Source organism: Pleurodeles waltl, chromosome 3_1 (assembly GCF_031143425.1).
Source record: "Pleurodeles waltl isolate 20211129_DDA chromosome 3_1, aPleWal1.hap1.20221129, whole genome shotgun sequence".
Lineage (NCBI taxonomy): Eukaryota > Metazoa > Chordata > Amphibia > Caudata > Salamandridae > Pleurodeles > Pleurodeles waltl.
In genome coordinates, this window is record NC_090440.1 from 906,530,788 (window position 1) to 906,602,876 (window position 72,089).

A 72,089-nucleotide genomic window follows, 5' to 3' on the forward strand; every position below is an offset into this window, starting at 1 on the left:
CTCATATCTGAGGGGGGATGGGTGCAGGTCAGCAAGGCCCAGCAGCTAAGGGGTTAAGGATTCACAGCCATCCATGGTGAGATTTTCAATGGTTATTTGTATTGTTCTGATGGATGCTAGGCCTCCTCAATTTTCCCATACAATTTTTGTTAATTATGTGAAAATCAGGCGGTATGGCTTCATGGCCCTTGGGTGCAGAGTTTCTATATGGTCATGCGGCAAGCAGGTAGTTTGCCGTTCCCAAGGCCTAGGACCCAATTAGGAAAATGCTGGTAATTAAAGGGAGAGCTACTGGTCCTGGGCTGCTTAACCCAGCCAGTGGTAAGTTGGTGGGATCTATTAGGATGATATTCTTATGCTTCAATTTTACACTAACGGTGTCCATACTTCTTCTTGTCCCCAACCCTATTCACTGACCTCACTTCGCTGACCTCACCACCATTGCACTCATAATAGTTCTCATAATTTTTTATGCACTTCACCATCTGGTCCCAGTCGTTGGCTCTACAAAAGTTACTGGCCGGAAATGTTCTCTACCCAGAATGTGACATAACATGCATTTCAGGGAATTATTGGGTCCACTATCATGTTATTTTACCATTGCCTGCATTTCTTCAAGCTTTTTGTAAACTTGAGAGTTAGGCGGGTGGTATTGGTACATATCTGGCATTCGTTGGAAACAAACAAGCATAAAGTCAATGAATGCTCTGTCATTGAATCATAATTTAGTCTTCTTCAAAGATGTGCAACTTTGACCTTTTTCAAAATGGGAGAAGTGATGTGTGGTTCTGATGGACGTGAGGATGTTTTTCCAGATCCTTTGTGGATAGATAAAAAAGGTCTGCTGCCTTGTGTTTTCTCCTTTACACCTCTTTGTCTGCAGCCTGAAGATGTCTTGGTTGTGGGTCTTCTGAGAACCACCAATGATGGTGAACTTGTTTTACAAGATTAGCGGTGGTGCTGGCCATGATGGCTATGTAAATGATGCAGCTGGTTTTGAAGATGGTGGTGGCTGGCAAAGGGAACCAATAGTGTTCCACTATGGTAGGGGATGATGTCATCATGTTTGTTTAGGCTCTAGATGAGACCTGCTATGGTGTGTAGGGTGCCCTAAAACGGGCAAGTGTAGGGCTTGGAGCAGGGTGTTACTGCAATTCAGATGCAAGAGTTTGAAGGCTGGAATAGCAGTTCTGAAGTCACTTTTCAGAAAAAGTGAGTGCTCTTTCTTTAGCAAAGAGAGTTCTTACCAGGCTGTCATTGTTTATTTTGGAAAAGTGTTAATTCAGAGGGAGGTTGGTGTCCAAGGTGAGTCAATGTGACTTGGTATTCAGTGAAAGTTGGGGTTCAAAGTTGTCAAGATTTATGTCATTGTTTCTTGTTTTTTGCTCTTGGAAGATAACAGGAAATTTGTCTTGGATAGGCTGAACTTCAGGTAGGTGCTGGGAATGCAGGTCTGGATGGTGTGCATGCAGTGTTTGAGGCATTAGATGTCTGGAGGAGAGGAGACTTTCAAGTAGAGTTGTGAATCATTAGCATTTTGGTGAATCTTGATACTGTTATCTGTGAGTAAAGCACCAAGTGGCTTCATGTAGAGGTAAAAGATAGAACCCTTGGGACTCCACATGTGACAGTGATCTTTTGGAACCTGCAGATCCCATGCAAACAAACTGATGTCTATTAGAAATGCAAGAAGAGAAATGATGAGGATATTGCCAGTGAGTCCCTTTCAAGACTCAAAGGTGCATCTCAATGGGATATGGTCAACTGTGTTGAAGTCACAAGGCAGCTGAGAAGTCCAGCAACATCAAGAGGTAGAGATCATCTTGCTTGTACAGGAGGGCATTGTCTATGATGTGTAAGGTAGCTGGTTCCATGCTGATGCATGATCTGAAGCCAGACTGGCAGCTGAGCATGATATGGTTAGCATTAAGGTGAGCTAAGATTGGAACAGATTGCTTTTTGAATTATCTTGGCCATGAATGGTAGATGAATGATGAGCCGGTAGTTTGCAATGTCATCTGGGTCTAGTGTATGTGCCTTTAGGAGTGGTGGTAGCTGACCTGTCTTGGGACCTCCTGGGAAGATGCCTTGAGAAAAAGAGTTATTGACAATCATGAGTAGGGGTGAGAGACTGTACCTCAAGAGAGCTTTGATGAAGGACGAGAGTAAGGCATCACCTTGCATCATGCAGAGTGGTATCTCTGCACAAATGGTCCTTATAAAAGAAGATTTTTATCACAGGATGCACCATAGGCACATTTGTCTGGAAAGTGTAAAATCATGCCAAATGTTTTTTGCACCCATTTCATCACTTTGATGGAATCAGCACAAATAATTCTCCCTAAAGATTTGTGTTTGAATGTTTTTTTTCAAGCCATACCTGCAGATGGTTTTAGGCAAAATGGCACACTTTAGGTAATAAAGTGCAAAACAAGATATCAAAAATAAAATGTTTTTGCTCATCATTCTCCATCAATTTCTTCAAATGTAAAAAATGACCAGAAACTGTGTGCAAATAGTATTTAAACTTACTGTACTTAGAATAATCATAAAAAATGGTTTATTTTTCTGTCACATCCATGGGTAAAATAACACTTTTGAATGGTAATTTTAATGAACAAACACTATTTTAGCCTATGTTTGGTAATTCTAAAGTATAGATAATGTGGTAACTATTTGCAAAAGATATACTTTTTGAGAGCCCCCACCCTTGCTGTACCAACCACAAACACCTTACAGATGCAATTGGTGGAAGGACCTTCTCATTTATTGTAGCCACAATGAGCAGACAACAGCCTACATTTATGAGTCTCCCAGCAGGGTCAAGTGACAATGGAGTTTGTAAATGCTTTCCCATACAAAAACCTTCTATCGTACTATAACAGACACTGAAAACTGTATGGGGCAGGTGCTGGGCCATGCAAAGAGCAGGAAGAGGCTGTGGCACAGGTGTCATAGATTTTGCTTTCTACAAAGGTGTGTTAATTATCTGCCAAAGGCCAAGAGCCATGATTTTACCATAACAGACTGCTCAAAGGAGAGGATCTTATTGGTTGCCAATCTGAGCTCAGACACCTCTGCCACTATAGCTCATCATTACGCATTATGGTATATTAACCATAACTTCTATTTTCTATATTAATTCATACCACACCATAGACACAGAATAAAACCTAAATGAGAATGGTGTCAGTATTCATTTATTTACACATTCATCTACCTACAAAATCCTCTCAGTGACAAAGATCTGGTGCAGAGCTCTGTCTGTAACCCACGTCACACATGGTTTACCTGTACACGTTCTGTGACCGATTGCATTTGCTGCTTTCTGTGGGAGAGGGAAGCTTACTTTTCGGCTTCCATGCTGTACCTGTTCTGTGAGGAAAAAAGCTTGCACTGCTGCTTCCTGATATGTATCTGTCCTTTGGTAGGGAAAGCTTGCACTGCTGCTGCCCTAGCTGTACCTGGTCTGAAGGAAGGAATCTTGCACTGTTTCTGCCTCAGCTGTACCTGTTCTATAAATAAGGGTACAAGGATGCAAATAAATACATAGGTGGTGTTGAAGTTTTTTTTCTCCAGGAGTTTTGTATTCCTTTTACATGTGTCTGTTTATGCAGAGTGCACAACATTAATTTTACTTCTCTCTCTTTCTCTTGAGTGTGTTAGCTCCCTGTGTAGTTCCTGTCCTATAAGTGTGAGAGATTTGCGTGATGTTCCTTCTGCTACAGCCAACTGTCTTTATCTGACCTTTATTCCTCAGAAGGTTGTTCTGCTGTTGACACTATTGTACTTAATTGTGTTGTGAAACTCCATATAACACTTTCCACTACACACAAGACAACTTGCATTGCATTTAAATGTAGTAGACAACTTTGTAACATTATAAGTATAAACGACAAGTGGCTCCATGTCTTGTATAACGTCCTAGTCCAATTCTGGCCTTTTAGCTAGAGGCACTTGATAACCTGGGGTTTTGAGTCTAGTTTAAACTGTTAAAAGCAATACTGAAAGTCCCATAATGGCAGATGTTGCTGGCTGAAAAGCCAGGAATCACTGATAGCATCATATGTGGTAGTGCCAAATGGCAGACTGGTAAACACAAAATAAAATGTACTTTCTGATACACTGCTTGCTTTCTTGTAGGCAATCACAGGTTAAGCAGCCCAGTGGGAAAGAGGGTAGGCATAGCCTTTGGAATGTGATCTTCTCATAGGTAATGGGCTAACAGTAACACTCCTTGGAACATATGCATAATAAATATGACATTAGATTCTAGAACATTGCGAGCTGCAGCAGATAGATGTGTCACAGAGAAAGAAAAACAATGCGCTGGTTCCCTCCACCAGAGCTCATTCTCAGCCTGGAGGTTGGTGAAGCACTAACAGAAACAGTGTTATGCACCAGTCTTGAACAAGAGCAGCACGGGCTGCAGGTGCTACCCCCTCGAAGGCCGCCAATTGTTAAAACCACACGGCATATTTATAAAAAAGTGGCACATTGAGCCCGATGAGCCACTTTTCTTGCGTCGCTCCTGCCCCACCTAATGATATTACAACTATTTGCAATACGGCGCACCACGGTGGTCGTTCACCCCAGTACAAGGACAAGTTTAGGTCCTACAAAAAGAAGGAATCCCAAACTTGGTTGGAATGTGTTGACTCTTTTTGCAGGTAACTGGAGGGTTGGGTGAAGGGCAGCAAGGTAACAACTTTTGAGGGGCTGTATAATTTGATTGTTTGGGAGCATTTGTATAGTCTTTGTTTTCCAGAGCTGCGCCGGCACCTAATTGACAGGAAGCTTACACAGGAAGCGGACCATAGGGAGAGCACCAGCGTACAGAAGAGGTACGGGGGAGACTATGCCAAGGGTGGGCAGGGTCCCTCTCAGAAGAATGGGGGGTTAGGGTAAACAGGGGGAGTTCTCTAAAGGGCCCCAACCTAGTTCCCATCCCATCAGTGAGAAAAAAACATGGTTCTCTAAAGGGAAACCTGTGGAGGGGGTCACCGCAAGTGCTCTGCATGTGTCCAAGTGGGTCATGTGAGGGGGGACCCCAAATGTCCCAAGAGTACACCGGCATCCACTGGTGCTCAGTCATAGGGTTTGGACAGTGTAGCGCTTGGGAAGGAGTTGGTCTAGGTGGGTGGGAGCCAGCTGAGATGACCCTTGTCTCACTAGGGGACAGTGAGATGGTCCAGAGAACCCTAAAGTCTGAGAACACTAAGAAGTATAGGTAGTGGTGTGAATGGCCTGTAGGTAAGCCAGAAAACACTACATAAAACATACAACACACAAGACACATGGGCCAAACAATGCACAAACCACATGCATTGATAGTAACTCATATATGACTGCTCATCAAAACATCTGCAACATGCATCACTCCAAACATCCAATCCACATCACCCACACTTATGGCCCTCTGTACAAAACCCTTGCAGCACGTTTAGTGATGCTCTGGTGGCACAATGCCCACTCCACATTTAAGAGGAGGTTTCAAGCCGCAGGTTGGTGCCGCAACACATTTCCTGCTCTTTCCTGTGGCACAGGGCCTTGTAAATTAGCCACAGACATTGCAATAGATGTTAATCCACTATGCCACACTTTGCATGATGTCTACACATACACATGCACGTCTGCCAGGAATTATGGATAACACCTCTGTATGTAAAGGAGGTGTACCATGTCCACCGGGGAGCTTGGGGGGCATGCAACACACCAGGCTCAACACCTGTCTCAAGGCACACATAACACAAACTAGGAGAAAACATAACATGGCTCATTGGCAGGTCCCATGTTATTGGACAAATGAACAAGCATCTGCAACATCATAGACATCCTGCATGTGTGAACTGTCATGCTACACAAATCACACTATCACCAAGCCCCTAAGCCTGTATCCGTGACTGGAAGGTGCACCATCACATGCAACTATAATCATGCATGCAAACAGAAAACCACACAACGCTGGCTGCAAGTCTGTATGTCTACTTCACAAACAAATACTACGTAAGGCCAATTGGTACAAAGCACAAGGGCAAGTCTGACACTGCCTCTCCTCTTCCACTGCAACTGACCAAGGTTATGGCATCAATCCCTAGGTGAAAACACCCTATGTAAATCCACAGAGTGACGGCAAGCAGGCCTACAATGTGGCACCAGGAAAGTAATGTAGTGTACATTCGGCATCCTCAAATCAAGATTCTGATGCCTAGATGTCTCAGGAGGGAGACTGCTGTATTGACCTCCACTGGTGTGTAAGATGATTTCTGTCTGCAATTTTGCACAACATATGTGTGCGGACTCATGTCCCTGGGGAGGAACAAGTGGAGGACCCCAGGGAGGAGAATAAAGACAATGATACCCCACCTCAGGATGGAGAAGGACAAGGTACCACTGCTGGGAACACAAGTGTGCACACATTGTGGACAATTTGTTCTCTTGAATTTTGCACTGAAAATTTACTTCCAATTAACTTGTAAATAAATCACTTAATCATACAATTGTCTTGGAGTATCTGCCACTGCAACTGCAACAGCAAATCATACACATTTAAGAAAGCAAGACTAGTCTAAAACAGTGGGAAAACAAGTAGGAGCATACTCATAAACACCATACAACTACACACAAAGCAATGAGAATGCCAGTGTAACATATATGTCACATTGAAACAAATATATTACACAGGTCTGGTGGGATGAAATTTGACAGCAGCCACAATGTTACTTCTTATAAGGAATGTTATCCAGATGTCAGGCCCTGGTAGGACAATAGCAGCCATTGCGCACAACAGTAGGTCAATGTCAGCTACGTGACAATGCAATTTCTTCATGTCCCAATGACAGGTGAAAATTTCCTAACATATCCCTCTGTGAGACCCACATGCATGACAAATAGTGTTTGACATACAGAGGACACAGCACAAGTATGTCTAGGCCTGTCCCACTCAAATAAGTACTCATCTCCCATGTATGTCAAAAATGTCATTGCATCTCTCATTCCCCTGCCAAAATCCATGTGTCAATCTGGACACAGACATATTTACACATGCACGTGTGTACCATATCTGTCAGGTGTACATATACAATCCATCCACACTCACTGTGCATCTGACAAAGGATGTTGCCAGCAGCTGTGTGCGAGTGCCCATATTAAACACACACATATTGAAGGACAGCTGAGACACTCCTCTACTAAACTGGCACAGCCACTTTGTGGAGGTGACTTACAGACGATACAAGTGCTGCGGCAGGAGTCAGAGATGTGTGGATGTCAGTCACCCACCCTGCATACAATGGATTAGTAACAGTTAATATTGCTTGCCCTGTAAGCAAACTCAAGGTTCATGTCAAATATCACATGTACAAGATGCAGTGACATTCATGAAGGAATGGACAGTGAGAATGAGAAAGATGAGGAGCAAATACCAGTTGTCCAAACAGTGCCAGAAATGTGTCAATTGAGACCTACAGTACACTATCTGGCTTCAACAGGTGGGAATGTCTAAGCAATTCCAATATATCAATCAACAATACAACATTGTATATATGTAAGACCATAAACATGAGCACACGCGTTGTGTTGGCTACTTAAAATCCCAGTCACACTGTCAACTAGTCCATCTGTGTGTTTGTCCAGCAAAACAAGTATGAGTTGTGCATGTGTAAACTGACAATAGCTGTACCCAGGGTATACAGACATGTCCCTGTCCCACTATCCACCAATGGAGTTTCAATGCAATAAAGACTCAAATAAAATTCCAAATCACAGACTCTTGTAATTCCTAGTAGATGAGAGTCTGAGGCTGACAGAAATGTCCTGTAAGTTCCTAGTAGATAATAGGGCAAGACTGACATCAACAACCTGTAAGTCCCCAGTAGATAAGAGTCCAAGACTGACAGAAATCTCCTATAAGTCCCTAGTAGATAATAGGGCAAGGCAGACAGAAATCCCCTGTCAGTCCCTAGTAGATAATAAGGCAAGAGTGACATCAGCAACCTGTGAGTCCATAGTAGAAAATCAGACAAGGCTGACATCAGCATCCTGTAAGTCCCTAGTAGATAATAGGTCAGGGGAGTGTAGACATACATTTGTGAACCAGCACTTTAGTGTGCACTGATGTGTAGTCTGCCATCCCTGTCTGATTGCAGCTCTGCCATGCACAATGTATGCTAGAAGGGAATTCTGTGCAAAACGACATGGTGGGGAGTTATACTGTCAAGATTTATCATGAGAAAACATGATCAGAAAATGGAACCTTAATGCCTTCCCTGGGTGCACCAGGATCTGTGTGGCCCACAATTGTGACAATTGTGAGCATTGACTAATGCTAAGTATCATCATAGCCAAATTTGTATTGGTAAAACACCGCCTAACTCTTCCAAACAGTGATTTGCCTGCAGAGGACAACATGACAGTTATGACATGAATGAAGATATCTTACTGAAAGTGCACTACGACCCATGATTGGATCATGTAGATCACTGCACTGATATTCCAGACATACCACTGTAGTAGGCAGAAGGAATCACACATGAAGAACAGAAACTAACTACATGCATGGCATGACAAACACATCCATAGCACATGTCTGTCCTAAACATCCCAACATTTGCTTGCATGGGGAACTGTACATTATCCAGGATATATGACAGGCTGATGTCTGCTCCTTTGGACACACATTAGATTGTTACACAAATGCACTGTCATAGGGGTGGGTTAGCTGGTTATCATTGTGAGTGAACATGTCAAACACATGGGTAATCTATTCTAAGCTGTGTGGCTACACACACTGTGGAAATGTCCCATCTGTATAGTCCGATCCCAAGACTGCATGTACTCCCACATATGCACACTTACAGAAATTCTATTGTGGACATGGGAAGAGAAGAAAGTATGAAATAGTGAAGCTCCTTTCAAGCAAGTGGCTCGTCAATTGGATCACCACACTTGCTATTACCATACAATCTAAAAACCATCACCCATTGCATGGCAGTCTGCCGTAGGTACATAGCAATAAAGCACATATTGTCTGACATGTGTGCAGTCCTACATGTGGGTGTATGGGCCATAATCCATGGCTAGTCCATGGCAAACCTGGGTGTCAACTGATCAATGGGCATATTGATAAGAACTTGGAGCATTGCCTGTGATGCACAAGTTTAATTGGATTGTCCTGTGATCCCCTAATGACACCATGGTAGTGTTGTATTCACAATACAGTACTCCATTGCACTCGTTAGCACAACTGTGCCAAATAATGGGACAATTGTGACGCTTTGCTGGACTGTCACCAAAAACTGTTGCACTAGGCCATAAAAGCTCAGTAAGACCCATAGGATGTAGCACTAGTGTCAGTCTAACCCCTGCCGTGAGCAGCCAATGAAAAATGATGCAAGAGTGGTACAAGGACATCTTGTAACTTCCCCAGTGCAATAGTTATTGGGCCTCCCTGTGGGGGTATGCCCACCTTGCACTTGCACATCTTGTGCAGGTATGACGTGTCACAATGGATTTACAAAGTGGTGCAATGCTGGCATTGTGCCACTTTGTACATCTATGGTGCATGGTGAGGGCCTGTTTAGTGCCACTGTAGTGTAAAATTGTATGACACTACGGAGGCACAAATGTGCTCAAGGGCCTTTTAAATGTGTCCCATTGTTCGCACATAAAGCCACCCTATGAAGCCTTAGTCCAGTCTTTGTCCACAGGGTTTTGCCACTAAATTCTGATATACACCAATGCGGATACAACTGTGTTATGGTGGAAGTGTACATGGTTACAAGGAACATGTGTCCATGTCTACTAAGTGCCTAACTACTGTTTTATGTTACATAGTCATGTACATTTGAGATAACAAATTACAGAGGAGTAAAGGCAGTCATGGCAGAGTATGTCCTGAGTCATGTATATGCAGAGTGACATTACAATTACCAATGTATTAAACTTTTTGCAGTAGGAAGTCATCAGCAGGCACTTATCAATGTAGCCGTGACATTTATGTTAGGTTCCAGCACATATGTGTACATGTCAGCCTGCCATACCAATGTATGTCACTGAGACATGTATAATGCTATTTTTGACAATAATCAATGTAGATATACAAGGGTTATTGGCAAATGATGTCTGATGTACAGTAGTTGTCCATAGTGTTTGTTGTGCAACATTCATAGTGCCATATCTCATGTTCCCTCTTACAGGTTGACACCAACCATACACTATCGTAGAAGTGGCAAGCTTCGATAACCCTGATGCAACCAGTGAATAACAATCTGTAAGTGTAAAGTGTTGTGCAAGTGTTGTTTGCAATTGTATGTTGTATGCAATGCCATGTACCAAGTGTATATGTGCTACCACAAACATAGTAGGGTAAACCAGGATATGTACTCTATGGTTGCAGATGTGTGTAGGCTGTGCATCCTATGAAATGATTGCACTGATGGCAATATGTGTAGCAAAGGCCATGGAAATGTTGGACATGGTACATGAGTCCCATAACCGTGATGGCAGTATGGACATGTGTCCGAAGTTATGGGTCCAACACATGTGCAAGGTTGCAAGATGTTGACTATACATGTAATTGATCTGTGTGCCGAATGAAGCACTGAGTAACTCAGCTCATGGTGTGATGTGTTACCATGTGCATAGTCACCTAACATTATCAGGTTAGTGGTCAACTTACCACACATGATATGCCAACATTTCAACCACCATTGTAGTGTGATGCCCCATTATCTAAGTCGTAGTTTGCAACATTTCTATCCTATGTCATCCTCACATATCTTGTCATGTTTAGTTGGGAAGAGGGATATCCATAGTACATTGACACACGCAGTTCCATAAACCACGGCATCATCTACTCGTGGTGATCCAGATGTTGTCCAAGATGTGATTTAATGACACACAATGTACAGTATTAGCCAGTGATGTTCCAAGATCAGTGTGCAGATGTGGTGTAGGACATGCATGCACCCACATATGAGGTGGTGGTGCTGAGTGCTGTTATGCAACACGCTGAGCATAGTTTGGGACACATATGCAACCAATGGCCAGCATAGTGTAAGGAAAGACGTTACTCAGGGACTATGAATCAAGTCATGACACAGCTCACCAGGTTCTGACCTGTGTCAATATGAGAGTAGTGTCATCATCCTCTGTGTGCCTTGAGTAACTGCACCACCCTACAATTTCACATATGATGCTTGTCACAATCATTTTAGCATTTAGCAATGTGTCCTGACATCTGTACTTGCCATATGTGGTTCCGTTGTGAGACCACATTTTACTTGCAGTCCTTTCTCAAATGAGTTTGGTAAATGTCAACAGATCTAAGGACACTTGCGCAAGCATGAGGGACATTGATGAGCAAACCACCGTGATGAGTATGATGTTGCTTGGTCACATGGGTGATGTGTATGACAATCTTAGTCAATGGTAACATGGTCCTTCAATGATTTTCCAAGTTAGTTCAATGTTATTTTGCAACAATAGCTTGTCTCGATACCATGGACATAGGCAATGTGGAGTTGACGGTTGGTGTGCAGATGTGTGTCCACCTTGCCCTTCAGGGTGTTATGGTGATTTGTGCTTGCCAATGTGTTACAACTGCAGATGGTGTATTTGTTGGATGTGTGTTGTTCATTTGCCAAAATATACAATTGGCTGAAAAGTCCAAATCATGTTGCAGCTGCAAATATGAGTGCATCCCAGAGGCAACAATTTGCAGAGAGGGCAGAGAGGTACTGCCACATTAGACAAGTTGCGGAGGGGGACCCGAGGATGTAGAGGAGATTCAAGGGGGACCAATGGAGGAAACATCCACCACCACCACCCATGCAGCAGCCAGGTTTGTGGCAGTCCTACTTCTCCTAGGGCAGGACCTTTGACCTCAGCTCCATCAGCTAGTAATGCAATGGCTACAATAGCAGCACCAACCAACATGGAGCCCCCCTATGTGCAGGAGTTTCGTACTGAGTTGGCTGATCAAAAGTACCATATTGCCCAGTTGGAGCACCAGAATGGGCAGATTTTGTCGCTACTACGCAAACTGAAATCGCATCATATGAAGCGCTGAGGCGACACTTGGACACATACTCAGCATGTCCCTTCCAATTGGAAATGTGCATATATATAGTTGGGGTAATTAGTTAGTGTTTGGTAAGTTAGCATAGTGTAGATTAGTTTGTAATACTTAGTGATAGTTTTTTCTTAGGGGTGAGGGGTGTCACTATTATTTTTCGGGTTGGGAAGGGGGTGATGTTTAGGATATGTGTACCAAAAAAGTAAATTAAAAAAAGTAAAAAAATTAAAAGCTCTACAAAAACACATATAATTGTTCAGCCCATATGTATAGTTAGTCAAAGTTTAGCTTTAGTTACTGTTGTCCTTATCGTTAGATGTATATCCAAGGAGTGGGGATGTTTATCATGTGGCATCATATGTTTAGAATAAGTATAGATAAGTTGTTAGTTTTAAGAATAAGTTACTCTAAGATATTCTAGTATAGCTTAGTTAGGTAGTTTAGTTAGTTTAGGATTTTTAGGCTTAGTTTTGTAGTTAAATAAATCATTTGACTTTTCCTAATATATAAGGGGCCATTCCCCAAGCGGGAACCGCCGAATGACCGCACTGCGGTCAAAAGACTGCGGCGGCCATTCTGGCTTTCCCGCGGGGCTGGCGGGCGACCGCCAGAAGGCCGCCCGCCGGCCCAGCGGGAAACCCCCTTCTACGAGGATGCCGGCTCCGAATGGAGCCGGCGGAGTCGAAGGGGTGCGGCGGGTGCAGTGGCACCCGTCGCGATTTTCAGTGTCTGCTTTGCAGACACTGAAAATCTTAGCGGGGCCCTGTTAGGGGGCCCCTGCAGTACCCATGCCAGTGGCATGGGCACTGCAGGGGCCCCCAGGGGCCCCACGACACCCGTTACCGCCATCCTGTTCCTGGCAGTGAAAACTGGCAGGAACAGGATGGCGGTAAGGGGGTCGGAATCCCCATGGCGGAGGATTCCCTGGGCCAGGGGTAAACCGGCCGGAAACCGCCGCGGTCAGAATGGCCAAGGAAGCACCGCCAGCCTGTTGGCGGTGCTTCCGTCATTTTAGCCCTGGCGGTCGCCGACCGCCAGGGTTAGAATGACCCCCATAGTCTCCATTCTGATTTACTGAGTTAGGTGGTAGCATGTATGCACAGGTCATGTTAGGCACATGTCTTTGCAAGTTGTAGTTAATTTACATGTGTGACTACATGTATCCTCTATGGTCAAGTTCTTGTGAAGTTGGCAATGGTGTCACATCTGCAAGTCTAGAAATCTTTCAGCAACGTATGTGACACTCTGGATGTGCATGGATACACATCCCAAAATGGGTATTCATACAGAATTTCTCTGTATTGTGAAGTAATGTGACTTGCATTGTCATTGTGTTGTTGTAATTGCACTCTCCTAAATCCAGATTTTGTGAATGAAACACTAATGAGTGTCCCTCACGCTCTTACACATGCATCATTTATCTGTATCATCAATGGTTTTCCTAGAACTACTTTGCTTGCTAGGCCCAGCCATTTTTGTAGTGATTGCTCTCAGCTATCTCAATACATGCATGCTATCTGTCAAATGCCATGCTTGGGATACTCAGGTTTAACTTGCTTGTTCACTTAGCTATCAGTCACCTCGATCATGTTCCAGTTAGTGTGTTTGTGAGACTTTGTGTATGTCACAAATCCACACATATCCCTTAAGCAAGTACTCAGGGGCGTAATGACATGCCCGAGCACCACCAGAGCATCTCTTATTGTGATACTGCATTGGCACTGTGCCTTTTCACATATTTTCAAGGTGGCATACAGCGGCTTTGGGTGGCTTAACACCGCATAGTATACATGGCTCCCCTAACGCAGATTTCTGTGGCAAAGGGAAATGCAATGAGTTTTGCTGTGGGCTCAGCCATGCAACACCCATTGCATTTGGTGCTGCCTCAGATTTACAATGGAATGTAGACCTAAGGCTGTGCCAAAACAATTATGTTAGGTGTGGTTTGAATGGCACAACAGGGAGACAGACAAGTCTTTTGCTTGGTTTTTGCTTATTTTTTGTGGCTGCGTTTTACCACATTCATAGTAGGAGTAAGGAGCTTTTGTTTGTATGTGTGCAGGGAGGCACTCTTCCTGCACATAAACAATCCCTGCAAAGTAGACACCCTTGCAATATGGTGCAAGTGTGTCTGCATTGGCAGTAGACAGCTGTATCTGTACTATCACTAGAGAAAAAGACATGGTTGTACATCATCCTAATGCACACAGTACTTACTTGTGTTTTAGTTATGGCACAGCTCAGTGCAGCTGCATTTCTTGCAGCACCATGCTGCCCAATTTGTTTTGGTACATAGGCCCCTCTGTGTATAGGCTTTGCACAATGAATAAAGTTCACACATTTCCTGCCTTGGACACAAATTCAAGACAATTGATGTTTAGAGTAAGCTTATTGCGATACGAAACTATGTTATTGAATGTACTGTACAGTATACAGGAGACTAGCCCCATGAGGGATCCCAAACCATTGGAAGTCCAGACAGAGTCCAAAGGGGTTGAGGGGGGCAACATGCCATGAGGCATGTGTAGGAGAGGAGTGCATCAGTGAGGAGGTGATCACATTGCCAATATGTAGGAATTGGCCACAATGTCAGTTCACATGTGTGATTGTTCAACAGTGGGAAAGTGAAGGGTGGAAGTTGATGTATGTTGTAACGCTGGCAGGATTTTCAGTACAGAGCAAAAGAGAAAAAGTCCATGTGCAACGGACTAAGGCTGCTGGTTGATTTTTTATGTAAATGATGATCCTTCCACATCTTCATCCTTTGATGTGTGTGGTGGCTTATGTGCCATGAATGCTGCTAGTATTGAATCTGAGGGAGGCACACACACATCAGGGGCTGATGATGTTGATTCAAAGGTCCCGGCAGCTGTCATCTGTGGAAAGATGAAAGGCATAATCGCAGCAAGGAGATACTGCTAGTTTTTCAACACAGCAGCTATATCATGTTGGTAGGCAGCCAGTTTGTCACTGAGGGAGCCCAGCATCCACTGCATGGACTCCTTGATAGTTTGGAAAGCAAGCCCCCAGCCTATTGTCAATCATGGTGCCGCTTTGGTAGGACTATTGTTCAAGCCTCTACCTCAGGACACCAGCTGTGTCGGCCAGTGACTGCTGGAGTCCACGTAGTGGAGAGTGGGTGCCTCTGATGGCAGCAGAGTTGTCCTTATTCGGACGGAGGCACCTATGAACTCCTGCTAGGCTGCCCTCCATAGTCTCCATCCCCACCTGCACTTGCTGTGCCAGCTCCCACAGGACTCCTACTGTTACATTTTGGAAGATGATTTCTGGTTTCTGGTAGTCCAGGGCTAAGGATGAGGTGGCAGGTGGTATCTGTTGTCTGTTGGATGGTTCATTTGGAGACCCCCAATTCTTGGTGTCCTATTTGTGACCAGAGATATTGCATAGACGGCACCCAGGATCTGCTGGAGAGTGTCGGAATTGATGCTTTGCAGCTGGTCATCACCATCATCGGTGAAGTCCAGGACAGGCAGCTGGCCATGTTGTATGGCATCATCCTCTGCAAGGAGATGTAGATATGTCAATGTTGATCTGTGTTAGCAGTTCACATGAGTCATTAGGTTGTTAATCATGGTGTCTCACATGGCGCAGAGCCACGCATCGGGTCCCTCACTTATGGGCCCTTAGCAGCACATTGCGCCTCCAGGGTGTCATGTTTTGGAACACAACATTGGCACAATATGCCAGTCCACATTTCCTAGTCCGCTCTAAGCCATCTTGTGTGTTTTTTTGGGCTACTGCATGTAGACCCCTTTCATGCATTACACTGCATGGCAGTTGCATGGCATTGGTGTTGCTTGGAGTGTTCCCATGCAATATGCATGGAAACATACAGAATCTATTGCATTGCCAGATCTATAATTTTTAACATGTGTCACAATCTTCCACCAAACCACGTGTGTTGTAACAGTGATGGAAAGGTGAGAAGTGTCCACATGCATTATCCTTGTAACCTCTTATCACGTCTGCTGTATTCTGAACCACCCATAGTAAGTTGCAACCACCTCTAATGTATGCGATTGTACAGGAAGGTGTCCCTTCCTGCACAACAACTCTTATCCCTGCAGCATAGGCCACTTTCTAGCATGCTTCCATATTGTGAACATATTGTGAACTGCCTTTTACTTGTGAAAAATGAAGGTGATATAGCGCAGAAGGACACGTGAGACTTGTTATATTTCTCTTCAGCATTAGTGGTGCCAGCCCTTATATTATGAGATGCGTCACACCTCTGCAGACACCACAAGGCTGCTTATTTGTTTAAAAACAACACCTTTGATCCCACCTCATTAGGTCCCCTAGGCCTTGTACTTTGCTACTTTGCCTCTCTAACCTCCTTAGTCTGTCATCTTCAAGCACTACGGATCAAAGCTGTGTCAGAATGGAAGGATGGGTGGTGTATGTATTTATTGGTATAAGGAAGGGTATTCAGAGTAATAAAGATCACTGTTAAGTAGTTGTGACATTACCTCTTCAACCCTACTTTTTGCAGTCCTTACATTATGAGGCTAGCAAGCTGCCACAACTTTGTTCAGCAAGAATCAAATGAAACATTTAAATCTAGCTTGATCCAATAGATGCCATAACAAATTCTACCTCCCACACATCCAGTTTGTAAGGTGAAATGAATACCAAGAAGGACACCCGTGTAGCAGCTCTCCAAATATCCTGAAGAGATGCCCCCCTGCATTTGCTCATGAGCCTGCCAGTCGATAAGTCGAACATCTTTGAATATAGCCTGAAGGGAAAACTCTCTGTTTTTCATGGGCTATGGAAATAGTAGCCTTTGCCTGGTGACGAAAGGTGAAAGAAGATTCTTGTGGCCCTTTCTAAAAACATCAACATTCACAAATAGACTATCATTAAGTCTATATTCTTGTGATCAAGCAATACATTATTCACTACTAGTACCACGTTAGTAAATATAAAAGATGTTCCTCTTAAAAAGAAGAAATAGAGAAAAATGACAGAAAGTAATCTCCTGATCTATAGAAAAAGAGAAGCTAAATTTTGGTTGAAAACTGGGACCCAATTGTAAGAAAATCCTGTCTACCAAAACTTGTAAACAAGCCTTAACTGAAAGACTGTTAATTTAGAGAGTCTCTTAATGGAAGTGATTGCCATTAGGAAAAATATTTTCAGAGAAAGTAGTGAGAAGTCTAATTTTTCATTGAGCTTGAAAGGAGAGGATTGCAAAACCTTCAAATCTAAAGGTAAGTCTCAGGCTGGAAATGAAGACTCAAAAGGAAGTCTTCTCACGTAGACACCTTTCAAGTGTTGAGCTCCATCCCCAGTCCATTTTGTCTTGGTAATCAAGATTTTTTTTTGTGGATGAGACAAGATGCTCCGGTATGGAGATTCCCCTGGTGAAAGAGCCATGAAGATAGAGTGAAAAATACCCCAAAAATAGATGGATAAATTAATATAAGCCACAGGTTATTACTCTGAGCAGCATCCCAGTCCACCCTTCCTTTGCCTAAAAGGTTCTTTCCTAACCAGAACACAAGTAGCCCAAGTTCAAGTGGCATAGCACGCTTAGGACCCATGTCAGGGCATACACATTGCAACACAGCAAGACTCAGAACCACTTTGAATATTTCCAGATAACCTAAGTGCAGCGGGACTTAAATATAGTACTGCTTCTCTGCCACACAAAAACGTACTTGAAGCATGGAAATTTCTGCCATTGTCAGCATTGGGGAGGAAGCCGGAGGATTCCATCTTTTCTCAATTAATGACTGAGTTTTTGGAGACGAGCCAAGCTTCCGACTTAAGGATGACCTTCTTCTGGAATTCGAATTAGACATTGCTGCCTCACTCTTCTGTCCCACAAACACTGCCTGCCCTGACCAAAACACCACTCATACATTGACAACAGTCCCCAAGTACATCAAATGTAGTTAGGCCCTAACCTTTTACAGCCCACTGTGCATAGCACCTGGCTGGTGCAAGTGGCTGGTGTAGTAAAGAGGCAGTATTAGGTGGTATGACTGGGGAGTTTTACCATGTAACACTAGTACGATACCCAGCAGTGGACTTCAGGTTCACATTGGTAAACCTTAGCTCAGTCCTGGTAGAGTCGCAAGAGCAGTCAGGCTACTTAGATGAAACTGTGTGAAGCATTTCACAACACCCACATGGACAATAAGTAAATGACATGACTGAAAAAGAAACTTTTTATCTTTAAACGGAGTTGAGAATTTTTAAAGCACTGAAAAATAGAGTACTTTTAATGGTCAAGCGAATCCCATTGAAGTCAACGGGGAAAATCAGAGTGTGCAATCAGTCACTTGTAGGGTGATTTCTAGGGAACCCACTTAGAGTTAAGGCCTTGCGGGTCCCTAGACCAAGCCTCAATAGTCAGTTTTCAGTTACCTTGCCCAGGGAGTCCCGGTGCAGAGGTGCTCTGGCTGGCCTTGGTGTTCACGGGATTCAGGTGTGCTGTCAAACTGCAACACATGACAAAAGTACGCATTGGGATGGACTCACACTGTACCCACAGGATTAAAGGGCTTTGAGGTCCCAGGGCCTGGATTCCACAGCTGGAACTTCTCCACCACATTCGGAGGCTCCAAGTACAAAGGTTGCCTTTCAGCTGTCAGTCACGGTGTTGGTTACTGGGCTGGCAACAGACAAGCCTTGGCAGCGGCAAAAGTAGTCCATGGCTACTTTGTCGATTGGAGGTCGTACTGAAGGGGGTAGTGGCTTGAAACTTGGTGAGAGCCTCACTACCACTCCCAGGGGAGCAGGTCATCAACTTTCTTTGGGTTCACTCAAGACGGGCTTGATGGGTTGCACTTCTGATGATGCAGCACAATGATTCTTCTGCAGGTTGCATGTGACTAGTCCCAATAGTCAGGGGAGTATGCTTTACTTTCTGGCATCTACTGGAGTCCGCTGGGAGCAACATGTTTTTACAATGGCCACACGTTGATTACACAGTTCCAGTATATGGTCTCCACAGGGCACTTAAGTGTCCTCTCTGTATTGCAGCGAAGTCTGAAGTTCTTTTGTCAATGACAACACATTCTTTGTGCCTCTTCTTGGATTCAAAGTCAGAACTCAGGTTTTGGTGCCAGGGGAGCACCTTAAATCCCAGTTTAGTCAGTATTAAGGGTGTGGAGGACATTGGCCAATGTGCTACTGGTCCCTGTGGATATCCCGCCCCTGAAGTGACGACTTCCTGGGGGATTACATCACTTTCCTGCCCAGAACCCACTATTCCTAATGTTTGCCAACAAGGCAGAACCCTTCTTCAGCTTTACAGACCCCCTCGCCTACCCTAAATGTGTGGCTAGTCTTTGAGGGGTGTACCCCTCTTTAATATCTAATTTTCCCACCTGGTACCTTGGGCAGGGCGGGGTGGGCTTTGTCCTCAAATTGGGGACAAGTGATTACAAATCAAGGGCGGTGAAGACTTTGAAGCTCACCGCCTTGACTACTGTATACACTAGCCTTCTTGGCAGGGAAGAGCTTTGACCTCCTTCCTGCCTAGATCCTTTGTCTCCAACCTGGTGGAATGTTAGCATGACCAGCAGGAGGGCAGGCTCTTGGTGGCAAATGGCTCAGGAGAGCTCGCCAAGGCACAGGAAAGATGGTATTTTGGTTAGCATCCCCTAAGGACGCCACCAGGGTACATCCTAGTTAACCCTGGGCATGAGACTCATGCTCAGTGTTAAAAAGCACAGTGTTTGATACCAAGCACAGGGAAATCAGCCACACCATAATGGAGCTGGACATCTGGCGACTGCACGGGTGTCAGCCCATGTTATCCTGTGGACTGCTGGTCACTTCTGATAGCATTAAGTTTTAAATTCTATCACAGGGTCATGTATACTCATGCATTTATATCCACACTCATAACACAGTGCACCCTGCCTCTTGAGCTATAGGAGGCCTGCTCTAGGAATGAATGACCTGCGCTATGGGCAGTGAAGGGGACTCTGCCTGCACTTGGTGTGGGCAGACTCGAGCAGACAAGCTGCTCATTGAGGCTAACATGCAATCTCTGCAGGCTTTGCTTCTACTTGGGTCACACAGAGTTGCACAATCAGTGCTGCAGCCCTGGTGATTCCTTTACCATCCCTGTCCTTGGTGCCTCAGGTACCATTTACTAGGGCCTCACAGAGGTGGTAAAGTCTTTCCTAATTGGGTTTGCAAAATGCCAGTACAATTTAAGGAAGGGAAAGAGCACTGGTACTGGGGTTTGGTTAGCAGGCCGCAGTACACTTTCAGGTTAAAAGGAACAGAATCCAGCTGCAACAATTGGGGGGGGGGGACTATCCAAATAGGGGACTTTCCAACATGACCTGCCCCCTCCCACAGACGAAAGGGGATGCACACTAACCTCCCTCTGGTAATCCTCATATTCTAAGTGGAAGAACCTGGAAAGGCCATCTGCACTGGCATAGTCAGTATCATGCTGTGTTGCCCTAGAAAGTCCATCCCCTGTAGGGAAATGGATCACCTCAACATTTTGATGTTCTCTTCTCTCATCGGCATCAACCACCTGAGAGGCATGCGGTCAGTTTGGACTTTGAAGTGAATCCCAAACAGGTAGGGTCTCAGCTTCTTCAAGGACCAAACTACAGCAAAGGATTCCCTATCAACGGCAGTCAAACACTGTTCTCTTGGGAGAAGTCATCTGTTAATATAACCTACTGGCTAATCCAGACCCTCATGTTCAAAAGCATCTATCTTGACAATCAACTGTTTCCATAGTCTGGTGTTTTAAGGACAGGTGCTGAACACATCGCTGCTTTCAAGGTATTGAAGGCATTTTGACAAACTTCTGTCCAAATGACCTTCCTTGGCAGCTTCTTTGAGGTCAACTCAGTGAAAGGGACAACAATTGTACCATACCCTTTCACAAACCTCCTATAGTACTCTGTCAGGCATAGAAAGGCCCTCACTTGGGTCTGTGTCTTGAGAGGCTCCCAATCCAGGATGGTCTGGATTTTGGGTTAGAGAGGACTAAAATGGCCTCCACCTATTAGTTTACCCAAGTAAACTACGTACGCTGCCCTATATGGCACTTACTGGCCATGTTAGTGAGGCCTGCCTGTTGCTGGGCCTGCAAAATGTCTCTCAGGTGGACCAGGTATGCTGCACTAAAGCCTTCCACTTCGGACAGAATTCAATTCACCAACCTCTGAAAAGTGGCAGGTGCATTCTTTAATCCAAAGGTCATCTTAAACTGAAAGTGGCCCTCTGGAGTGGAGAATGCAGATCTCTCCTTGGCTCCCTGGGTCAGACCAATTTGTCAGTACGCTGATGTCAAATCAAAGGTACTATGAAACTTGGCTGCCTGTAGCTTATCAGTAAGATCATCTGCTCTGGGTATGGGGTGTGCACCTGTCTTAGTGACTGCTTTCAACCCTCTGTAATCCACACAAAATCCCATCTCAGTTTGTCCACCTTTTGAGTGAGGTTTGGGGACCAAGCCCAGGGACTGTCAAAGGGCTCAATCACCCCTAGCTCTAGCATCTTCTTGAATCCAATCTTGATGTATTATTTGACTTGATCAGACAGTCTATAGAGTTTATTCTTGACAGGGAGAGGGTCACCGGTGTCCACATCATGGGTACCCCAAGTTGTCTGACCAGAGGTTACAGAAAATAATTTTGCATACTGACTGAGGACCTGTCTGCAGTTAGCCTGCTGCTGTGTAGTGAGGGTGTCAGAAAGCTCCACACCCTCCACTGTACCATCTTTGTGATTGGTTGACAGGAGATCAGGAAGAGGCTCACTCTTCTCCTCCGCATGTTCTCCATCTGTAACCATAAGCATGGTCATGTAAGCCCTGTCCTGGTGTGGTTTTAGGTGATTCACATGAATCACTTTAGGAGGATCCCTAGGGGTGCCTAGGTCAACCAAATAGGTGACATCCCCTTTTCTTTCCACAATGGATTAATTAAAGACCAGTCCACTTGTCCTGGAGGGCCCTGGGAGACACATGCTACAACACCCACACCAGCTGACCAGGTTGAAACTCAACCACCGCTGCCTTCTGGGTCATACCAGCGCTTGCCAAGCCCCTGGATGGCCTGCATATTCCTGTTTGCCTTCTTCGTGTTCTCACCCCTGTGTGAGCAAAGGCCAAGCACATATTCCACTAAATCCTGTTTTGGTTGTTTGAGAGGCTTCTCCCATCTTGACCTCACTAGCCAAAGGGGACCTCTTACAGGGTGCCCAAACAGAAGTTCAAAGGGGCTGAATCCACCCCCTTATGAGGATCCTCTCTATATGCAAATAGGAGGCATGGCAGCAGGACACCCCATCTCCTCCTGACTTTGTATGGGGGTCCCATGATCATACCTATAATGGTCTTGCTGAATCTCTCCACCAAGCCATTAGTCTGAGGATGGTAGGGGATGGTGAACTTGTAAGTTACACCACATTCATCCCAGATAGCCTTCAGGTATGCACACATGAAACATTTCCCTCTATGAAAGACCACTCCCTTAGGAAACCCCACTCTGTTAAAGATACCAAGGAGGGCCTTTGCTGCTGCAGGAGAAGTTGCAGTCGTAAGAGAGAATGCTTCTGGGTATCTGGTAGCATGGTCCACTACTACTAGGATAAATCTGTTCCCAGTTGCAGTAGGTGGGGCAAGGGGACCAACTATATCGACCCCTACCCTCTCAAAGGGAGTCCCAACCACAGGTAGTGGGTTTAAGATAGCCTTTGATTGTGTAGCTTTCTTGCCACAAGTAACACAGGAGCGACAAAACTCCTTCACTCTCTCAGAAATCTGGGGCCAATGGAAATGGGCCACTAACTGGTCCCAAGTCTTAGACTGTCTGATATGCCCAGCCAGGGGGATGTCATGGGGCAATGTTAGGATGAACTTTCTGTATACTTGGGGGACCACCACTCTCCTGGGTGCCCCTGGTTTGGAGTCCATGGCCTCAGTGTACAGTAAGCCACCCACCCAGAAACCCTGCAAGTGCCACTGACATCGCCCTCTTCTTGCCTGGCAGCTTGCTGCCTGAGGCTCTCAAGAATAGAGCACCTTCTCTGCTCCTGGCAAAGTTCCTCTCTGGAGGCCCCCTGCCCTGGGAAATTCTGCCAGGTCAGTACAGGCTTCTTCAGTTGCAGCTCCTGCCTCAGGCAGCAGGGCCTCACCCTGGGGTGAGTTCTCTCCCTGAGCTTGGTTAGTCTTAGAGGCTGGGTCAGCAGTCCTCTTGCCATTTCTCTTGTTCTTAAAGTGCTTGGCAAAAGTTTCAGGCTCTAGCTCTTTAACATTACCCAGGTGTGCAGCCTTGCCCTGGTTGACACACACACACACACCCAGGGAGACCCAGCATCTCTGCATGAGCCCTGTTTTCTACTTCTGCCCATGCAGAAGTCTTCAGGTCGTTGCCTAACAGAAGCTCCACTCGTATAGCAGGAGACACAACCACCTTCTTTGGGACAGTAACTCCTCCCCACTCTAAGTTCACCAAAGCCATTGGATGAAGTTTAGTCTCATTATCAGCAATGGTAATTAGGTGACCGGCACCAGGGATGATTTGATCTGGGGAAACCAGTTTGGCTGTCACTACAGTGGCACTGGCACCTGTATCCCTCAGAGCCTCTTCCTCAGTCCCATTGATTCTTGGCCTTTGTCTGTACTTCTCCAGGCTTGGAAGTAAGACTGCCAAGGGTTCAATGTCCACCCCTCATTGAAAATCCAAGGTAGTCTCAGTGTAACCTCTGGCCTCTCCATAGTACTCATCTACTCCCATCCCACCACAAACAACACCCTTGAACTACCACTCAGGGGGGACTTCTTGGGGAAAACTGAATCACCCCTCTTGTGCTCTGGCTGCCTGGCTGCTGATAGTCACACAACAACCCAGCCTTCTGGGGATCCAAGTTTTTTCACTGATACCCCTTTCCTTTGGATTTGGAAGAGTCTTGGGGTCCACCCTCCTTAGAATTATTTTGGGGGCCTGGAGAGGATCTTTCTTTTTACCCTTGTCTGTGCTATTCTTCTTCCCCTGTTGAGATGTCTGAGCACCCTTCTCGAAGTCACCTCCACTATGGGCCTTGTTCTGGGTAACCCTGGACCTGACCATTTGTCAGCTAGCTTTCCCAGCTCTCTGGGAGAAGACAACTCAGAATCCACTAGATGCTGTCTCAATTTCTCTGTAAAGCAGTTGTTTAAGCTGTGCATGTTCATCAAAAGATTATACAGTCCTTCATATGTGTTTACCTTATTGCCCTATATCCAGCCTTCTAGTGCCTTGACTGAGGAGTTAACTTACCTTAGGGGTGACTGACCTGTGCTATGGGCAGTGAAGGAACTCTGACTGCACTTGGTGTGGGCACAGTCAGACTTGAGCAGACAAGCTGCTTCTGCAGGCTGACAAAGCAGCTCTGCAGGCTTTGCTTTTACTTGGGCCACACAGGGTGGCACAATCAGTGCTAGAGCCCTGGTGACCCCTTTACCATCCCTGCCCTGGGTACCACAGGTGCCATTCACTAGGGCCTTACAGGGGTGGTAAAGTCTTTTCCAATTGAGTTTGCAGAATCTCAGTACAATGTAAGGGAACACTGGTACTGGGGTATGGTTAGGAGGTCTCAGTACACTTTCAGGTCAAAAGCAACAGCATCCAGCACAAAAAGGTGGGGGCTGACCATCCAAAAAGGGGACTTTACAACAGCTGGCCTTTGGGGATTCAAACTTTGGAACAGAATAGAGATTTTGAAATTGAGTGACATATGGGCTAACAACTCATTTGAGCAGTTGGCAGCTAAATGTACCATGCACAAATCCCATTTCTATCTGTTTTTCTAATTACACCACACCCTTGATGCATCCAAACATAAAAGTATGTCAGTATATGTCCAATCCCCTGTAGCCCAAGATAACCATGGAACAACTTGCAGAAAAAGGTATCTCAAGGGTGTACGGAACATTGGCTGCCAAGACCTCAACCCTTTGAAAGACCTGAGACCCCAGTAGGAATGTGGCGTGGGCAACATTGACAATGGATATTGAACAGAAGCCAAAATGGCCTCATAATATCTAGTGATTTTCTCCTGTCTCAGACTAATACAATTCAAATATTTTCCTAGAACCTAAATGATCCTAGAAAATCAGGTGGTTGTGGTAAAGACACAGCCCAGGCTCTTAGTGATGTGGCTCTACAGTGAACAATACCAGAGCCAAATACACAACACATTGGGAGTCATAGCGGGACACTCAATAGCTCTCGGTCCAAAGCAAGTGATCCTTGAAATAAAGGGGGAATGGTTGGGCTCCCATGGTCCCCAATGCACTGTGAACAGCAGTGGGAGTGATGGTTTCTAAATGATATGTTGCACAGCATTGGGACTAGAGTGTGGGCCCAGCATATGGAGAGTGGATGAGAATGAGAGGCATGGACTCTACTGATCAAGAGGCTGTGACAGAAAGTATAAGGTTTGTAAAACTTCAGTAGCAACATTTAAAAGCATAGGCTGACAGTTGATCAATTGATGAAACTTTAAAATGAAACACTTTTACTAATACATTATGTACGATGGGGAAGTACGTAGTACGAAAGAATGCAGCTTGAGTACTGTACCTACCCTTCGAGCACCCACCACTCGACCCATTTTGGATCACATGTGCAAGGGCCAAGGTCTGATTTATTACACCAAAAGAGAAAGAAGATCAGTGGTGATCATAAGCCTTGAATGTAGATATCCTTTTTAATTAGTGGATGCATAGAGCCATACAGTTATTTAGACCAGGCTTTTGTAAACCCTTCCCCTCAAACTCCATGCCGAGAGAAAGGTACTCTCCAGTAGGGATAAATCAGAAATACCTATTATGTGCTCAACATTGTTATTCTCAAAATAGGGAACAAATACATTCGATCCCAGAATGCAACTGCAATGATAAATTCTGCTCATTCTTTGAGTAGACATGCTAGGAATCTGGCAATCATTGGGAAAGGAGAGCATGATAATCCAAAGAGCTCAAACCCCTGAAATTGGGTTTTACCCAAGAAGAAAAAAACAAACGTGTAATCTTTCTTCAGCAGAACACTCTCCTCGATTCCATTTTCTGTCTATCTGCGTTGCTTGACGGTGCATTCCTTAACGTATGTAATGGCGTGGTGCTCGAACCCACTTTTCGGTCTTACGTCTTTTATGGCACTGCCTTATAAAAAGTGTGATGACAAACTCTCCAAGCTCATTTTGGGTCTCTTACTGCAAGGCATTAAGGTGATCAAATTAACTTAAACGAAAGATGGTGCCCAGACCCATTTTTCAGATGTTATGGCTTCTATTGCATATGTACAGCTAAGGTACTGGCGGTACAATGCCATTTATTGCGTGTCCCTAAAGTAATCGAAATACGTGAGGGAGTGGTGGTCTCCTCTGCTTTTACACTGCTTAAACCGAGTCTCAAAGGTCAGCGCCCACTACCCAGGCCTTGCTCAGGCTTTAATAAATACTATTTACTTGGAAGTGATGTCACAGCTTGAGTCCTAATGCCGCTTATGCATAATAAAATAAACGTCCTTAACGTTTTCCAGAAGGGGGCGCCAAGTCAAATTTTAATACAATAAATCGGGAAAATTAAACAGAAAGTATTTGAGGATCGAATCCTGAACTCATGTAAAATCAGCGAAGGAGGGACAAAAAAGAACAGACTGGTTGGAGAGGTTAAGTAGGTCAAGTAAGGGAACCAAATAACTTATTAGGGTTGAGAAAAACTTGCGGTCACGACGTGTTTGTGGAGGTGTGACACGTCTCCTAATGTAGATCCTTGGACAATGTAGGGCTGAGTAGGTGAAAAAAGCTTCACTTGACTATTGTAATAGATATTATTCCTGCACTCCTCATATGTCATTTCCTTGTTAAAGTTTCAAGACAGAATAGAAAATGGAGAACAGTCGCTATATGAAAAATGTACACAAAAACTTATAGGTTCAAATGGAATGCCTTTAACTGCTAAATCTAGCACAAATTAAAAAGAAAATTGTGTATGGCCCGTGAAATGAATCAGTGCCAGGCTCTTGAGTATGCAAATTATCGAACAGTGTTTAACAATTGAGCAAGTTTTGCACCTTGAGCGTGAACACCACGCTTGGCTACAATCGTCGCCTGTTGCATGCAGATGAGAGTGCTAAGGGTTTACAAGAGTCTTATTAGTCTTGTTTCCCTAAATACCTCTTTATTTCTCTTAAACTAGGTTTAATTAAACTCCGAATCTCTGACCTTCCCGCCATGAATAAATTGCAAAGCGGAGAAAGTAATTCAGACACTAGCAGGACCATACACTGAAGAGATTTACCAGTAGCAACATGTATAATTTATTTAATCACAAAAAGGTTGCATATCCTGTGGTGAATATCTCTTTAGTAATAGAAAATTCTTCCAGGGAATCGAAAGCTACAGCAGGCTGCTCCATGAGTCAGTCCTCAGATGTCCTCCTGCAGGATCACGTGATGCTTCGTATATCTGGTACCAACATTGTCTCCTGTCCAGAGGTCCCGCTTGTGTGTGACACCAACAGATGCATATCTTTCAAAATTTCATTTACTCCACTTTGAGGCTGTCACCCTGTTGATGCTATGAGTTGACTCTAACTTATAGCACCATTGTTTGTGTTGAATAATCTAATCGCAGTGAGTACTATAACAACAAAATTATTCATTATTTATCACTGTCAAATGAAAGGTGAGCAGGAATCAAAGAGGCTTATGGCCTACTTTGAGGGTAAAGAGGGTTGTACGGCCACATTGCTCTATCTCAAATTAGGAGTTGACATAGAAGTGACTTGTGTCCTCCTTTGTCAGACTACACCCTTTTGGCATTCTTCGAGACACAAGATTCTTCCCTCACCCGGTTATTCTCTGCCCACTAGATGAGTATACCTACAAGAGAGAATGGCTACCATGAGTCCAGCTATGACATCTGGCACTGCTGTTTGCCATCCTTTCTGCTCCACTTAGGCTTTCTGAAACTTTAGCCTACACCCTTTATGGGGATTCTATTGGAAGAAGGACACAGTTCCTGGGAGTAGATCTCTGTGTCAGTCAGACAAATAAGCAAACATATGTTAAAGGGCTATGTTAGAAATAAATTTCTGGGTGGCCAGGGTATGCACCTAAGTCAAGCAGAACCCACCACTCTTGTCAGGGTTAGGGAGCTACACACCCAAGATAATCCCTGCCTACTACTCTGGTAGCTTGGTCAGAGCAGTCATGCTTATCCCGGAGGCAATGTGTAAAGTGTTTGCACAACACCCACACACACACACACACACCAGTGACACAATAAATACACTACAAAAGAGACTTTACACCAGGTTATATAAAAATAAACTGTATTGCATGTAAATTGTAGACCCAAACTACATAAATCACAGACCATCATAGTGCAACTAAAAAGAAGTATTCTCACATTGCACGTCAGGACAAAAACATCATAGAAGAAACGTTACAGTGCATATCCTATGGTCCCTAAAACAGTATCATATATACATCAATCTCAGGTCATGGAAAAATGCAGCACGTAATGCAGCAAGCATGGGAATCACCCAACATCACCCACAGCTGAAATCTACACATAGATATTGTGTACCTGAGCTTGTATTACGCGTCCTGTGGTACGTTGTCCCCAATGCCTTGGTTACTTGGCCACCTGCCCACTTATAGCAATAGTGACAGTAAAAGGGGCTTGGTAAACACTGGACCTCCATTGAGGTTTCCACCCCATCCTGGAGGGCACTGGTGAGTGGCCCTAAAAGTTATGCTCCTTAGATGAGGTGGTGGAGACACCCGTACCTCTCATGCCAGCGGGGAGATCTCTCCTGATCTTCCCACGTGGAACACAACAAAAAAGTCTCTGGGACTGCTGCAGGCTCAACACTCTATCACTCTGGTCGAGAGACCTCTCCTCACAGTGGCTGGCTGCCTGAGGTTCCTCTTGGCCTGGGGAGGCAAAATTGCCAGCAGTGGGCTCGCGCAGGGGTAAGAAGATGTCTCGGGGTCTCCCTGTGTATGGAAACCATGAGACAACCACCTGCATCTGCTTGGTGCACTGCCGACCTTAGGACTCCTCACGGTACCTGCAGGGAGAGTCATCTCTCTCTCTCTCATAGTCCCCATCAGGCTCTCCCTCCTTCTAGGGCTGGATTCGTGCGGCACAGCCTTCCTGAGCCAGGCCGCGTGTCCTCTCTGCTCCCGGGCCCGGCAGTGAACACCCACACAGCAAGGGCAAAGCGCAGCCAAACGAAGCTCCAGCTTCAATAGTGAGTGATAATTTTATTGCTCAATTAATAAAAACCATTGCAATATAAAACAAACGCAATACAAATAATAAAATTTATATTTGACAATGAAAAGAGTTAAAAGAAAAAAGCTAACCAGCTAAAAATCATTTCTAACCAATATAAACATTTCAGTTCAATCTTTAAGAGCTAACCTGCAATTTCTTACAGAGTAGCTGTAAAAATGTTATCCCCTTACAGCAAAATGAAATTGACTCGCCCTTAGGCCAAATGATTACCGCCTGTCTACATGAGCGGATATTATTGGCTATAAAATCATATTTTAACAATTTTCTTCTTTCCAGACCTAGAGCGGGACAAATACAAAAGGCATGCAGCAAAGATTCACGATTTTAGCCGCATAGGTGGCAGTTTATGGTCGATATGCTGGTCTTTCCAGGAAGGGTGATCTTTGGTGTCGAAAAAAACCCATACAGTATAACAGGAATTGATGTTTGACGTGAACAGAAAAATGGTCGTCCAAGTACCCCTGTGGGGACAATGTCGAGTAGGACCCCAGGACTGCCCAGACATGCCGTCTTTAGGCCAGAATGGCTTTGTCTTGATGAGCGAGAGTGAGTAAACAGTAATGTTAACTAATCTGTTAAGTTCTGCCTTCCCAATGTTACGTTTCCAGACTTCTTTCACACCCAGGCTGATGATAACCTGGCTTAGATAGCTTCCCCATGTTCCTTTCATATTACCAAGTTGCTGCGCCTGCACTTCTTGCCAGCAGGAGTAGAGTATGGAAGAATCCTCTTCTGCACGTAACGTCCATGATGCTTTAAGAAAGGCACCCTGACGCTGAAAACGTTGATTTTTTAAGCCCATCTCCAGTCTAACCTGTGCCGGGGAGGCACTTTTCGGGATGTTAAAAACGTCCTTATATTTTTTAACCTGGCTGTTATTCAGAGCATCGATCGCGCAGCCCTTCAATATTTCGGACCCCGTATGAGATGGCTGGAAGCAGCTGTGCAGACATGATTTTTAATAAATGGGACTAGTTTGAGCAATCCAGCTTCTTTTTGAGCAGTTTAAAGCTATATGTTAGTGAGTTGGCCTTTGCCTTAATTGACTGTAGTTGGTGCTTCCATTTCAGGTGTGGTTCAAGATGGACTCCTAGATATTTGTACGACTGCACCATCTCTACTTTTTTCTCTCCCAGGTACCAATTAAATTGTTTATATTTAGCCCCAAGGAACTTAATCAGTTTAGTTGTATCCAAATTGATTTCTAGGCCTTGTTTCGGCCATAAAGATGTTAAGTGCTGATAGAATTTGTTGCAAACCTTGGGGGGTATAGCTCAGCAGGACAATGTCATCTGCATATTGTAAGCACCCAATTTTTTCTGAACCCAGTACCGGGGAAAGACTATTCACTTGCGCTAATATGTCAGCAAGGTCCGCCAGATATAGGTTAAAGAGAGTTGGTGCCAGAACACAACCTTGCTTTACACTGGATTTTGTAGGTATTCTTTTTGTTAATTTTGAACCATCTCTGATTTTAATCTGGACCCAGGTATCAGTATAGAGATCTATAATGGCCCTCAATAGGTTGTTGGAAATACCCCATTTAGCCAGCTTGGCCCACAACCTTTCCCTGGGAACACGGTCAAAGACCGATTTGAGGTCAATAAAATATGCATAGAGGCCCAGCTTCTTGCGACTGGCTTTTTCCACTATAAGGGAAAGTGCAATTAAATTTGATGATGTTCCTATAGCTGCCCTAAAACCTGTTTGAACCCCGGGAGTAGCTTCTTTTCATCAGCCCAGACTTGAAGATGCTACAGCAAACAAGAGCCATATAGCTTGGCTTCTACATCAGTAAGGGCTATTAGCCTATAATTTGAAGGCAGGGTGGGATTTCCGCTTCTACAGATGGTGTGTGTTATACTGCATCTCCAAGATTCTGGTATCCGGTTGAAGTGGACAATAGAATTGAAGAGTGGCAGAAAGTATTGTGCCCAATATTCTGGGTCGGCTTTGAAGATTGCATTCAGAAGTCCATTTGGTCCAGCTGCCCCTTCGGACTTCAGTTTCTTGATCGAACCGACCAGTTGCGCTAGCTCTCAAACTTGCTTTTGGTCATCTTTTTCCGTGGTATCTATGGTCCTACCCTCGGCTTGGAGTTTTAGTAATTGATTATTACTTGCCGATGGTTCGGACCCCATCACTATGGGAGGAAGCCTAGCTCCGCCTTTTGATGGCTTGGTTGTCAGCCCGTACTGGCTGCTGACTTGGCTCACCCAGGCTGCTTGAGTTATCCCACAATTGTGGTGTCTGCTTTTCCACACTGCCAGTTCATTCACTAACCCCCAAATGAGCTTTCTATTTGACATTTGTCTTGCCTATAATAATTGAACCCATGCATGTTCCTGATAGCTTCTTTTTGCGGACCAACAATCAAGGCAATACTTTTTTTTCAATGTCCATAAGATGTGATTTTTTTCGCCTTTTCCCCTTTGGAATGCTTTTACCGTTTTCCTGGTTTGACGCTCAATTTGTAATTTCTGGTTGTGCACAGTTTTATTGAACCATGCTGACTAACCCAGTCTCTGTTGGGTACAAGGGATGATCCCTGGCGGGTTGAGTTAGAGGAGCCCGGGAATTTTACCAACAAGCAGCGACAGAGCCCGGCCCAGTCTTTATTCCAATCCACGTTGAGGGCCGGCTCCTTTTGTTGCATATCTGCAAGAGTTTTTCTTTCCCCCAGGGTGCCAGCCATCTTGTACACCTCATACATCACTGATGATATTCCTTTCTCATGCCATTTCAATCTTTTAAGATTAAACAACTCTGGGGGACTTATTAAATCATTCGAGGGCTGTAGCAACTCAGGTTTGTATGCTAGTTCCAAAGTTTGTGGAAAGTGATTGCTCTCCGCTCTGCTTTTAATTTGAAAATTCTTTGCCAGGGCCCTATCAGAGGAATTTATGAAGGTGCAATCGATGGTTTAACTTTTTTTCCCACTTACAAAGGTGATAGAAGCCGGAAAGTCCTTTTCGCTGTTTGCATTTAGTAAGGAGAGACCTAGTTTCTCTAACCGATGTCTGTGGGCGATTGCACCTTGGTTCTTTACATTTCCTCCATTTGGGGGCAATAGATTATGATTGAAATCGCCACTAATGATGAGTGTGGACTCCTGGTATTGTCTCAGTATGGTTTTGATAAAGTCACCCAGAGTTTCCAATTTCCCCCCCTTAAGAACTTTTTTGGGGTGAATGTACACATTTTTGAGGATTAGATATAGTTGGCTGCAATGTGGTCTGCCTAATGTGAACTTAGTTGCCTGGATCCAGTTTGACTCTATATCGATTGAGGTTTTGTAGTATATGAGGGACGTGGAAATCAAGGTCGCAAAGCATCCCTTTGCATGGCCGTATTTGCTATTGGATCTTGCTGGGATGTATGAGGCGTCATACCCAGACACCACAATCAGCTCTGTCCACCAGGTTTCTTGGAGTAACAATAATATTGTATTCCTGGAAAAAGAATTGTACTTCTTGATCATGTAAAAGCCATTAACAAATGTTGACATATGGTCTTTCTGCACCCTGGTTCCTGATTTTTTGACTGCTGTCAGTGACATTTTTGCAAAATAGATGGAAGAGATTCTTTGGAGGTCCAAAATATGTGGCCTATTCCTGTTTCGCCCTAATGTTTCACAACTGCTAAGTTTCCCCTTGCCAAAGGGATTGTATCTGCCCCTGTCGCCCCTCTTAACACTGATTTATTGTAATTCCTGTTGGCCCGCAGTGGACCTGGGTAGCAAGGACGGTCTGTTTGGCGTAGTTCAATGCTCCATCATAAAAAGGTGTCAGAGTATGATATTTGGTGCTGCACATGGCCTGCTGTAAACCAAGTGGTAAGTGTGGCCTCTCGATCACTCCCAAGTGGATAGAGTTTAAATTCAACAGAGAGCAGATCCACCGATGAGATCTGGGATAGGCCTCTTATTTCCCCGATCAGTTTAAAGATGTTTCCTCTATCCAGGGTGTCAAAATTTCCCTCTGATTTAAAATGGAGAGTGAGAAGTAATTTATGCGCCTCTATGTGCGTCACCGCCAATGAGACATTCGTAAATGCTTCACTGCTCTGGATCAAGCGCTTATAACCTGTATCCGGTCGATGCTGTGGCAGATAGTTTGAGTGCATGCTCGGGCTGGATGAACTCCTTTCATTCCATCGTTGGGCCTTCCCCACTTACTCATAATCCTGATTGATATCCTCCGTTATTAAATACTGATGTTCTACTATGCCATTAGACTCCATGACTAATGGAGAATTCACTGGCGTACATACCCTGGGAATTGGTCTTTTATTAATTCACTTACTAATTTTTGCCACATTATTTTTTCCCGCCCTTGATTGACCGAGGAGAATGCTTTGTTCCTTGTATCTTTGGCCTTCTGTTGCTGGAGGTACAAAGGGACTTTGAGAATTTGAGCCTGGACTAGGACATTCCTCAACCGTTGTTGCTGGAAGTACAGAAGCACTTTGTGAATTTGGGCCTCAGCTAGGACATTCCTCAACCATTGTGGATAGTTTGATGTCAAATGGCAAAAGAGTATTAGTATTAGCATTGCTAACGGCTGGCTGTTTATGACGTGTAAAAAAATGACATATACTTTTCTGCTTAACTAATCTTGATTTCTTCCTTGCTTTCCTTTGCTTCTTCTTTTCCTCTTTTGACCTTAAATGTACTGGGCTTTGTGAAGTACTATGGGAAGCATTCACCTCAATTTTTCTAATAGTACTTAAATTCTTGCATTGGCTCCCTATGTGATGGGCCCCTTCCTGTAAACTGCTAAGTGAGTTTCCGGACTCTATTTGTGTTGTAGCTTGTGGGTAAGATGCATTGAAGGGTTCTCTTGACAGATTTTCCATGACAATGTTTTCTTCTTCACATTTTCATGATTTGTCGTGTTCTAAAACACAGAGTCCTTGTACTTAGGGCCTGAGCTCTGACTTCCACTAACATATCATTTAGTATGGGGACGATGATCTGAGTATTGTTCCCTGAGACCGCACAGCCATACGCTAATTGTGTACATAATTCTGTTTTTGAGCTCTCTGGATCATATAATTGAGGGCCTGTAGCTTTGAATCAATACCTGCGATGTATTTAGCCATGATGTTGAGTAAGTCGACTTGAATATCTTGCTTGTCTGCCTGATGCTTTATTGCGGTTGCCATGATGTCCAAAGTCGACAGGAGTGAGCCCCTTGTGTTGATTTGAACGTCAGATTGGGATTGAGAATTGCGGGTACTATCCTGAAATGGACTAAGGGAAATGGTGGTACGCAACATGTCTTCTTCATGCTTTTGACTGGATTCATGAGGAGGAACAGTTTTTTCTTGTACCGTACTGGTATCACCCTCAAGGGAGTCCATATTGACAAGTTCTATCAGGGGATGGTCAGAAATCCTACCCAAGGCTGGCAAGTACGACTCCTTCCTTATCTGAGTGCTTGGAAGTGGATCCTCCCAGATACTAAAATCCAGGTCTAGAATTGACCCTGAACAGTCTGGTCTGTCAGTTTCGGCTTTCGATCTCTCCTTACTGAAGCCCCACTTTTCAGGCTCTTGCGGAGTGAAAGAATGATCTCCCAGGAGGGGCTCTTTCTCAGAATTGATCCCGGTTACCACAGTTGTTAATGCATCTGCTAGCTCCGTCGAGACCTTATTTTCCTGTAAACGTGAACGCCCAGTAGTAATAAAGTCTGTGATTTTGTACTCCACTTTTGTTTGCTGATGACATTGAAGAAGATTCCGAATTGGGTTCCCTTTTTTCAGTGGACTGTATCCCTTCAATTCCAGAGGTGCTTAAACATACTACTCAGGGTCTCACAGGGTGGCAATGCTTTGCTCTTTTTTGGGGGGTCTCGGACTCCCACCATCAGGATCCACCCGAAGCTTGCCGGAACGCATTGTACTAGCTTACTTATTAACGATGAAAGGGGCAGCAATCAATTGTGGAATTTTTTCAAGTTAGTCCTTATTTTCCCAACAATCAAAGGTTCACTACTTGCGTGCTGCTTTGACGTGCTGCTTGGCACTAGCTCTTGATATAATGCGGAGAATAGATTCTACAGCCTTACTTAACAAGGTTTCCTGGCTTGCTTAAAGAAGGCAGAAGTCTCAGGGGTTCACTCTAAATGGGGGAACGAGCGGGTCCCGCTAATGAGTTCACAAGCCACACCCAAACCTAGTTGGGCCGCTTCTGTGAACCCGCAGGGCTCAACATTTAGCAGCGGCTAGCTACAGCAACTGCGCTCGTCCTCCCACCTGTACCAGACTCATATGCTGAGTGAGGACACTGCCCCTTCTGCTACTGATGCTATTGATGCACAGTGTTCTGATAACATCCGCACTGTGGTGGAGTCATAAAAGGGAGGAAAGTAAGGGGATGTTCCTTATCCAGGCAGTGATGGCAACAATGTCTGACTAAGATGGAGTGGATGTTGTTAATCCACTGGACAGTCTTCCAACTCATCCCACTGTGCGTGTTGCACCTGTGCTCCTAGTGCCTGGAGGACCGGGTGCTTTATCCAATCTAGTTGTATATTCTGGGCGCTGCCTCTCCTCCATGCCTATAAGTGCCTGTAAGCTGTAGCTAGCACTAGGCTGGCACTGGATGAATAATGGAGTCAGTGGAGGCAGTGGAGGGGCATGAGCATGCGGCCCGTAGGGCTATGGATACTTGGTGCAGCAGGCCAGCTTGTGTTCAGGGTGCCGCCTCTCCTCCACGCCGTGCGCTGTAGGCTACTGCTGTAGGCTGCAGACTGTAGGCTATAGATGTACAGCACCTATAAGCTGTAGCTAGCACTAGGCTGGCGTTGGATAAATAATGGAGGCAGCGGAGGGGCATGAGCACAGTGCCCGGAGGGCTACAGATATTCGGTGCTGCAGGCCAGCTTGTGTTCAGGGAGCCGCCTCTCCTCCACGCCGTGGGCTGTAGGCTGTAGGCTACAGCTGTAGGCTGCAGGCTGTAGGCTATAGATGTACAGCACCTTTAAGCTGTAGCTAGCACTAAGCTGGCACTAGACTGGCGCTGGATAAATAATGGAGGCAGTGGAAGGGCATGAGCACGCTGCCTGGAGGTCTAGGAATACTTGGTACAGCAGACCAGCTTGTGTTCAGGGCGCCGCCTCTCCTCCACGTAGACTGTAGGCTGTAGTTGGCAATAGTCTGGCGATAGGCTGACACTGGATAAACTGAATAGTGAGGACCCGCTGTCCCCTGGGGGAACCAGGAGGAGCGCACTTCATCTGTGCACCTCAGGGGTAATAGGGGGTCGTTGACACACTTCTCGTTCTTCCTCTGGCTTCTCTACAGACCTTGGGGGGACCAATCCTCGAGCCCCTGAAGAGCACTGGGGAAGCACCAAGGGAAAAATAAAGCAAACAATAGGCCATCACATAAGGCAGCAGAGCAGGGTGGCAGCTCATCTGCAGCCCAGTAGATATCAGGCAGCAGATCAGTGCCACAATTCCAGCATCTCAGATGGCAGTTCCTTCCTCGCAGCACAATAGTCCTTAGGTGCAGCATGTCAAGCCAACAGCATCTGGCTACAAATCCCACACAGTGTCTAAAATCAAGGGGCTACAGCCCTTGTACTTATACTCAAAATGTCTTTGATATAGGGACATTTGAAAGGAACTTTAGGAGTGCTCAATACCTCCTTTCAACCCCAGCCCTGGCTCCAGACATCAGAAGGGGGTAAACTAGCCCTTTGTGTGGCAGCAGGACAGAGCCTATACAAATGTAGGTGTGCCCCGCCTCCCACTCTCCAGGCCCATGAAGACCACTCAGTATGCAGATGTAATCCTGTTACACCTCCACCCCCCGTGTGATGCCTGTCTGGGAGGTATGCACACAGCCCAGTGTCACTCTACCCCAGACATGGATTGAAGTCAGGCTGCAAAGCACATGAGTCATAAGCACAGTGAAATTCCCACTTTCTAATAGTGGCATTTCCACAATAGTAATACAAAATTCACCTACACCAATAAACAGGATTTCTCACTACCATTCCAAACATACAAAACATGCCCAGGCTACTCCTCATAGATTAGAGATTACCACTTAAGTACCTTTAAGGGAATCCCCAATGGAAACCTATGAGTGGAGCCGACCTCACAGCAGTGAGAAACCAAATAGGCTGTTTTTCACTACCAGGATATGCCACACAATAAAGGCACATGCCCTACCTTTTACCTACATAGCACCCTGCCCCTAGAGCTACCTATGGTCTGCCTTAGGGATGACCTTTATGTAGTAAAAGGGGAGTTCCAAGCTTGGCAAGTAACTTTAGATGCTAAGTCAATGTGGCAGTGTACTGCACACGCAGGCCTTTGCAGTTGCAGGCCTGAGACAGGTTTGAAAGGCTACTTCTGTGGGTGGCGCAAGCTGCACTGCAGGCCCACTAGTAGAATTTCATTTACAGGCCCTGTGTATCTGGAAGACCACTGCACAAGGGAATTATGGGTAAATTAAATATGCCAAACAGGTGTAAGCCAATCATACCGAGTTTAAAGGAGAAAGAACATGCACTTTAGCACTGATCAGCAGTGATAAAGTGCCAAGCGTCCTAAGGCCAACAAAAAGAGTGGGAGGAAGGCAAAAAGTTTGGGGATGGCCCTGCAAAAGGGCCAGGTCAACAGGCTGTATAAGCATAAATTACTTATTCACAGATTAGATTTCAAATTCTATAGAGTAAAAACAATTTGGCCCCGATTTAGAGTTTGGCGGGTGGGGTTACTCCATCACAAACGTGACAGCCCATCCGATATATTACATTATATCCTATGGGAATTGTAATACAGCAGGCAGGATATCCATCACATTTGTGACTGAGTAACCCATCTGCCACTAAAGTGGACTCGAACCTGCGATCCTCTTTTGACTTTGGCTGCTTGGGAGCAGCCATTGCAGAGTAATGATTTCACAGCCAGACTCCTCAGAGCTTTGAATTTAGCTTTTCTCCCCTACCAGGTGGACGACCGCGTTCTTTACATGGACATGGATAATTGGTTTGTAAAATGAACGTTTTCCCTCTTCCTCCTTAGAAGCAATTTCGATGTAATTTGGTCAGGCAGACAATCTGAAGCATCCGAGTTCAACCTGTTTGAAAATTCTGCGGTCAGACCTGCTATTTCTTGAACGTAATATGAAATAGGACTGACAGGACAGAATTATGCCAATACATAAGCATACTAGCCAATCAGTTCTGGGTGCTCATTATAATATCAGCAGGCAGGAATGCTAACATTGCAACAAATCCATGACCATCCTTGGTAATGTACAAATAGATTGCTGAACGGACATGGTAGTAATCTTGAGTAATCCAGCATGCTAATACTTATAAACGTTACTACGCACACATTCTAATATGAAAAGAGATACAGAGCTTAGTATCAATACTTATTAATGAGATGCGTTAATATTACGTAATCCTAGTAGTAAGGCTGCCTACAATTCGAACTTGCTGAAATTCATCCCTGCGAGATATGTAGTAAACTAAAAATCAAATATAACAATAACGTTGCTACTTTTAGTCTCATAAACCTTATAAATTTATTGATATGACAGATGGCCAGCGGCTCATTGATTCGAAAGTGTTTTGACCAAATCACTTTAGATATGGCATCGACCACTTCGCGCTGCCAGTGATCCCTTTATAGAGGGGAAGAGTAGACATAACTGGCGAAACACAAGAACACATTAGAGTAATTAGAAAATTAAGGGATAGGCGCTCCAACCCCCTGCCACTTCATACCCCCACCGCCATAGTACCCCGACACACGCAAGTAGATGTGTGCCACAGCATTGCATGGCAAGGTCTACCCGGGCAGGGCCTTGATTTCAATTTCCATCGTGAGCAGAGATTTCGCGATGCATATATTTTCCGCGCGCAGGCCGGGGAGGGTGCTGAATTGTGAAAGGATTATAGATTGCTCTGCATAAAGAGTCTTTAGCACAGGGCAACGAGGACGCTGGCAATTTGCAGCTTAACTGGTGTAAATGAGGCCCGCGGAGGATTTAACGTGTTTCCGTCGCACCGAGGGCCATGGCCGTAGGCTTTTTGAAATTTAATTAAGACAGAACACGGCAAAGTTTCAACTCAAAAGGACAAAGCCCCCTCAGGACCTTAATCAAGCAAGGTGATAGTCATGTTATAGAGGCGGGGAGCGCTCCTTGGCCAGCCATCACCCCGATCCACGGGAATGAACAGGTTTCATAAATCACATCCAGTGGGATCGGCTGATAGAAGTGACCTCGATGTTTTATTAAAAGAACAATTTGTTGGGAGCGCAGAGGCGCATTATGCTGGGTGAACCCCGCTGCACGAGGGTCAGCTATGACATCAAGCCACGAAATTGGGTTTAAATACACACAAACAAGCAGAGTGCATCCAGAGATAAGGAAAATGCTTTTGGCTTCGCAAATGGGTCAAAGAGAAGCAAAACAATGCTTTTCTGCCTTGATAAGCAACCAAAAGGACACAGGATTCACAGGCCAGGGCTTGTGGTCAACACAAAATATAGACCACAAGTAGATGCAGGCTGGTCAGGTCCATGCACACCTCAGTTGCCAGTTGCTCATGTTCTGCAGACTTTGCATGCAATGTCAAATCTGCTTTGTACAGCACTACATACTATGTAAATAGGTTTCTATCTGGGATGGAGGCAAATTCTGAACAGGACTGTAAAAAATTTAGGACAGAGGGTAAAAATTCAGGACAAAAATTCAGGAAAAAGGGTCAAAATTCAGGACAAAAATTCAGGACAGAGGGTAAAAATTCAGCACAAAAATTCAGGACAAAGGGTCAAAATTCAGGACAAAAGTTAATTCTACCGCCACATCCAGGGAGAAACCACACAAGACAACTTTATCAGTACATTAATTTACTGTTTTCTACAAAGCACTATTTATTCACTATGGTCTTTATATGATTGCCTCTAGGAATGCTACATTTAAGTGTAACATTATGTACTTGTTCAATAGTAAATTAATGTCCTTGAGCATGGTGTTAAGGGCATCTGCCCTATCCAAATTTACCCAATCTTTCTTGGAGGGAAAGCAACAGCAACATTTAGATTTTGTTTCTAAACATTTTAAAACCTATGGCATACAGTTTGAGAAATATTACTAACTGGGAGAGTGACCTGGCTAAATCTCTGCATGATGCAAACTGGGCTAAAATATTGGAATATCCCCAGAAAGTGTCCCACTGCTTCTGTTTTAAGTACCTTCGATTTAATATTCCAAACTGAGTCTACCCTACAACTGCCGAAATTACCAAAATGTACCAGGGAGCCGTAGCTACATTTGTCCTTACTGTATGCAATTAGATGTCAATTTAATTCATATGCTCTGGTCTTGCCCCCACATTCTTTCATACTGCCAGTGAGTTCTCATGGTGCCGTCCACTATGATGGGCTGTGTACTAACAAATTCCCCAGAAATGGCCCTATTGGGCGTATTCCCCACCCTAAGTTCAAGAAATCCTCCACCAAATTCTTTGACCTGGCTTTTCTTCTAACAAACCTCAATATCACACTGCACTGGAAGGATTCACTTCCTCCGACTATGGTAAGTTGGACCAAGGTCTTGCTCTCTTGGTTTCGTACTGAGAGCACCCTGTTACACAGAGAGGAATGAGCAGGTCTGAGAGAATATTTTTAAAGACTGCACCAAAGACGATAACTCCCCCTGTGAAACACCCCAACACATGCACTCTCAGTGTCTATGTACTAGTTGTTCTTCCTACATATAGGCAACTACACAAGGCAGTGGTCTAAGGGTGCCTATCTCTGACACAGTGTCATGATTTCCGGCTAGAACACTTTTTTCTATGCTCCACAGGGTTCATTGCTCTGCTTCCCTTTGCTGATAGGTAAGGCAGCATCAACCGGGAAAGGGGGAGAGGGTGGAGGGACAGTTTATTATGGATCAGTTTGTTACACAGAAAAATGTAAACATTGTGTACTAACTCTTCATAAATGTATGGAGTCCAGCACTGTTCTGTAAATGTACAATGGAATCTGTTGCTACAGACCTAGCTTCTATCCTGTTATGCAACCTCTTTTGGCATACAACAATAACATCTTTAAAAAAACATACAGTAGTGTTTCACTTTAGTACATTAGATCACAATATTTATATTTATGTGAAGTGAAAGCTTCTAAACATGAACTTTAAAACATTCATTCACCCTCCCTTATGACAATACCACTAGTGAACACAGTGAACCAATTGTCTGGTGTCGCTTACATCATGGCCAGTATTATTGTTATGGATGGTGGAATATTACAGGCTAATAAAACATAAAAGTGCGATTTTGCACACAGTCCATCTTAAACTGAATTACTTGAACATGCTCTCAAATATCGCTATCAAGTAAATTAGACACAAATGTAATTGATTTGACTTAGATCACACAGTTTAGTCATGCAGGGAATCCAGGATTTAAACCCAGGCTTCCCAGTCCTACAAAGTGCATTTAAGCCACTGACTAGATTAATTTATTTTTCTAAATTCCCTTTAAAACTAGAAGACAGTGTTTTGGTACAATTCTGTAAAATTAATAGTACACTATGTTAAGTAAATACATGTCACAGGATAATTTGACACACTTAGTAAAAAAGAACAAGCATTGTCAAAGCCAATAGGTCCCACCTATACAAGAACTATTGTTTTTGACAATGTGTTTTGCCATGTTGTACACCAGTGTGGCTGCTGTTCAACATGGCCAAATGTTAGTGGCAGGAGTGTCAGAGTGGAGTTGGGGAGTAGAGTGTCGTAGAGTGGATCTGTTGGAGTGTCGAGGAATGAGGTAGGGGAGTAGAGTGTCATAGAATTGAGTAGCGGGGAGTAGAGTTAAGTGGTTCAGTGGCAGAGAGCGTTGTAGAGTGGGGTGGAATGGGATGGAATAAGGTGGTGTGGGTTGGCGTTGATTGAGATAGAGGGTAGATTAGATTGGAGTAGAGTTTGGTGGATTAGAGTAAGGTAGAGTGGGGTGGATTGAGTGCAGTAGGGTGGAGTAGTATGAGGTGGATTGGATTGCAGTGGGGTGGATTGAAATGGGGTGAGGTGGCTTGATTTGTTTTGAATTTGATGGGGTGAATTAGATTGGATTGGGTGGGTGGTTTAGATGGGAGTGATAGGGCTAGGTTAGGGTGGATTGGATTGGGGTGGGGTGAATTGGATGGGAGTGGGGTGGATTGATATGTGATGAGGTGGATTGAATTGGAGTGGATTTGATTGGGTGGATTTGATTGCATTGGGGTGGATGTTTTGGATTGGAGTGATATGGCTCGGGTGGGGTGTATTTGATAGAAGTGAGGTGAATTGGAGTAAGGTGAATTGGGATGGAGTGGGGTGAATTGGATTGGGGTAAGTGGGGTTGTATTGCAGTGGGATGTATTGTTTTGGAGAGGAACAGATTGGAGTGGGGCAGATTGTTTTGGATTGGAGTGGGCAGATTGTTTTGGATTATAGTGAGGCAGATTGGAGTGAGGCGGATTGAAGTAGGCAGATTGTTGTGGGGCAGGTTGTTTTGAATTGCAGTGGGGCAGATTGATTTAGATTGGAGTGGGACAGATTGTTTTCGAGTGGTGCAGATTGTTTTGGATTGGAGAGGGGCAAACTGGAGTGGGGCAGATTAGACTGGGGTGGATTGGAGGACTGAAGTGGGTGGGTTGGAGTGGATTGTGGTGAGTGGTTTGGATTGAGGTGGGGTAGATTGGTGTGAGGTGGGGTGGACTAAGGTGGATTGTAGTGGGGCAGATTGTAGTGGGGTGAATTGGAGTGTGCTGCACGAGCATGTGTTAAAGCATCATTTCAGAAATTACACATAATAAAGAAACAATTGTGCTTTGCAATATTTAGAGCAAGTTAATTGTCATCTGTTGAGAACAGCCCCCATGAGCAAAACAAAAGAAAACATGAGTGCATAGTAAGAAAAGACAACTTGGCAAAATAAAAGGAAGTTAGAACTACAAAAATAAAACTGTGCAGTTTTGTTTGTCCTGCTGGGCAAGTTTTTGCCAGTCACGCCTTCTGTTGCAGGGTACTACAACTTAAAAAAAAAAAAAAAAGTGCGTTGGGAGCAGTGGACGGGCACTGATTAAGTTGAATCAATCAGTGATTTGTCCCTGCTCAACATAGAGGAATGGAAATGATGATTGACCTGCAGTGACAATTTAAGAGGCTGTAAAGAAGACAGCCTCATAAGCCAACAAACAGTAAGTAACAGACAGCCTTCAATTCCTTTACTGTACACAACGGAGCAGTGCTTAATTTGTGAAAAAAAGTGCTGGTGCCTGAAGCTCTGCTCAGAAGCCAGCGACCAGTGCACTTAAACAGGGGTGAGGCCAATACCAAGCATGGTAGTCTTTAATCCACTACCAGACAGTTCCTAACACTTTTTCTCGCTCTTGCAGGTTTCTGCTTCCTTCCTCTGCAGTGGTTTTGTCATCTTTCTCTATCTCAGTCTTTCCAATCTGTGTGTGCTTTCACTCTTTCACTCCCGGAATATATGATGCCTGCAAATAAGTGTGGGTCCCCAACCATAAGTGCCAGTGTTCCCCCACCGGCAACGACTGGCTCAAATGAAGTACTGCAACAGAGTCTTGCAAGCAAGATGCATGCGTTAGCACATGCACTCGCAGGCTCAAATCTCAAAAAAGTACATAATGAAGGTAAGGTAAGTCAGGATACCATATCCTAATAACACTAGCTTTTTTAGACATTACAGGGCAGGTTTAGCAAGGTTTTCCATTTTGCTTGTGCCACTCAAGGCAACGCAAAATGTAGAATGAGATTTACCATGCCATGTAGAGGCACCCTCCATGGCTTGGCAACCCTGTGATAACGCAAGGCAGCACACGTTACCTTACGTTGCATCACGCCGGGAAGGTATTAAATGGATAGAGTGGATGTTTCCACGCATCCACCAATGTATTCTAAGGATTCTCAGATTTACTAACACTGGTAGACCTAGGAATGCATTAGAATTGTACACACTGCCAAGGGAGGTGCAACAAGGAGAAATATCTTCATTCTCCTTGTTGTTTCCTCCTTCTGAGTGCGCTGCATCCTGTGGCACACTCAGAAAGAGTAAAATGCCTCTAAGTACTGTTTTCGTGTAGGAACGTGTTCCATCCTGCACAAAAACAATATTGCTTGTAACACAGTCACCCTTGCACCATGGTGCAAGAGTACCTTCGTGGGCGCTAGGCTGCAGACTGTGCGCTAGTGCAGGTTTTGTTGTGTGGTGTGAAAAAATATTAAATCTGGGCCTACATACCTATTCAAAGCAACAGTCGAACTGCATTAAAAAGTATGTATGCTTCAATGGGGACGGGGTCAGTGAATGAGGAGGCAGAATCAAAGGCGTTGTTAAAAAGAACAAAATACTCTGTAACTATTTTGCAGATCTTTCACCATCAAGAAACTACATATAAAATAAAACACACCTTGAATGAAAAGTAAATGAAAGTTAAATTATTCAATGGGAAATGCACTTTTTCATGTAATGAAACCTCTATTTGTTGATGCAATCACTACAGATGCCTATGTGTGCAAACAGGGGCCCATAGAATTGAATCATTTTGGTGCAGCAGGAAAAAGTGACATATTTGCAAAGCTATGAGGTCCCTGAAAGCACTCTGAATGTATAAGTCATCATCTTAAATGAGCAATACACAGAGTATAATATAGTGTGACACAAGATTTGCTTAGAAATTCAGGTTAAGATAAAAAGAGCTAGTGGATATTTTTCAGTAATATACAGATTACACCTAGTGCAAAGTTTTTTTATAACTGACCATTATAAGCATGCACTCCACAGCTCAGCTTCTAGAACCCTTACAGTACTTCCTAAAAAGAAAATATTTTTGTGTCAGGACGCTTCAAGTGATTCCATCAATTGAAGCTTGTCCTGGCTCCAGAAAGGGGCGTAGCTCCAGTGGGGGTGTTTGAGGTGTTACATGCCCCATGCCCCTAATAAATATATTTTCTGGAAAATTGTTGGGTACAGTTCCCTTCAGAAAGGTATGGTGAGGTGTCTGATTTCAGAAGGGAATTTTACATACTCGTGGACAAAAATGCCACAAACTTTCTCAGTTTTTGCTCTGAATGGCTTAAAAAATGTTGGTTATTTTACAAAATATTCTGTTTTCTCTCAATTAGTACCCCTACCAAACTGCCTTTGTCTCCTTTTCCACTGCTTTTTTTAGGTCCTTGTGTGCTCTGCTTGTCATCATGTATTTTCACATTGTGTACCAGCGTGGTTGTTGGGAAATCTGATAATCCCCCACCCCCTCCAATCTTACTTACCATGCTACGTCCCTGGCTCAAGTGGACCCCCTAGGATTGCAGATTCAACCAAATGCACACATTTGCATTTCTTTCTGGTAAGCAGGCACCCTGTGAAGAAAGCTTGTTGTTTGTTAATGTGTCTGCCCCTCCATCGCAAAAACAGAAAAAGAGACTCTCTCCCTTCACTACAGCTGGGGAATTCTCATTCATTTTGTACTTTGGCTCAAAGGCTAAAATTACCGACAAATGCTGTCCATTATAAAACTTTTATAATGGACAATGGACAGTAGGGTGAAATCACGGGCAGTCTGTGAAAATTACGGACAGGTGGTCACCCCATATGTAAAACTTGTTTTGTACAGCACCACATGATGCTTTAGGTGTGGTGAACAAGTTAGCACCATGTCACAAGGACACCATTTTACCACTACTCAACTAGGTTTCACATGTAATTGTTATCAGCTGTATTGGCCTATTTGGCCCCCAGGCAGCCAACCAAGACTAGAACTCACAAAATGCTCTAGTATGTCAAATCAAAACCCAGAACTTCAAAAGTTATGTCTTGGTGAGAGGAAGTCATCTGTTATCCAATATAATTGTTTATGATTGTGCTGCAACACTGAGGTTTCAGCATACATTTTTTTCAATGTACATGCATGCCATTTGGGCACAGACCAGGTGATGTCACTTCAGGCCTCCTCTGGGTCTCTATTTGTGTGCATGTCTGAAGACTTTTTGTTGTACAGGTCATTTTATTGAATTGATCCAACTGAATAAGCTTTTAATACCAGAGTTGCATGGAACTACCAGATTATTTTCACCCTTATTGTTTGGGTGGGGAACAATTCATGTTCACTGATTCCTTGAAAGCTCATAAATCTTATGTTAAAATCATTACTTTTGCACCATTAAAATGACTACCTCTGTCCTAGGAGCTGCCCTAGGGAATTATGGTTAGTGCTGAAGATAGAACAGAACACTTAACTACGCAAAACTAGGAAATGCCTGTTCAGTGAATCTTCCTGACAGTCCATTGCTTCCCAGCTAGGTTTGCACCAGGTTTGAAGTATGCACCTTGCACCTCGTCTCTGCCAGCCTTTTCTTTACGGTGCTGCCGCCATGAAACTTCTGGCAGAGAATGGGTCGTAATACCTAGGGCAGCGCTGCCTGGCGGATTAGGACTGCCACCAGGCCATAGTGGAGATGAAAACTGGTGGTACTGGAGGTCCAACCGCCACTGCGACCATGGCGGTCATTAGACTGCCAGGGCCACAATGAGGCTCAAAGTGTGTAAAGCATTCAAATATCACAAAACAGTAATACAAAAAACACAAGAATCAGTTTAGAAATGCAAAACCAATTTATAACAATAGAACATATTTTTATCTTTAATTTGATACCAAAACAAATAAAATCGTATAAGGGGATCCGGAGATACAAATTTCTAAAGAATAGATGTTTTTAAGCACATAGAAACTAAAAGTGCCAATCTGTACATCTGGTCGCACCTCGACTGGGGCAAAGTCAAAGATTGAGGCCGACGCTGATGGAGCCCTGTGTGGCTACAGCAAGCGGGAGGCCTCAGTCAAAAGTTTACCTTTGGGCTTAGTTTTTTTCTTGAAGATTTTTCTTCCCAGGATGAAGTCACTGATCTGATCCAACCTACCAGAAGCCCTCTTCGGATCAACCTACCTGAAACCCTCTTCGGATACGCTGCGCAGGAGACCTTGGTGAAGAATTCCACCTTTGGGTGGAAATTTTTGTCTGGACCAGAGTTCAAATTGGATCCGACGTCCCTGGAACCGTCCTCGGATATGCTGTGCGGGAAGTCCCGGTCAACTTTTTACATTGGGACTTTGTCAGTATTTTTTAGCTTTTTCTCTCTGATGTTGGACGGCCATCCACAGCAAGCCAATTTTGAGTCGATAACATTGGATTGCCTTTCCAGGAGCCCCCAGTGAAAACCTGGAAGTCTGGGACTCCACATCTTTTCAGCAGGATGAACCTGCAAGTCAGATTGGGTCACGGTCGACGTAAGCCGGCTTGACTCACAACGTTGGGTCGGTCCCTTTATGGATCTTTTTACCAAAAGTTCTCCAATCTTCTCCAAACATCTGGATCTTCTTCTAGAAGGTCTTTGATGGTCGTTAAGGAGTCCACAGCTCACCCCAAGGTTCCTAAAGCTCTGAGTTGCTCCTTGAGGGTTAGGACTCCAACTCCCAGAATGCACCTGGCTCAAATTCAAAAATGACAATTGGACAGTGGTCAGCTGGTCACTTCCTTCAGGATTTGATGCAGGGGACTCTGGTTAGCTATTGTCTACCTATAGCAAGCACGGAGTCCCTTCTTGAACCAGTTGAAACAAGGCAAAGTCCTTTTTGTGGTGAAGCCCAAGTGTGTAGCTGGTGTAGTCCTTCAGAGTGCTGTGTCCAGGTGCAGGTCAGAGGTCCAGCAGGGCAGGCCTTCTCCTTGTCTTGTTCCTGGTAGGGATCTGAGGTGTGGGTGCAGCTCTACCATATTTATCCTTGCTCCTGGGGTGGAAAGCAGGGGAGGGGGACTTTCCAAACACAGGCAGGCTGCTACCCTCTTAGATGACCACTTCCTAAGAAGTATGGCAAAAACCAATCCCAGGGAGCAATATTCTTTAAAAATACAAAATGACAGAAATGCAATTTTGGAGGTTAGGTCTAGCTGAGTCCACCCACTGGTGTGGCTAAAATTCCTCAACACACCACTTTCCTGCCCTCTCCTAATCTAATCAAGGGGGCACCTGGTTGCCTGGGTTTGCAGGGAAAAGAGGAAGTCCTGAGCTGCTCCAAATGTCCTTCCCTCCTTTGAAGACCAGTTTGGCTGGTCTCCCGCCCTTCCTGTTTCACCATCTGCTGAGGCAGATTTTCTCCCCCAGGCACTTCCTTTGTCCTCAGCCCAGGCCACTTCACACCTCATCAAGGCAGCCTAGCCAGGCTGCCAGAGGCTGGCCAATCAGAGAAGGTCACTTCAGAGCTGAAGTTGGCAACTTTTAGGTAGAGTTCTAAAACTCTTTCCCTGAACTAGTTATATTAAATTCAACAATGGCAGGATGTTGGATGTATTATAACAATCCGTTTGATGACACATTTGAAAGATCTAGCTCCTTTTGAGACTTTATTAATTAAAAAGAAAGGCCGTCACTACAAACTTGGCGGTAAATACCGCCTACCCCCATGCTGACGGCCGCCAACATACCGTGACCATGGCGGTATACCGCTACGGGTATTATGACCCACACAGAGAAATACGTCACTATACAGACACCCACACAAGTTTACCAGACCAAAGGTCAGTGCTAAACTGGTGGTACCTAAACCCACACCATTACGCCAACAGAACTACGCCCACAGTATCAGGACACACGGCGGTAAACCATTGGCGGTACACACGCCACACTCAAAATACACACACACTAACAAAACTACACCACATTGGACAATTCAAACTACACACACCTGAAACACATACATACACCACACCCACACACTCAGACCACTATAAAACACACACACACTCTACCCCCAACTCTTTCAATAAAAAAAAGATTGCAAACAGAGAGAGAGAGACAAGCCAGGAGCACTCACTCAATCTGAGCCACAGAACACCATCACCCTACCATCCACGCACCTCACAGCACACACCACAACACATCACTGCACACATCACCCCACACATCCTCACACATACTACTCACACCACATCCATGGCACCCCAAAGACACCCCAGGTTTTCAGAGGAGGAGCTGATGGTCATGGTGGAGGAAATCATCCGGGTAGAGCCACAGCTATTCAGATCACAGGTGCAGAAGATGTCCATTGCTAGGAAGTTGGAGCTATGGGTCCGAGTCGTGGACAGGGTCAATGCCGTGGGACAGCACCCAAGAACAAGGGATGACGTAAGGAACAGGTGGAACGACCTACGGGGGAAGGTGCGTTCTGTGGTAGCAAGACACTAGATAGCAGTACATAGGACTGGCGGTGGACCCCCACCTCCTCCCCCACAAGTAACAACATGGGAGAAGCAAGTCTTGGCGATCATGCATCCTGAAGGCCTCGCAGGAGTAGCAGGAGGACTGGACTATGGTAAGTCAAATCTTTACTACTAAATCGCACACCCTACCTGCATGCAATCACAAACTCCTACCCCTACCCTCACCCCCATCACTCCACCACCTCACATATACCCCACTATCACAACCCACCCATCCCAATACCAAGCCCTGCATGCCACACCAATACATGGACCCCCATCACAGACCTGCATGGACACCCATCACCACAACACACCCATTAGAGAAAATCACTTAACCCACAAAATCACCACGCACACAAGGCAAAGCTGACAGGGCAATCACAACCCTACAGGGAAACACACCCATGCACAAGATGGCACACGCAGATACAATAACACTGCATTTTCACCCCCACAGGACCCCCACTCAACGTCACCAGAGTAGAGGTGCCAGCCACATCCAGTCCCCCCACAGAAGACGCCCACAGTGATGACAGCAGCTCTGCACGCCTGGATCACGATGGCCAACCTGTCCCATCAGGGACCTCTGGACAGTCGGTTACCCTGCCACAGTCCCAACCCACCACAGAGCCTCCCACCTCAGGAAACACCAGCACAGCACCCACCTCGCGGGTCCATACCACTGTCCCCAGGACACATCAATCAACAGTGTGTCCACCACTACAGGGACCCCAGGCAACCCCACAAACCCAAGAAGATCAGGGACCTGGGGTCAGTGGCAGTAGGCACACGATTCAGGGGACAGAGGCACAGGACAACAGGTAAGCTGGGAGGACTGCTGTGTGACAGGGGGAGGACAGGCCCAGGGAACCCACTCTTCATGAGGCACTTGCAGGGATCCTGGGAGCATACCAACATTCCTAGGAGACCTTGGGCCAGATACTGGCCAAGTTGCAGGACACCCAGCGGCTGAAGGAGGGACACTACCTGGGGATTAGGGAGGACCTCAGACACATCCACACCATCCTGGTCACCACTGGGAGACAGTGGCAAAACAACGAGCCCCTTACACTAGCCACACCGATGAACAGCCCTCCACCTCCGCCGGCACTAGTAGAGAGGAGGCCACGCCACTGGAACTACAGGCCACCAGCACCCCACCCACTGCAGAAGGAGAACCACCCCACAAATGGTCCCTGCGATCCAGGCAGAAGCCAGAGAACATTGCCAAGACCCCCACCAGGAAATAAGACTCTCCTGATTGTCACCCTTTTGTCAGACTCTGTCACCCTGTCCACCTTGAACTGCTATTGCTCCCCTTCCTAAGCCCATTGGACAATGCAACTGTGATACCAAGAGACTGGACTCTAACTGGACATTCCTCCACCATCACCCCAGCCCATTGCACATCCCCCTCTACTTATTAGCACTTAAATAAACACCCTTGGAACAAATACAATTCTGGAGTCTGTCAATTGATTGAAATATGTATTAGTACAACATTCTGAAAACAATGTAATTCATATGTACAGCAATTTATACATTGGTATGACCTGTAGTGGGCAGCAACAAACATACCAGAGTGGAGCACAGAGATCTGAAAATAGAGATGCCAAAGGGTACAGTAAGTGGCCATAGACATAGGGAAATCATGCTGCCATGTACAATGTCTAACAGAAAACTGAAAAATAAAATGAAGTTACAGTGTCTTACCTGTGTGTCACTGGAAGTACTGCTGTATGATATTACTTATATTGTCCACATCTTCATCCTCTGCCTCCTCTTCCTCACTGTCCACAAGCTCCACTGCTGCCACAAGACCATCTCCAGGCTCATCCTCCTGCAGAAAATGCACCTGGTGTCTCAAGGCCAGGTTGTGCAACAAGCAACATGCAACGATGATCTGGCACACCTTCTTGGGTGAGTAGTACAGGAATCCACCTTTCAGATGGAGGCACCAGAACCTGCCCTTCAGGAGGCCAAAGGCTCTCTCAATAATCCTCCTTGCTCCCCCATGTGCCTCATTGTAATGTTCCTCTGCCCTTTTCCTGGCATTCCTTACTCGGGTCAGTAGCCATGAGAGGTTGGGGTAACCAGAGTCACCTGCAAATATCGAGGGACAGCTGTTAGACACACACTAACCCTTAGGGACAACCCCATTCCCAGACACCAACATATAAAGGGTGGGGACCTTGGGCTCACCTATTAGCCACACCAGGTGCCTCTGGAGTTGAGCCATCATATATGGGATGCTGCTATTCCTCAAGATAAAGCCGCCATGCACATAGCCAGGATACTTGGCATTCACATGGGAGATGTACTGGTCAGCCAACACACCATCTGCACATTCATAGAGTGATAGCTTTTTCTATTCCTGAACACCTGTTCATTTCTCTGGGGGGGGACAAATGGCACCAATGATGTTGGGGATGTGTTCCAGGGCATAAAAGTCAGCTTTCACTGTGGGCAAATCCTCCACCTGGGGGAATACGATGTAGCTGTGCATGTGTTTCAGCAGGGCAAACAACACTCTGGTCAACACGTTTGAGAACATTGGCTGAGACATCCCTGATGCCCTGGTCACTGTTGTTTGGAAGGAACCACTTGCCAGGAAATGAAGCACTGACAGGACCTGCACTAGAGGGGGGATACCTGTGGGCTGGCGGATAGCTGACATCAGGTCTGGCTCCAATTGGACACACAGTTCTTGGATTGTGGCCCGATCAAGTCTGTATGTTAGGATAATGTGTCTGTCCTCCATTGTCTCCAGGTCCACCAGGGGTCTGTACACTGAAGGATGTCTCCATCTCATATTTATCCTCAGCGGTAGAAGTCTAGGGAGGAAAACGGTGAGCAGAGGGTCATATTCACACAGCTATGGCAATAATGATGCATCTCTTAATTTACAGAACCAGTATGTGAATCCGAGAGTCAGTTGATGTGCCAATGTCTGCTGTGACGCATTTAGGTTCCATCGCCTGTGCCCCCCTGAAATGGTGGCTGCCTGACCTGTGAGGAGGGACAAGTGGAAATGCGGTAATTCTGCTGGTGGTGTGTGCCGTTACGGTAGGCGGTCAACGACCGCCACACAACTTTTCATTGGTTATCATTGGGCCCCATGGGTTCCAGGAGCCAATGGCGAAGTACGCCGACAGTGACGGTACGCACTGCCGCAGACGTGACCGCCATTTTCTATCTATTCACTCACTTGCTACCTGATCTTCAACAGCAGAGGACCTACACTGCAAGTGCTGCTGTGACCTGTTTCTGGAAGCGACAATGGCTCATGTGTCTGGGGAAAGGGACCCTGCCTTCACTTCGGAGGAGTTGGAGAGACTTGTGGATAAGGGCCTACCCCAGTACACTTCACTCTATGGTCCTTCAGACAAACAGGTGAGTACACTGTGATCAATATGCGTGGGCCATGAGTGTACGGAGTGCTGTGTGTGTAAACCACATGTAGGGGGCGCTGAGGTGTCCTGGGCAGAGTGCTGCCTGTATGGTGGTCAATGTATGTGCGTTAGTGGATGGGAGGGATATGGTGGGCCATGAGTGTGACGGTCCGGACGTTATTACTAACCCCTTTTTTGCGTGTATTTTTCCTGTATTTTTCCTGCAGGTCAGTTCCCAACAGAAAAAGGGCATTTGGCATGCCATCGCCAAGCAGGTGCGGGTCCTGGGTGTCTGACAGGCAGGGCACCCACTGCCGCAAACGGTGGGAGGACCTGCGCCACTGGGCAAGGAAGATGACGGAGGTCCAGCTGGGGCTGGCCTTCCAATGAGGAAGGGATGCCCGTCGTACCCTGACCCCCCTGATGTTCCGCATCCTGGCGGTGGCCGATCCCGAGTTGGATGGGCGCTTGAGGACATCACAGCAGCCACAAGGGGGTGAGTACAAATTCAGATTCATGAATTGGCCCACATTAAGTTTTTACATGGGTGGGGGATGTGGACTGTGGATGCCCCTAGGCCAGGGCGAACATGGCAGGGTAGGTCCTTTGTTGGGCAGGCTCTGAAGCACTCCAAACCCAATGGTGTTAGTGGGCATCTACTACTGGGCAGGGTCCTGTGGGTTTCAGGTGTGCAGCTAATGGCGTTATGCCATGTCCCTCATGGGCTGGTGACTAGCATTGTAACTGGTAGTTCATGGCCTAGTGCATAGGGCAGCTCCCTGTGTGTTGTATACGCCAACGGTCATGTTGTTGATTGCATTGACCAAGTGTATCCTCTGTCTCTCACCCCCTTTTTGTTTTGTCACTCTGTCCTTGTGTGCATTAGCATCATCTGGCAGAGGAGCAGAGGAACCGGCGACGGAGGGAGCTGCATCCCACATGGGCCAAGAGGCCGAATCCACAGAGGGTTACGTCACCAGTTGGATGGAGGGTGAGGGGAGCACCACGACAGAGACAGGAGGGGACACTACAGACAGCGACTCCTCCTCCGATGGAAGCTCCCTGGCGGTGGCAGACACTTCTGTGCCCACCCCAACAACAGGTACAGCCGCCACCCCTCCTACCAGCACCGCCCTCCCATCAGCCCCTCAGCGTGTATCCTGTGCCCACTCACCCAGGAGGGTGGGCATCTCCTTCACCCCAGGCACCTCAGGCCTTGCCCCAGTCAGCCCTGCTGCACTCACTGAGGAGGCTATTGACCTCCTGAGATCCCTCAATGTTGGGCAGTCAACCATTCTGAATGCCATCCAGGGTTAAAAGAGGCATTTGCAACAAACAAATGCATACCTGGAGGGCATTCACTCTGGCGTGGCGGCCCAACAGAGAGCATTTCAGTCTCTGGCCTCAGCACTGATGGCATCCATTGTCCCTGTCTCTATCCTCCCCTCTCCAACTTCCTCTACCCAGTCCCAATCCCCTCAACCCCAGCCTATCCCAAGCTCACCTTCAGACCAGCATTCACCCAAATCAACACACAGAAGTGGCTCAGGCAAACACAAGCACCACACTTCATCTCACAGGCACTCACACAAGCACCATACCCATGCAGACACCCCAACATCCACTGCCTCCACTGTGTCCCCCTCCTCCTCGTCATCCACCTCCCTCCCAGTAGCGTCTCCACTCACACCTGCATGCACTACATCCTCATCCACTACCTCCATCACCAGCACGCCCATCACTATACACCCCTCACTTGCAGTCACCACCCCCACATCCATGCACACATCCCCTGTGTCCTCTCCCACTGTGTCTGTGACCCCTCCCCCAAAGTACACAAACCCAAGCACACACCCACCCAACAGCCATCCACCTCACACAGCATCCAGCTCATGCACCTGCACCCAAACACAGCAGACTGACACCTCCTACAACCACTCCCAAACATTCACCCTCTTCCCGCCCCAATGTCCCTAAGAAGCTTTTCCTAGCCGACATTGACCTGTTCCCTACCCCTCCCCCGTCTTTCCCCTCGGGCCAGGGTGGCCAAAACCCAGCCCAGCACCTCAGCCACCAAGTCCACGTCTGCTGTGGTTCCTGCAGCTGTCACAGGCTTAAAGGGGGCACCCATCAATCCAGCCAGTGTGCCACCAACCCCTGCCAAGGCAAAGAACAATCCGCCACCTGGCAAGGTGAAAAAGTGGACAGCATCCAGCAAGGGTAAGGAGCCACAACCACCCAGCAAGGCCACCTCAAAGTCCCCAGCTGCCAGACCCAAGGTGACACCACCATCTGCCAAGGGCAGGAAGTGGCACAAAACACCAGCCAAGGCACTTCAGCCGTCCGAGCCTGTAGGTGAAGAACTGGTGGCTACCAGCACAACCGCCAGCACGGGCACCTGCACCGCGGCCAGCACCGCCGCCTGCACTGCCGCAAGCACCACCACCTGCACCGCCGTAAGCACCACTACTGTCAGCAGCAGCAGCCCCAGTGGGCAGCCGTCCGAGGCTGCAGGAGAAGGGCTGGAGCCTCCCCCCACCACTGGCATCACTGACACCTGCACCGAAGCCAGGATCACCACCTGCACCGCCGCAAGCCCTGCCACCTGCACTGCTAACAGTAGCACCACTCCCAGAAACAGCAGCCCCAATGGGCAGCCATCCGAGGCTGCAGGAAAAGGGCTGGAGCCTCCCCCCACCACTGGCAGCACAGCCACCTGCACCGCTGCAAGCACCGCCACAAGCCCCGCCACCTGCATTGCTGACAGTAGCACCACTGTCAGCAGCAGAAGCCCCGGTGGGCAGCCGTCCGAGGCAGCAGGAGAAGGGCTGGAGCCTTCCCCAACCGTTGGCAGCACACCCACCACCACCTGCACTACGACCACTGTGCAGCCAGTGGATGGACTGTAGCCCTGCCTCCATGAACTATCATGCATCCTGACCACTGCAAATCTCGTGGCTCTGACACCCAGGTGAGGGACTGTGACCTGGCACCCCCCAAGTGCTGCATCACTGGACACAAAGGCCCTTCCAGAACCAGTGGAGAACGGCATCCACTCACCCTATCCTTGGCAGGATGAAGCACACTGGGCACAAAGCCCCCTCCAGAACCAGTGGAGAAAGGCATCCACTCACCCTATCCTTGGCAGGATGAAGCACACTGGGCACCAAGCCCCTTCCAGAACCAGTGGAGAAAGGCATCCACTCACCCTCTACTTGGTAGGATGAAGCACACTGGGCACAAAGCCCCCTCCAGAACCAGTGGAGAAGCCATCCACTTGAGAGACTGTGGCCTTGCACTCCCAAGGACCAAGCAGTGGGCAGACCACCCACGTGAGAGACTGTGGCTTTGCACTCCTCAGGACCAAGCAGTGGGCAGACCACCCACTTGAGAGACTGTGGCGTTGCACTCCCCAGGAGCAAGCAGTGGGCAGACCACCAACATGAGAGACTGTGGCTTTGCACTCCCCAGGAGCAAGCAGTGGCCAAACCACCCACTTGAGAGACTGTGGCATTGCACTCCCCAGGAGCAAGCAGTGGGCAAACCACCCACTGGAGAGACTTGAGAGACTGTGGCCTTGCACTCCCCAGAACATCGCTGTGGGCATGGAGCCCCCTCCAGGAGCAGCGGCTTTGTACCATCTTCCGGCTGAGGTGTCCCCCATTCCCTGTCCCCTTGAGGTGCCTGTGTGTTTTCGATCTGATTCCCCTGCAGTGTTCTCTCCGTATTGAGGCAGGAGTCAAATGTGGGTTTGGCCTATGTGTTTTGGGTGGACATTGTCCCACCTTTTGTATATATTATATATTTTGTAAATACAGTTTTTGAGATATTAACGTATTTCTGAGGCTTTCTAATATAACATTCATTTGACTCATTCACTTTTGTCCTTGCGTTATTCCAGAGAGTTATGGGGTGTATATGTAATGGTGTTGCATGTGTTTGTGTGTATGGTGTTGAGGGTGAGTTTGGGGGTGGGGATGTTGCATGTTGCGTGTGTGTGTCACTCTTTTTTTCCTCCCCCTACTCTGTCTACTAGGTGCTGTACTCACTGTGGTCGTCGTCACTGCTGTTGGTACTCCTGATATATGAGAAGATACACCAGCATGGGCAGGACATGCAGCTCGGGCTCCATGGCATCATGGTTCTTCCTTGAGTGTCGAAAGGTGAGTGGTTTCCCTTCCAATTACTGTTTCCGCCGTGCTTTTGATGCGAATGGTACCGCCCCGGAAAAGCTTCCGGATGGGCGTGTTGTAATGGGGTGGGCAGTACATTGTCTTCCGCCTAGCTGTTGACGGTTACCGCTGCAGTGTTTGTTGCTACCGCTGTGGCGGTCTGAGTGTTAAAGTGGCTGTATGTATTGGCGGTTTCCGCTGCGGTCGTGTTTCCATTTTGTTTACCGCCGGCCTGTTGGTGGTATTACCGCCGATTTAACACCGACTGGTTAGTAGTACCTAGGGCATTGCCAATAGTCAGTAACCACCAGTAAAATCCAAATAGGTGGTGCACCACCACATGCAACAAACAACTGTAGACAGTGAAAAAAGTCCAGTAGTCCAGTCGTCAATAGGTGAAATCCTTCTTGTTTAATTCATTGAAAGTCCAATGCTTAGTATTCTCATAGTTCAGTGTATACAGCCAACTGTACAATGAATAAACAGCCAACGATGCAAAGAAAAAACACAGCTAACGCGTTTCGCCCAATCAAAGGGCTTCTTCAGGGCAATTTAATCGGCAATCTGGGAACCGCATCCGTGATCCAAAAATAACCCGGTCCGATCGACCATTGAAGTGGAAACGGGGACTGCAGTGTTGTTATGCAGGTCCCGGAGATCAGAAATATAGAAAAAATAAAAAAATAAAAAAATTGATATTTCTGATCTCCTGGACCTGCATAACAACTCTGCAGGCCCCGTTTCCACTTCAACGGTCGATTGGACCGGATTATTTTTAGATCAGATTGACCGTTGAAGTGGAAACGGGGCCTGCAGAGTTGTTATGCAGGTCTCGGAGATCAGAAATATAAAAAAAAAAATATAAAAAAAAAATTGATATTTCTGATCTCCGGGACCTGCATAACAATTCTGCAGGCCCCGTTTCCACTTCAACGGTCGATCGGACGGGTTATTTTTGGATCACGGATGCGGTTCCCAGATTGCCGATTAAATTGCCCTGAAGAAGCCCTTTGATTGGGCGAAACGCGTTGGCTGTGTTTTTTCTTTGCATCGTTGGCTGTTTATTCATTGTACCTTTGGCTATATACACAGAACTGTGAGAATACTAAGCATTGGACTTTCAATGAATTAAACAAGAAGGATTTCACCTCTTGACGACTGGAGTACTGGACTTTTTTCACTGTCTACAGTTGTTTGTTGCGTGTGGTGGTGCACCACCTATTTGGATTTTATGTATTGGGGCTAGTTTAGCCCCTTTTTTGGCTCTCTATGCAGAAGGAGCCTTGGTGGGCTTGCAGGCCTGAAGATATTAGAGCTTATTACTTTCTGTATACTTGTTTTTGTCAACCACTAGGCACTTATAGGGACTAGTGCATTCTCTGCGAGCGTGCTGCATTTTGGTTTTTTCTTCGTTTTTTTCAGTAACCACCAGTATCTGTCTTAAGGGTTTGGTAATACCAGGGCAAAAAGGAGGACTTTTCCATACTGCCCCCCCAAGATGAAAGATGATTGGTACTAACCTACACCCTGGTAGCCCTCATCAACTAAGTGGAAAAACCTGGAAAGACCAGCTGCATTGGCATATGTGCTCCCAGGTCCATGTTTCACTGTGAAGGCCACCCCCTGTAGAGAAATTGGCCACCTTCATAGTTTTGGATTCCCCCCCATCATTTGCATGAGCCATCTGAGACTTCTCTGGTCAGTTTGAACACTGATGTGAGTGCCTGGCAGGCATGACCTCAACTTCTTCAGGGACTAGACCACAGCAAAAGCCTCCCTCTAAATGGTACTCCATCTTTTTTCTCTGGGGAGCAGTCGCCTGCAAATGAAGGCAACTGGCTGCTCCTGGCCCTCTTCATGACAGTGCTAACACTGTCCCAATCCCTTCCGCTGAAGCATCTGTTTGCACTATAAACTCTTTGCTATAGTCAGGGGCCAGTAGAACTGGTGCTGAACACATAGCCTTTTTCAGAGTGTCAAAGGCTTTCAACACTTTCAGACCTTTGAACAAACCTCCTGACCTGGGTTTTATAAGCCTCCCAATCCAGGATGGTCTGGATCCTGGGCTGAGGAGGTTGTACATGGCCTCCACCAACAAGGTGGCCTAGGTACATCACTGAACTCTGCCCTATCTGGTACTTACTTGCCTTGATAGTCAGGCATGCCTGGAGCAGGGCCTGAAGCACTTCCTTCAAGAGAACCAGGTGATCTTCCCAGGTGGAACTGAATACAGCTATATCCTCCAGATAAGCTACTCTAAAAGATTCCAACCCAGACAAGACTCTATTCACCAACCGTTGGAAGGTGGCAGGGGCATTTTTCAAACCAAAGTTCATCACCTTGAACTGAAAGTGGCCCTCTGGGTTGGAAAATGCTGTCCTCTCCTTAGCTCCTGGGCTTAAGGCAATCTACCAGTATCCTGAGGTCAAGTCAAATGTACCCAGGAACCTAGCAGCCCCAACCTATCAATGAGCTCATCAGTCTTAGTAACTGCATTTAGACCTCTCTTAAGTAGGCCCCTATCTAAGACGACCTCCTTTGGGAATCCTACTCTGGTGAACACACCCAGCAGGTCCCTAGCCATTGTGGGAGCAGCGGCAGTCCTAAGGGGTATTGCCTCTGGATACCTGGTGGCATGATCCACAACCACCAAAATGTATCTGTTACCTGAGGCAGTTTGTGGGTCTAGGGGACCAAAAATTTCAATCCTCACCCTCTCAAAGGGAGACCCAACCACTGGTAGTGGTAACAAGGGAACCTTTGGCTTGCCCCCTGTCTTGACACTGGCCTGACAGGTGCACAGGAGCTGCAAAACTCCTTGACTTTTTCTGACATATGGGGCAAGTAAAAATAATTGACAAGCCTGTTCCAGGTGTTGGTCTGCCCCAAATGTCCTGCTAAGGGGATATCGTGGCTTCGAGTTAGGAGAAATTTTCTATACTTCTGGGGGGACCACCACTCTCCTGGTTGCCCCTGGTTTGGCTCCCTGGCCTCAGTGTAGAGAACTCCATCCTCCCAATAACCCTTGTGGGGTCCACTTACATCCTCCTGTCCTTGCCTCAAGACAGTCTGCCTCAGGCCCTCAGGATTGGGACACTCTCTTTGTCCCCGGCACAATTCTTCACTGGTGGGCCCATATGCCCCCTGCAATCCTGCCAGGTGTGCAGGGGAGGTGTCCCTCCCTCAGAGGTCAGATCCATCCCCTCAGAATTTGATTCCTTCTAAACCTCTGTACTTTGTGGGGCAGGCAAGCCAAACACAGTGCCCTTTCTCTTTTTCTTGGAGACTTGGCCCATTGTTCCAGAGTACCCGTGTCCAGCACTTCCCTGTTGTGCTGTCTGTGACTTGGTCACAGCACACACCCATTCAGGGAGGTCCTCCATCTGTGCATGGACCCTTCTTTCCACCTCCGATCACTCAGATGATTCTAGATAATTTCCCAACAGACCCTCTACTGGGATGGGCAGGAGCTACAACTACCGTTTTAGGACCAGTCACACCTTCCCATTCTAAGCTAACCATTGCCATGGGATGGAGCTTGTTCCTACTGTCTGCATATGTCACTTGGTGTCATACACCAGGTAAGACCTGCTCTGGAGAAACCAGTTTTTCTGTGACTATAGTCACACTGGCTCCTATATCTCTCAGAACCTCCACCTCATTCCCATTGACTTTAGGCATCTGCCGATATCTCTCCATGCTGGGAGGAAAGGTGGCCATTGCTGCAATGTCCACCCCACCCATGGACACTAAGGTGACCTCTGTGTACCCTGATCCCAGCCTTGGGCCAACTTCCACCCCCTCACCTACACTAGCAATCCCATGGGACTGCCCACAAGGGGGCCTCTTGGAGCAGACAGCATCCCCTTTGTACAGGCTGGTGACACTCAAAACACTTGCAGGCCTTAGCAAGCTCCTGAAATTTTCCTGTCTTCAGAGGATCATAATGCTTCTCCTGGTACTCCTTCCCCTTAGAAGTGGCATGGCTCGGGGTTCCCCCACACTGAGAAAGTTTCGGGACTCTTGTGAGAACTCCTTTTATCATCTTTCCCTTTGTTCTTCTCCTGAGATGAACATTGCCCTCCCTTTTTTAAATCACCCCCTGGGGGTTTCTAGTTAACGCTGGTTCTCAATCAGTCATCTGTGGCCTCCCCTAGCTCTCTCGGGTTGGTCAACTTAGAGTCAACTAGATACTGGTGCAACCTCTCTTGGGCACAACTAGAAGGTGCTCCCTCATAATCAAAATGTACAGCCCCTCAAATGTACTTACTCTGTTGTCCTGTGTCCAGCCCTCTAGTGCCTTTACTGAGATGTCCACAAAACCAACCCAGGACTAGGTACCTATCTTCTGGGTATCCCTGAACTTGAGCCTGTACTGCTCTGTGGTCAGACCAAACTTCTTGGTTAAACACCTCTTCATACTGGGATGAGAATCTGTTTCCTCCACCTTTAGGGTCAGGAGCCTATCCCTCCCAGATATTGGGGCCAACTCCCATAGAAGTGAGCCCCAATATTGGGATGTAACTCTTCTCATCTGGAGAGCCCTTTGAAAGACCTCCAGCCTCTTGTCTATGTCATCCCCCTCTTGGTACACAGGGACCACCCCCTGGGGTAACCGGGGACATAATCCATCACCCCTGGACATCTCATTGTCTTCTTTGCTGCCACCATATTTTTTCTATCCCTTGCCCACTTTTTCTTCTCTAGGACCAGCGTCGCTGCCTCTAAAGCAATAGATTCCACCTGGGCTTCCATCTCTCTCTCTCTCTGAAGGGGGCAGGTTCTCTCCTTCTGAAGGGACCTCCTACCCCACTAGCTTTGGCTATGGCCCTGGTGACAGTGTGCAGTGAGGACCAGTCTTCTTCCTCCTTACCAAGGTTCAGATGCCCTCCCTCTCCCTAGTGGTTGGAGCAAGCATCTTCCCCTACTTCTTCCTCCCTTGGGGCTCCTTCTGTGCCTACCTCTCGGGCTTCAGCCCAGGCTGTCAGGGATTCTTTCTGAGATTAGAGGCTTCTGGCAACCCCCTCTCAGCCTAAGCTGGACTACTGTCAATGTTGATAGGCTAGCCAGATGAAGCTCCATGGTTCCCTAGTTATGAGTCACACCCAAAAAACTTTTTTGTAAAAATTGGAATCAAGAATTTAGAAAAATCACAAAAACGCAATAATTAAAATTAATCCAAATTAAAAATTATTAGACCTGATAGCCTTAAGGTGGTCATCCCCCAACTTCTTTCCTGCCTCCCTCCACTTTTCCGACACTGTTTTTGCTGGTTTTAGGACTCTGTGCACTTTACCACTGCTAAACAGTGCTGAAGTGCCTCTGCTCTCTCCCTTAAAACATGGTACCATTGGTCGATACTCACTTGGTATATTTGATCTACTTGTAAGTCCCTAGTAAAGTACACTACATGTGCCTAGGGCCTTTGGATTGAATGCTACTAGTGGGCCTGTAGCACTGGTTTTTCTACCCACATAATTAGCCCCTTAACCATGTCTCAGGCCTGCCATTGCAAGGCCTGTGTGTGCAGTTTCACGACCACTCTGACTTGGCATTTAAAAGTACTTGCCAGGCCTTAAACTCCCCTTTTTCTACATATAAGTCACCCCTTTGGTAGGCCCTATGTAACCCATTGGGCAGGTTTCTGTGTAGGCAAAAGGCAGGACATATTCCTATGTATTCTATATGTCTTGGTAGTGGAAAACTCCTAAATTCGTTTTCCACTACTGTGAGGCCTGTTCCTTTCATCGGCTAACATTAGGGCTGCCCTCATATCCTGTATGAGTGATAGATTCTAATCAGAAAGGGGTAAACATGTCATGTTTAGCATGGCCAGAATGATAATACAAAATCCTACTTATTGGTGAGGATGGATTTTATATTACTATTTTAGAAATATCACTTGTAGAAAGTGAGCATTTCTCTGCACTTATAATCCATCTGTGCCTTACAGCCTGTCTCCAGTCCACTTCTGGGTTCGGCTGGTTGACAGCTCCCTTGTGTATTTCACCCAGACAACCACAAACACAGGATAGTCAGTCACAGCTGCACTCATCTGCATACTGAAGGGTCTTCCCGGGCTGGAAGGGAGGAGGGACCTGACACTTACATTTCAAAGGCTAGTGGCCTGCCCTCACACAATGGACTGCTAAACCCCCTACCGAGACCCTGGCAGACAGACCTGTACAGAAAGGGGACCTTTTGCACTTCAAAACCAAAGGCACTTTTGGGTATATAACCTGGGTCCCTGACCCCACCAATGCAGGCCCTTCCTGGGACAGACACTCTGAACCAGATCCTGCAACCTGCCAAGAGAAGCTGCCTGGGTGCCCAAAGGACTCACCTCGACTGCTTTTCTGTGAAGGACTGCTGCCTTGCTCTTGCCCTGCTTCCTTGCAGGCCTCTGGCTCTGCTGAGAAGTGCTCTCCAAGGGCTTGGATTGAGTTTGCCTCCTGTTTCTGAAGTCTTAGGACCAAAAAGACTTCTCCTCTTCAAGGAAACTCCTTGTGCAGCAAAAATCGATGCAATGATGCACAGCCTGCCAGAAATGACTCACAGCCTTCTCAGCAGTGAAAGAATCACTGCATCGCCGAACTGGAATGACACAGCCCCGCTCTCCGAGTGGGGATCAACCCAACACCTGCATTGCGACCGGAACTTCGATGCACAGCCATACTGGATCGATGATTCATGAGCGGAACGACTCAGCCTGACTTCCTGCGTGAGAAATCGACACAGCACCTGACATGCGATAGAAACTCCGACGCGTCACCATACCGGATCGACACATTACCTGTGACTTCGTCCCACATGCCCAGGATTTCCATGCATCGTCCCTGGGCTTTAAAAGACCCCGCATTGCAGTGAGAATCCAAGACTGCATGCGGAAATTGACACAAAACCCCTGCCGTGTGGAAAGAATCGACACATCATCTGTCCTTGTCAGGAAATCCAACACACAACTTCATTTTACCACGCATTTCCTCCTCTGCAGTCTTTGTGTGTGTAATTTTGACACATACCACGTACTTTGCACATACAAGAGAATTTTTTTGATTTTTAAAGACTTATCATTGCAAAAGTGATATTTCAACTGGTTCTTATCAAATCTTGAACGTTTTGACCTTAAATTACTCAGATTAAAGTCTCATATTTTGTGTGGTGTATTTCTGTGTTATTGCACGATTTATTGCACAAATACTTTACACATTGCTTTCTAAGTTAAGCCTGACTGCTCAGTGTCAAGTACTCAGTGTCAAGTGCCAAGCTACCAGAAGGTGGGCACAGGATAAATTGGATTGTGTGTGACTTTCCTTGAGTAGGATTGTGGTCCCTACTTGGACAAGGTGTATACCTCTGCCAACTAGAGACCCCATTTCTAACAAAATAAAAACAGGTTTTGCACTAGGACAATTTAAAGGATTTTTAATTTGTTTTACTTAAAACTGTAGTGTAATACTGAACACAAGAACTGGATCCCACCACTGCATATCAAAAATGTTGTAAAGTGGATTATTCGTAAGGGCAGGTAAGTACCTAAACTTAACAATAGGCCACTAACCCCCACTAGATCCAGCTATGTCTCAGTAAATTAACTCCAGATCAACCCTTGGTAGCTTGGCAATGAGCAGCACAGCTTAATTTAGAAGACAAAGGGGGTCATTATGACCCCGGCGGTCAGTGTTAATGTGGCAGTAGTACCGCCAAAAGTCTGGCGGTACATACCGCCACATTATGACATTGGTGGGTTGGCTGAAGCCAACCCGCCAATATACCACACCAACTGCCATGGCAGTGGCAGCCGCCGGGCTCTAGATAACAATCTCCAACCCGGCGGCCGCTACTGTATCTCCGGTGGCATTTTGACCCTGCCTACCGTCACGAAAACCATGGCGATAGGCCCTACCAATGACAAGGAGTTCCTTCCCTGTCACTGGTAGGAGGCCCACCCACTCCTAACACTCCCCAGACAACCCCCTCCCCCTCCATCCACGTTTCCCCCTTCCAATACCCGACATACACGCACACTTGCAGACACACACCACTCATTCACACACTCACTCACACAGGCATACACGCATTCACACAGGCATGCATCCATTCATTCACACACACACATTCATACTGACACGCAGACACGCATTCACCTTTCCATTCATACATGCATTCTCACACATGCACATACACACGCAAACAACAATACACACACATTTGCATTCACGCACACACTCACACATTCATGTACCCCCCACCCCCACACACAGACAACACCCTCCACCTCCTCCTCTGTCCGAAACCTCACTTACCTGCATCCAGGGGGCCTTCCAGCAGGGGACGGGACGGGGGCGCGGCTACCGCCAGCAGCGCCCGCCAGCAGAACGCCACCAGGCTGTATTATTTGACATAATACGGCTGGCAGCGGTCTACTTGTGTGGGCCTGCTGGTGGCAGCAGCGCCACCTTAACACCATCTGCCAGCACGGCCACAGCTGGATTTCTGCCCTTCTTGTGGCAGAAATTCAGCTGTGGTCATAATTTGGCGTACATCTGTTAGCCGGTGTGATGGTCTTTTGGCAGCCATCACCGCGGCGATAGGCGGCATTTACTGCCATTGTCAAAATTAGGGCCACTGTGTGTAAAGCATTCAAATATCACAAAACAGTAATAAAATAAACCACAAGAAACAGTTTAAAAAACCATATCCAATCTATAAAAAAAGAAAAATATTTTTATCTTCAATTGACACCAAGCGTACTACTGTAAATGCATACAACTCAGTCAGAGACTAAGAGACTACCCATAAAATCACAGCCTCCCTGGCGATGCGGCAGCAATTGACCATGGCTCGCAAGCACTTGAGGGCTCTGGATATGGGAAGGGCAGAATACTCTTTGCTGCGGACAAAGCAAAAAATACTATGTGAATGGGAATAAAGCAGGGCGCCTGCTAGCTCAACGTCTCTGCTCACAGGCGTTACAGCAAGGAGTAGCTGATGGCACTCCGCTTCAACAAGATGAGCGGATCGCTGTGGGATTTGCTGACTTCTACCCTACTCTCTACTCTGCTGAAAAAATTAATGATGATATCATAGACACCTTCTTAGACATAGTCCCCTGTCTAGTATTCCACCGGAGAGTACCTCCTGCCTAGACAGAGACAGAACACCCACTGTGGTACTTATGGCCATACAACGCCTTCAGCCTGATAACACCCCTGGCCACTATCGATTTAGTGCAGAGTTTTATAGGTCCTTCAGGACACTCCTGCCCCCATAATGATGCGACTATGTAATTGATTCAGCGCCACTTACTCCCTTGCCCCTACTATGCAATTGGCAACAACTGTGATTATCCCTATGGAGGGGAAGGATCCTAAACATTGCTACTGCTACCACCCAATACAACTTTTAACTGTAGACGCAAAAATATTCATGGGTATCTTGGCTAACAGACTGGCTCCCTTCATGCAAGGTTTGGTAGAGCCTGACCAGACTGGGTTTATCCCCGAAAGGAGCTGTAGTTATAATGCCAAATGCCTATGCCACCTATTGGACAAGACACAGAAATCTGGCCTATCTGTGCTCCTACTATCTATTGACATGGAAAAGGCATTTGATCAGCTCCACTGGCCATACCTTAAAGCAGTACTGACACGTTATGAGCTGGGGTCACTTTTTTGCCAGTGGATCCAATGTAGCTATTTCTCTCCTAAGGCGATGGTGCAAGTGAGTGGTCTCCTGTCCCATCCCTTTCCCATAGCTAGGGGCACAAGCCAAGGATGTCCTCTCTCACCCCTATTATTCACTTTATATATGGAGCCATTGCCGAACGCATCTGTAGGCATCCGCATATCTCTGGTATTTGAAAGGGTGGCAAGTCATATAAGATTGCTCTTTATGTGGATGATGTCCTGCTCTATATAACATCGCCGCAGGTTTCCCTGTCGGCAGTTCTGGAGGAGCTGACAAAATTTGTGGCAGTCTCTGAATTCAAAATTAACTTACAAAAGTAATCTATTTTTAATCTAAGGCCCTGATTTATACTTTTTTTGTGCAGCATTGGCATCATTTTTTGATGCAAAAGCGGCGCAAAATTACAAAATACAATGGTATTTTGTAAGTTTACGCCACTTTTGCGCTAACAAATGACTCCAATGCGGTGCAAAAAAAGTATAAATCAGGGCCTAAATGGGCCTGAGGTGGACATAGCATCCCTAAAGACTGCCTTTCCATTTACCTGGGCAGCACAAGGGGTGAGATACATGGGATTGCAGATCTTTTCCCCTCCAGCGTTGACGGCAACTCATAATTATGTAGCAGCTGCAGCGACTGTGTGGTTGGATTTGTCTAGATGGAAGGGGTACGGTCTCTCATGGCTGGGCCGCTTAGGGGTGGTCAAAATGACGCTACTGCCAAAAGAGCTATATGCTATGCAAACACTGCCGCTGTCACTCCCCTTGGATCTTGGATAAAAAGCAGAACCTTTTATGGGAATTCTTATGGAATGGAAAGAAGGCGAGAATAGCAAAGGCACAGGCATATTTGCCTCGGGAGGAGGGTGGACCGGGAGTACCCTACTTGGTAAGCTACTATTGCGCACTACAACTGCAGTGTATGGTGGAGTGGCCTTGTGTGACCACTGAGAATTTTTGGTGCTTTATTGACCAAGCAGGGGTTCATATATGAAAAATACCACGGTTGCCAAAGGTTCACCGTCCACCGGGAGTATTCATTGTCCTCGTACTGCAAGCCACAATGGGAGTGTGGGACAAGGTATACATGCAGAAAGGTTTATTCACACCTATCTTCCCCGCAGGCTCCAATTATACGAAATACAGATTTCCCTCCCGCGTTGGCAGACTTGGCCCATGATGTGTGGCAGGAAGCTAATTGTAAATGGACAGATGACCTTTACGATGCCAATGGTCTGATGGAATTCTCTCAGCTTCAGGCAGATTACGATCTGCCGGCCAAAGCCCATTGGCAATACCTGGCGGTCCAACATTGGAAAACTCTCCCCTCAGTCCGCCCCCATGCAAATAGACCCCTTACTCTGTTTGAGGAGTGGCTCCTCACACTCACCACAGACAAGCGCTTTCTTTCATACATATATGCTTTCTTAATCACACCACCAAAATTGCCAAGAACACCCGCACGATCTCGGTTGGAGGCTGAGTGTGAGCGCTTATTCACAGACAGGGAATGGTGCGACATCTTGCACCGTGTCCGTATATCAGCACGTAACACAACCAGTAAGGAGATTTTCTTAAGATATCTCACTACTGGTACTACACACCAGCAAGGGTTGCCCATTGGAAGCCAGGAGGTAACAGCACATGCTGGAGACACTGCAGACAGATAGGTATGCTTACACACATTCTGTGGTAATGTCCAAAAATAGGCAATTTCTGGTCTGAGGTGTTGTCTGCAATAACTGATATATATGACACAGATATTCCACACCTCCCCAGCTATGTTCTATTAGGACTTCCAAACCCATTAACATACCCACTGAAGTCCGTCAGAGGCCGCGCCATAACCTTTGATCTAGGGGTTGCTTATCAACTCTTACTTTCCCGCTGGGGCACAGACTGGATCCCGACCTTTACGGATTGGCTTCACAAAATATGGGCCCTGATGGGAATGGAAAAACTGACGGTCACTGCAACATCCTCCTTGCCAATATTTGACAAAACCTTAGGCGCCTGTATATTCTATCTGGCAGATGAGTTTTGTATACTTACATACCCTTGTATACATGCGCACCTGTCGCCTTACTTGCATAGAGGGGGGCCTGAAAACATCAAGCAACAACTGATTACTGGTAAATGATACAGTAAAGGTTAGCAGCCTTATCAAAAGAGTAATTGGTGGCACAGAAGCCTTTTTTAAATTTAAATACAAATATAATATGCATTATCACTCAGTAGCTCTCAATAGAGAGATTTAGAACCGCAGTACCCTTGCCAATAACCAATAAACCTTCCACCGAAAAGGGAAATTTGGACCCCACCCAAACTGGCCATTGTAGCTAAACACTGACATGGGCTTTGGTGCCTTTGGTACAGGTGGTCAGCTGCTGGTCGAAGTTGAATAGATCAGTTATGGCTCCTGTTGTTCTCCCTCAAGTTCCGGGAGCCAATCCAGGGAGATTGAAAGGGACATTGTACTATCACTCAAAACTTTTGCAAATCGTGGGGACCTGTAATTAAAAAATGGCTGAACATAGTGTGATTTTTCAGTAGCAGGGGCATCCCATCCCTTGAGAGCCACACTTGGGTGCATGGCACCCAGCATGTGTAACAATACATTAGTGTAGGTTTAAGTACTCACCACACCTTCCAATGTCATTCTCTCTGGCTCATTCAGGCAAATTCAGCAGCTGAACACCAAACGTTCTTGTGTAGGGTCTTTCCTGGATATGTCCTCCACGTAGGTGTCAGTGAGAGCTTTGTGCCTTGGGAGGCACCTCTCCTTTCTGAATAGTTCAGCTACAGGTCCTACAGGCAAGGTACTGCAAAAGGGCTTATATGTAGACCTTTGTTTCCCTCTAGCCGTGGGAAAAAAAATAATGGGTGGTCATTTTAAAATAATACATTGCCTCTGAAGGCTCCAGTGCAGTGTGATACAGTGTGTCACTTTTTAAACATGATCCAGCTCTATTAGAAATAATGCACTAACATGTCAGGAATGCACACAGTTACACTACTGGCCCCTCCGCTTCAAGTTGCTGCTTCTCTAAGAAACACCATGTCACCCAAAAACGGATTGCCTGGTATACACTGCTTACATTTAGGTGATATCTGAATGCCACCAAATCAGCTTTCTTTTTTCCAGGATCTGCATATTTACGGAATCCTCCCACGAGGTTTGCATGGCACTCTTTCTGTAACTCTTCTCTAAATGATATATACTTTGTCTTTCGAGAGGCAGAGCTCTGCTATCACTCAATCAATCTAAAGATTTAGGAGCATATTTAAGAAAAGTAGTGATGCACTCTGTGCAGTGCCACTTTTCTTGCACCCCTTCCCGCCCCCCTATTGCCCCCATGATTGTGCAGTATTTAAAATACGGTGCACCATGGCGCAGGGTAGGAGGCAATAGCGTAATTTTTCATGACGCTATTGATGTACTCTGCAGGAGTAGCACCAAAATATTGGCGCTACTCCTGCAGAGTACATAGGGGCCTAATATAAATAATGGAAACCCCCTTTTTACTCCTGCTCTGAACAGGTGTTAAAAGTGCTGTAAAAAATGACGCAAGGAAATCTGTTAGATTTCCTTATGCCATTTTTTCTGCCCCCTTAACAGGGGGGACGTCCCCCTTTCCATACATTATGCCTGGTGCAGGCATAATGTGGTGCAAAGGGTTACAAAGTGATGCAATACATGCAGTGTGCCACTTTGTAAATGTGGCACAAGCATTTTGGCCTCGTTAGGCCACAGAGTAAAAAAAAAAAAAAAAGACGCTAATGAGGCTCCAGGTGGCACTAGGGGCTTATAAATATGTCCCTCAGTCTAACTCAGCAGGTGGGCAGAAACTGCCTAAATGCTGTTTTCTCAGTAATCCTCTGCCCAGAAACCATTCTGCGGTCGTTTTAAGTTAAACCAGGACAATGATTTACAGCAGAATCTGGGTGCTTTATGTTCAGAGACCAAACGTGTCTTCAATGGCTTTCTGTCAATCAGTACGTTGGCCCAGATTTACGAATGCGTTACATCAGATTTGCGTTACTTTCCTAAAGCGAGCCTGCTACCAAGTGGTCAGTGGGAGCTAATATCCTACACAAATCCTGATTTGCATTTGGTAGTAACCCAAAGTTACACAAAGTTGCCTAATGTGCTGTCTTGCATTATTTTGCCTCAATGGGGCAATCCACGAATGGGGCATGGGTGTTCCCATGCAACCACACAGGGGTGTTGATGCAAATCCCTATCTACACATAACTGTAGACAGGGATGTCCGCCAAAATCTAATGTCTGCTTGAGTCAAGCGCAACAAGGTAGTGCTTGACTGAGAACTCAAAGGATCCAGGAAAATTTAGGGGCATAGTTATACTCCATCTGCGCCGATTGTGCATCAAAACCTTTTACGCACATTCAGCGCAAACGTTGCCCCGTATTTAAACTTTGACGCCCGAGCCCGCGGACAACAAAATCCTGCAGTGTGCGTCATTTTTTGGATGCGGCAACCCTCCTGGCATTAATCATATGCAAGGTAGGCATTCCCGTCCAAAAAAAGGCTTAAACGGCCGTGCGTCGTATTTATACTTTCGGGCAAAAATGACTCACGGCTGGGAGGCAGAGGCAGAAATTGATGCACAGCCCGATTTGCGTCAAAAATTAACGCCTGGGTCAGGGCAGGCGTTAAAATGGGGCAAACACACCTGTATTTAATCAGAACACACAGAACAAACAGCAGAGCAGCAAAAGGGAGCCATGGAGGTGATTCTAATCCAGCGTGCACGCAGACGCAGAGCCCAGCAGCAACAACAGCAGCTACAACAACACCAGCAGGGACCCCAAAGGCACTGCAGAAGGCAGGAGAGGATATTCCACCCCAGAACCACCCTTCAGGGCCTTAGGGAACATGACATCATCCAGAGGTACCGGTTGCACTGGCAGGCCATTCAGCAGCTGCTGCGCAACATTGAACCGCAATTGGCCCCCACTTTGGTGACACCCCGCACCATCCCAACAGAAACAAAGCTGCTTGCCGTACTTCGTATGCTGGTAAGTGGCTCTTTCCAAACAACTGGTGCCCTGGTTGGCGGAATATCACAACCATCATTCTCTGCCTTTTTGCCAAAAGTACTGGATGCCATCATTGGACTGACACCCGAC